We start from the raw sequence: 53,758 nt of genomic DNA, 5'->3' as shown, positions 1-53,758 counted from the left end.
GTTCAGTACTCTGATTGCACTGGGGTAGAAGGTGTTAAGGAGTCTGGAGGTGTGAGCCCTGACTGATCTGTATCTCTTTCCTGAGGGAAGCAAGGAGAGCAGTCTGTGTCCGGGGTGTGAACTGTCACGGGTGATGTTTGTGGCCCTGCGCAGACATCTGGTGTTGTAGATGTCTGCCAGAGAGGGCAGCTGGACTCCAATGGTGCCCTGTGCTGACTTCCTGACTCTTTCCAGAGCCTTCCTGTCAGCCTGGGAGCAGCTTCTGAACCACACCAGGATGTTGTGGGTGAGGATGCTCTCCACAGAACACCTGTAGAAGGACAGCAGCAGGTCCTTGGAAACGTTGACTTTTCTCAGTGACTTTAAAAAGTACAGACGCTGCTGTGCCTTTTTCACAAGGACGTTGGTGTTGGTGCCCCATGTCAGGTCCTTTGAGATGTGCGTTCCCAGGAACCTGAAGTCATTGACCTGCTCCACCAGGTCCCCTCCGATGAGAAGAGGAGGGGGATCCTCTCTCTTCCTCCTGAAGTCCAGCACTAACTCCTTGGTTTTATATACCTCAAAACTGTATTAAAAAAAAGAGCACCAGACCAAAAAGTACACAAAAGTATGTTAACATGGGTGTCCACAAACCTTTGCCCATATAATGTAATTCATTTCTCATTCTTCATCAGGAGTTACAATCAACAGAATCATAAAAGTCCCTGTGTTCATTAGTTTTGAGCCATGTTTAGGTGCTCATGAGTTCAACTCAGATCTTTTGCTTTGCCTCCAACTCCCCGCAGCAGATGGAAAACAGCATGTTAAGGCTGGTGAACTGAGGCCATTACAGTTTTTCTCCTATCGCTCCAATTAAAGAGTGCAGACACGAATTAGCTGACACATTTTGAGTAAGCTTGTCACATCAATGTGTCATAAAGACATCCTTAGCTCCTGCGACAGATTCAGTCTGATTTAAAAAAAAACTAAACGCAAACAAAACAACGCACAACAAGTTGCCTCATTAACAGACTGGTTTATTTTTATCCTCCACTCCTTACGCCTTCACTCTTATTGCTGCCATACACTTGTTTATGCAACTCTGTATTAAATCGTCGAGACACTGTGGTTGTGATCATCGATGACGCAGATGCAAGGGAAGAACCTGTCACACACACACACACACACACACACACACACACACACACACACACACACACTCACACACACACACACACACACACACACACACACACACAGACGATGTGACAGACTCTGGGGAGTTGCACCAAGGGTTTGCTGGGTTCACATAGCAGGTGCACAGAGAACTTGACAGAGGCTGGTGTGGGGGAGTGTCCCTGTTATTTCAGGTTTAAACCCTGCCAGAGCCCCAACTCATACGATTCTGACCCATCTGAAATCTGTAACAACATGGCAACTCCTGTCCACACTGCCAAGACTCTCAGTATGACTGAGTACGCCAGACTGTCCTCAGAGGCAACTGTGAAGGCTGAGGCTTGCGCTTCACTCGTGGAATCAGATCTTTGTGGAAGAGATCCCTGCACTGATTTAACACTGCACTCCTGATACACTAGAGTCACAAAGGACAGTTTAAACTCAACCAATCAATAAACACCTGAAATGTCTTGTCATTTTGAAGGGTTACCTCTCCAGTTTAGCATTGAAATTCCATACAATTGTTGGACTTGTGACAGACAGATTAAAAAAAAAATACTGATAAAAATCTGTGCAGAGGAGGCTGAAATATCCTGACTCTCAAATTTCCCATAATGCAACTCAACAATGCAATGAAGCATGTTTTTGGTCTGTGGGAGGAAGCCGGAGTGCCCGGAGAGAACCCACGCATGCACGAGAAGAACATGCAAGCTTCACACAGAAAGGCCCTGCCGACTCCGGGATCAAACCAGCGACCTTCTTGCTGTGAGGCACGCGCACTACCTGCTGCGCCACCGTGCCGCCCAGCATGATGTTCATTTAGAGTAAATTAAACAATAAAGCAGACAATGCTTTTGGGGCATGGCTACCTCGTGATTGACAGGTCATTACCACGGTTATTTTTTCAGACTGTCTTTCCCCTCCCCTCTGTCTTCTGTCTGTCTCTCACCTGTCTGTTGTGTGTGTATGTTTTAACTGCAGGGCGTGGTGGGCAGGTCTGATCTGGCCTCCTATCCTGAGCACACCTGCTCCTTATCATGCAATCAAGACTCACCTGCTGCTGCAGTATTTAAGGACCTGCTTTCCATCCAGTATTAATTGAATTGTCTGTTTATCTGAGTGGTAATGACTGAGACTACTGAAGAAACAGCTTAAGTATTTTTTAATAATCTTTTTTCTTATCTGCTTGCCTGGCTTCCTGACTCCTGTCTCTTTGCAACATCCTAGTAATTATAGAACTTGATGAGGATCTATCCAAGAGCTTACAAAAGATAACAGTTTAATTGCTGCTTTAAATGCAAAACAAATACTTACGCTAAATTTTGCACTTGACAATAAGACCATGTGCAGTTGATGTTACATTAAACACACTAATCAATCCAAAGCACTCAGTAAACATTCCAAGAAAAACGGGGAATTCATGGTTCAGCCTTTGAATATCAATATTTATGTTATATAATTGGATATTCTGTAAGTGTACAACACAGGGCTGTAGCTATTTAATTTATCGTCTTCTTAAAATATCATCTTACTATATTAAAATTACATTCTCCACACCATCTGTAATAGGCAGGTAGCTGCAAGTACACAGTTTCTCTCAAAACAGTTGAAAACTGTAACATTTATTTGGCCAAAAGTAAATATCAAAAGGTAATCATTCCCTTTAATACACGACTACAGTTCATATCAAAAGGCACGTTTCATTTAGTGCAGCACAATGAAGAGTTTGCATATTTACTGTATAATTTCAACAATGTTATCACCACTTGGCACTGCAGAAAAATACAGAGTCCTTCTGGAACATAAACATATGAAAAGAAATGCATATTTCCCTTTGTAAAGGTTCCCATACCATTACTTAATGCACAGTTTCATTCATGTCACCACATTCTTCTTCTGAACTACACAGACACATAAAATGAGCTCATGTTAGTGAAATGTTTGGCTCAGTAGTGACGTCAGTAACTAACAGCTGAACTAAAAGGCCAGCAGGTGGCAGAGCTTGGTGTCCTGCTCTAATAGATGCATCTGAATGAACTGACACGGCAAAGCAACCACTGCAGAGACATCAGTGTCATGTTCAAGAGCAAACAGGAACTTCATCCTCACAGAGGGGCTTTACTGAGCAGTTTCTATCCCAAAGAATGAGTCTGAGTTCATCTCTACTTTACACTATGCGCAGCACTGATCAGTCCAAGTAAACCACACAAACTGATATTTGTGGTCCTGACTCCTAATTGTCCCTCATGCAGTCAGTCACTGCACTTAACATTGTTGGTCCTAAACTCTGTTAAAAAATAGAAAAATATGTATATGGAGAGATAACTTGAAGAGGTCCACAATGATATGAACGATATCTGTAATGTTTTCAGTTTTTTACAGTAAAGTGTGTCATGTTTTGGCACTCTGAAGCCACTATAACTATGGTGTTAGAGGTGGCTAGCCTTACACAGAATATGAAAAATGGTAAGAATACATAGGCTTGCATAAAACAAGTAAGATAAGACATGTCACAGTCAGCACCAGGGATTTAAAATGTAAACAAAACAGACAAAGCTGAGAGGTTTTCCAAAAGCACAGTGATTGTACAACCCCGATTTCAATCAAGTGGAGATGCTGCTAATCCTTTTTGACATATGCTCAAATGATCTAATGTCTGACTTCATTGATTTCTGTAAATAGTAAGTAAAGATAGAGCGAGGTTGACCACTTTGTGAACACATGATCGTATGAAGGACATTAATACATGAGCTCAGGAACACTAAAACCGTTGCCATGAAACTCAGTTCCCACCTGATTAGATTTTATTTACGTTTAACACAGCACCCAAACTTTTAATTGGAATTGGGGTTATTTTCTGGGTGCGTCCAGTATGGCTGTGAACATGCTCTAAGAGACTGACCTGTACCTGCAACCACACGACAATCTGAGGTGCATTTACAAGCACAGCACAGCCATGAGAACAAACTGAAGAGGTAACAGTGTCACTGGTGAATTTTAGGGTCGTTGCTCTCGTGTTGCAGACTCTAGGAGGAGGCTTTGCTCTTGGCTCGCTGGGAGGCAAGACGTCGACAGTGCAGGTAGACAGAGAGGGGATGGATGAAGGCGAGCAGGCTGAGCACCGTCAGACCGACGTTCACCTGCAGCCACACGAGGGGAGAGAGGAGGAAGCAGTGAGAGGAGAGTTCATAGACAACAGGAGGAGAAGAACCACAGTGAGCGCAGTGTCTGTGGGATTTTATCAATGAGATGTCATGTACTCACATATAAAGGGTCTCCATGCAGAGCTCCTTTCACCAGGGCAAAGCAGGGATACTGCAACAAGGAAAACACTGCAGACAGAGCCATGACCATGCCATACAGCTTCCCAAAGTGGCATGATGGGAAACTGCACACGCACACACACACACACACACACACACACACACACACACACACACACACCAAAAGGAAAGGAGAAGTGGCAAAAAAGACAGTGAGCACAGAAAAGGAGAAATGTATATACATATATTTTTGCTAATTTGCACACATTTTCAGAACAGAAATCTGAACTTAAATGAACACCTAAATGTGTATTCTGGAGTTTTTCTTTCCAGGAGTCCGAAAGAAGACATATTATGGATGCACAATAGTCCAAAAGCTCAAAATTGAGGTTTGACATACAACACAAAGTGATTTCTGCAGTCATGTTACTGTTGCACCTTACTGGTGTTTGTGTATGTGAACTTATAAAAGAGGTATTTGCATGCATGTGTGTGTTTGATACTCACGCCACACTGATGAAGGCTGCATTGCCGCCGTAGAGGAAGGAGCGGTTGATCACCTGCAGGATGAAGGTGACGTACTGAAGTGGCAGGATTTGGGTGGAGGCACAAACTGAGAACAGCACACACTGCAGCGCCGTCAGGAAGAGAGAAAGCACCGAGGCCCGCAAGTCTGCCTCCTGTTCACTCTCTCCTGCAAACAGACACACACACAAATGAAAACACACACACACACACGCTTTTCCGAAGAGGAAAAACTGATGACGTTTCATCAGAGCATGGCCAGGTCTGCAGGCTTTTTCCACTTTTGCTAGTCTATTACAGATGGTCTATGAAGTATTAACAAAAGACTTATTGCCCATGAATATATCCATTATTTAGAACTTATAAATTATCATCAAGTATAATCTGACTCTACGTTGTTTCAACATTTAAGCCCCAAACAAAAATCACTTTAGGAACATGAGGTTCTGCCATGCGTGTGGCCTGTTGGGCTCATCACTATCAGTCTTTTACCTGCAGCACGAGGTTTGCCCTTGTTTCTGTCCATGATGAGGCCGTTCCACGGAGCGCACAGCACGCCACACAGCTGTGTTATAGCAAAGGCATTGATGTACTGGCTCACTGAAGGGACACACGAGCAAGGAGAAGATGGTTAGAGGAAAAAAGACTCTGCCAGAATAGAAGATAACCGATCACTAAGGCAGCCAGAAGTCCACTCTTAAGGTAAACGAGCAGGGATTTTTATTTATTAATCCCATCACCTCTTGCCTTGCTTAGGGGGAGGATGATGAAAGTTTACCAAATGAGGAAGGTGATGCAGTGTGCCGTGTGTTTACCCAGCGTAGGCTCTCCCGCCGTCAGCCGCTGCAGCATGGGGTTGAGTGTGCCAATGAAGAGGTAATGTCTGAGCTGCATCACCGACAGCCAAAGTAGGTGGCAGAAAAAGAACCTGGACAGGAAACACTCACGGAAACTCTTCTCTGAGAGGGACGAGGAAAGACCACAGACACGAAGGAAGACGAGGAGAGAACAAAGAGGAAACGTGATGGTGGAGTCTGTTTTATCTTACTGTGTGTTAATCTGTGCCGCAGTAAACTGCACTAGCTTGCAGCCGCACACACACGCACACCTTGTTTGACGGGGACATCCTTGTCGAGTGGCGTTTCCTCTATCGTCCTCTGTGGGTCATCGTTTGCCGTTGTCTGCTCTGATCTCACTGTCTTTGATTTAAGTATCCTGACAAAGGTTAAAGGTCACAGTCACTACAAAAATGGGTAAATATTTGAAATATACACAGATAAAGAAATAGATACGCCCGATTTACACTTGACGTATCTCTGAAGCATGCATGAGGTGTTAGTGTCTGCGTTTGTTTCCAGGGGGTTCGTACCCGTATGTGTAGTGATCAGGCAGCGGGTAGGGAATAAATTTTCTGGGCAGCAGGAAGAAAGTCCTGAGCAGGTGAATGACGCTGCAAGCGGACAGGACGAGGAAGGAGGCGCGGAGAGAGATGCCAGACTCGTACAGCAACTGCAAGAGAAGACAAGACAGGGTGGACATCATTGTTAGGACGCGAGATGTATCCTGTAGGTTTCATTCATGAGAGCAGCGTGTGGTTGTTTCTCACCTTGATGACAAAGAAGAGTGCAGAGGAAGAGTCAAAGGCGCCGTTGTAGAGCGTAATGATGGTGGAGCGATGCAAGCCGAACAGGTTTCCCACCTTTACGACAGAAATTTGAATGAAAACAGATGAATGCTGCATTTAAGGGTCTGTGAGGCTGTGAAGTGCACTGAAGGCAGACTCTTTTGTCTGCGTTCCTGTTTACTGGCGACCTGAATGTTGAACATCATGAAGTTAAATGACCGGGTTTAACAGTCGGATCTCCTCAAACATACGTCATGTTAGAGTTAATGCTTCTGGATCAAACGTCTTTCCTGTCAGGTGATACACCAGTGACAGAGCTATATCACCAAACTTGAAATGTTTTTTACATGAAGAAAATACTTCAGCTTTTAACAGCATGACAGGACATTATTCATAAGACAAATTTTAATTTTTAATTTAATTTTCCCTTGCAGCAATTTTAGAGCAAATATCAGCCATCCACCGACTGTGAAAAATGAAAATTTGAGGTGATTTGACTCAATGCTTAAGTCTTTTTTTTTTTTTTCTTTTTAGCAAAAATTGAAACATTATTTGGATCCAGCATCTTCTGTGTGCTTTCCCCTGTTTTACATCACTGCCAATTAAATAGTTTGGGGTTTCAGACTCTTGGTTGGACAAAAAAAGCAATCTGAAGATGTCAACCTGTGCCAGCATCAATCATAATAATCAATAATAATAATAATCAGCAGATGAAATAAAACTGACAGTGATCTCAGCAATCTTTTCTAATCTGAATGATTAGTTCAGTACCTGCATGTTGGTGATTAGAAACAAGATGCCGCCCACGGCCAGGAGCGAGAGAGCTGGGAAGAGCAGGTTTGACAACGCTGAGGAGAGAAAATGCGAAGAATGAGCATCTGCAACTGCGACACCTTAATTCTTGTCAGCGTTTCTTTGAATGACAAAGGCCTGAGAAAGCAGGAAACAAAGAGACGAAGGAATGTTTTTCACCTGGAGTGGAGAAGGCCACCATCAAGGTACCCATGGTGTAAAGAAATCTGGTGGGGAGGAGAAAATCCAGCGTTATCATGTCATTTTATTGGCATAACGGAAGCTTTCAAGATCTTACAAAACAAAGAATGTGAGATTGGAAAATCGGTCTTAAAATGAATAAAAATCCTCTTTCTGCAATTAAAAGAAAACGATAACGTCTGATAGAAAAATCTTCCAGCAAACACACGTTATTCTGCTGCTGTTGGAGAACTTCTGGCTGACTTTAATTTCCTTTTCTTGGCCCGTCCCAAGTAAAAATCAGCTCCATTGCCGCCTCTTGTCCAACTATTTGCATTCCTTGACCTTTTATTTTCCCTCCACCCTCTTTGAGTGGAAACATATGGACGGCTTAAGTGCCAGTTTGTTATTGTGGATTTAGATATATCTCGGACAATAAACTGAGCAGGCATGTACGCTTAGTGTTACATTATGATAGATATTTACTCTGAGGCGGTGGGGAGGACTTCTTAGCTACAGGATCTGAACATCTGCACCAAGATACATTTTTTCCGACATTCCTCCACCCTCTGGTGATTAATACCCCTGACCTTTCTGTTTCTTAATCATTTTCTTGCCTCTTCTCTTTCTCCAGTTTCAGCTTTGTAAAGGCAGCCCATGACTGCTTGGTTTTCTTCACTTGCTCCCTTTTCTCATAAAACATTTTCTCTGCTTTCTGCATTGCTGACTGTACTGCTTCGGTATGCATGCGGCATCTCCGCTTGTGTGTCTGTTGCCAGGTGGAGACCACAGATATAAAACATCCAACACATGAGCTACTCTAACCTCCTCATCTGCTGCTTCCTCCCTTCTCGCTTTTCTAGTTAACTGACCTGTCACTTTTTCTTCACAAGAGCATGTGCAGCATATTTATCCACATGCACACCAACAATAAAATCTCCGTCTCCACGTGAGCTGCTATTGTAAGCAAACTGATTTGGGAACCTTTGATAGGGAAATACCGGACAGAGACTGAAATTACAGCAAATTAGCTCTTTGCACAGTCGCGTTAGCTTAGCCACCACAGGCAGAGAGAGCCTGAGGGAGCCATGCAGGGTGATGAAGAGGACAGAAGCCCATCTGTCTTTAGTGAGACTGTGTTTGGTCTTGTAAAAACAGAAGGCCGCTGTGGCTGCCAGCTGTGCAGCACTCTGTGCTATGTTTAGTGTTATTGCTGCAACAACAACAAAAAAAAGTTTTGGCTGAGCAACCTCTGATAAACACAAACAATTCTCAAAGAGGAGCTGCCGAGCTCTTTGCTTTGGAAAACTCTTGATGCAAAAACTAGTGACGTATTCAACACGCTTTCTTGCTTTTTATGTTAAGCTTTATCTTATGGATGCAATTTGTGGTCCCCTTTTCAAAGTCACATGTGTGTCGTTGTGCCATATGTCAGTACTAGATGTTCAAAAACAGACTTTCCATGTTGTAAGTAAAGTGCATCACTCAAGTCTGAACTGATTACAATAAACAAATATTGCATTTTAGTGCTTTGAGAGTCTTTGACTGGATTTCTCTGCTCTGCGAAAAGCACTCTCTGCTGTGTCTTGGTGTATAATTATTGCTGACTGTGCTATTTTAGTCAGCTGATTGACTTTTTGTCTGTTTGTGGAGCTTCTACATTGGGCAGTCTGCTAGGAAAACGTATTCGCTGCACCTTGCACTTGTTGCAGAATGTACACTAATGAACAACTTCTTCTTGTTCTTTAGTTAATGGTTGTCAATTCTCTCCTCTTAACGACCTGCCAGGGGTTTTTACTGTATATTGACTAACTTTCCTTTGTGAGAAATTACATAGGAAATCTTTTCACTCCACAGACTGTTTCTCTTATTTAGTCATTAAGGTTGTTGTTGTTGTGAGACTCACATTCCAAAGAGCCGAGCCACTGTGGTTCCAAATTGGTCGAAGAGGAAACCATTGGGCAGCGTCAGGAAATTGTTCATAAAGGAGGCGATGGTGAAAACAAGCGAGAACTGTTCATCCTGTCCACTGCAATCTGTAAACACATAAAAAAAGAGAAAGAGAGAGAGCCGAGGGTGAGAAGCATGCATTTAAACAGGTGACAATGGTGTCAGAGAAGTCTGCATAAAAAAGATCATCATTCTTCAGATATTTTGAGGTGATTATAGTAGTTTAGAAAGGCGATGTTAAGCTTTTTGCAGCATGAAAGTATTGGATCATTTTTACAGAAGAGGTGGAGGTGAGGATCTCAAACTGACCTAAGACCTGCGTTGCATTGACCCCTGTGGCATTGACGCACAGAGAGCTGAAGTAGCCCTCCGTCTTCAGGACAAAGACAAGGGAAGCCCATCCGAACACAGCTCCAGCGAAGCACAGACACTCCACAAGACCCGTGGCAAAGGTGAGGCTGCGTTGCACCTTCTCAAACCCCGGCATGGTCCCACACACTCACGCACAGACAAACACACACACAGGCAGCCAATTCACAAACACTGTATTTTCACCGGCATGGACGCACAAATGCAAGCAGATGGCTTCCGTCACTGCACCTGCCAAAACAAAGAAACAAAAGTAAGACAAGGAACGTTGCTTTCTGATGTCTTTAGAGAATATTAAGTGTTGACATGCATCCATTCTGCACATCTAAAGCAACAACATCAGCGTTTTCGTATAAAAAGATAACCTGTCTGACATGACATGACATATGAAAAGCACTGAAATGGAAAATCTTAAAGTTGCACAAGCAAGACATGAGCTAAAACTGGAAAGTTCTGGAAACGATATGTCCCGCTTGAGGCCGGGACACTGGGTCCAAAAATAGATGAACTTGTGCAGAAATTCACAAGTTGGGTAACAGAGATGATGTTTGCTTTATTGAGATCCTGGTAGGTCAACAAAAACCAGAACTCAGGAATCAATTAAAATATCCAAACACCTTCTGTGAAGCCACCAACAGGTCGAATCCAGGCCCAAAATGTACAGTCGTTACGTTGTACTCGCCTCCAGCTCACGACTCTCCAGTCCTCACAGTTCAGCGCGTGCTCTCAAACCACACCTCTGTGCTCTTGCCCCACTCTCTTTCTTTATATACGCCTGCTCTTCCTTCCTCTTCTTGGCCAGTTCACTCCCTCTCCTCCCTCCCCAATGTTTTTCTCTTTCTCAATCACTCTTTCTGATGTGCAGCAGAGAATACCCCTCTCCTCGGCTTGTGGCTGCAGAAAATAAACACTCCCACATTCCCAGGAAGCCAGGCCGCTTCGCCACTGAAGCTTGGAGACATTCTCCAGATGTGGATGCTGGGAGCGCTGGCTTGACTGGTTTAGCTGAAAGGTCATGGACAGGCACATGTGAAAAGCGGCTCTTCGTGTCTCAACTGGGTCCACATGAACAAAGCATCCCTGACAGAGATCATCGCTCCTTGAAAGAAAGGACGCTGCAGCAACTTGACTTCCCATGATGCTACAGGAAAAACTCACAGTTAGTACTGATACAACACAAAAGTAGAAGTAAAAGTCCTGCACTGACAATGTTACTTAAGTAAAAGAACGTAAATATAATCAGGAAAATGCACTAAAAGTAAGAGTACTCATGCAGAAAAATGCCCCCTGTGACTGTTAATTATATACCATATCATTAGGTTATTATTACTCATGCATGAATGGAAATCAGGATTTTACTTTTATAGTTATTTTTATAGTTAGGAGCTCATTTTGAACTATTTTGTGTATGACTGCTACTGCTGATAATCCTGCTACTAACCTACTATTTTCTACATGAATCAATTCATTGTTTGGTTTGTAAAAGTTCTGAAAATCCTGAGAAATGCTGTCACAGTTACCCAGAGGCCAAAGAGACACTCAGACAACGCTTGTTTTATCCAACCAACAGTGCAAACCTCAGAGTTATTAAAAATAAAGTAAATGTATTGAAACAATTAAAAGCAGAAGCTGCCAATTTTCACAAACTAGTTGCAAATTCATTTTCTGTCAACTGGCTAATAAACTGATGGCTTCAGCTTCTGTAAACTGTTGGGCAGTTTAATTTATAGCAAACCATCATATGCTCTCATATTTTCAGTGTAGAAATTTTAAAAAGCTGTCAGATAATTATAGCAAAGTGAAAAGATTTGTTCCTAATTCATGAGACAGTAAAACATCATTACGAGCAGTTCAGAGCAACTTTCAGTGTCTTTACTCTTTTCGATGCTTAAACAGACATTAATCTGCACATTTTCCAGCCAAAAAAGCCCCAAAAGACTGGTTAAATAACTTCAGTCACACCTATTGAAAAGAATTACTGCCACTATCCACAACAGATAACATGACAATGACTTCAGAGCACCAACATCAACAGATCATCAATCATGAGAGACACAAGATCAATTCCAGCACATCAGCCACGCTATCAAGCCACAGGCCAGTGTGAAGTCCAGGTCCAGGAGTTATCCAGGTGTATCATTACCAAATGTATCATGACAGACCACCGAGGTAGACACAAAGACTTCAGAGCCTCTTTAACATTTTGTTGTATGATAAGATAATGGATCAAGTTATTTATCCTAACAGACGTTGCAGCAGCGTCAGTTTGCATTAAGTTAGCTGGCAGATCACCAATCAGGGCACATGCTGCTGCATAATCCTCTTTAGTAAGCCCAGACACTTTGCATGCATTCACTGTGCCGCTGTCTTTTTGTTCAGTGTGCTCCGGCAGGCTGCTGGAGGATGAGGGGGAGTTGGCTGTAGGCAGATGTGTAAATCAGTGCTAGAAGTCTTCCTTTAACTATGACGCCGCTCATGAGACCTCCGAATATATGTTTCCCCACAATCATCACCTGATCACAAGACGCAGCTTTTTTTACACGCACACAGTGTGGCACGCATACAAGCTTGTACGCACTTCCTAAAACCGATCCAGTGTTATTATCAATGCCTTACATCTGCTCGTGTGTGTGTAGATATAGCCTGGAGATGCAAACTCCATTAACCCCACAGAAGATCAGGGAAGATCCTGAGGCACATGAAGTCTGTCTTGTCACAAGACACACTCACTATAGTTTTCAAGGGTAACGCTGGCATCAGTTTATGTTATTATTACTATCAAGAAATCCCATAAAAAGACCAGAATCAACAAGGACGCATGCAGGAAGCCAGCATGTCTGTCAAGAAACCGCTCCGATGCAGCTTGTTTCTATGAGAGACAGACCTTCACATACTGTCCACAAACACATTAAAGCCATACTGTAGCATATCTGATACATATTCTTCCATTAGACCAAATAAACCCAACCAAACTCAACTTTCAAACCAACCTGGATGACTTTTGTGTCCTAAAAGTTGATGCCTAAGTAGCTTGCAACAGGTTTGAAAGCTGCAGAATGAGCAGATCAGCGGACCTTGAGTGGAGATTGTCAAATTATTTTTCTAGGCTCTTTGTTGTATTTCATCTGAATAATCATACGGTTCAGCTGTGTAGGCTCTGTAACTTTATGAATGAATGTGAAGTCCAAAGTATCAAATGAGAAGTGGCTAAATAAAAACAGGAGAGTAGCGTAAATACAGACTGAGCATGCTCAGATCAAAGTGCTGTTTGAAGGTTAAAACTTAAGATTGCATGTACAGCAGGTCTATGTACAGCTAGACGAGGGAGCCTTACGTGACAGTGAGCTGCTGGGCTTCTTTTAACCCCCCCTAACGCCCCATCTCTGTGCAGTGTGCTGCTCTGCAGGAATACTTCATGGTGCAAGGGATGGGAATATTGGATACTAAAGCACAAAATCAGCTGAAACAATAAAGGTCTTAGAGGAATAGCTCCACAGTTTGCATTATGGTGGTGGGTTAGATGAGAAGATTGATACCTCACTCATGTTATACGACAGCTGGAGTCAGCTGATGGCTGGCTTAGCTTAGCATAAAGACTGGAAACAGGGGGGAACAGTTAGCTTGGCTCTGTCCAAAGCTAACAAACAGCACCTCTGAAGTTCACTCATGAACAAATGTGTAACAGTGACGGTTCGTTGTTGTACAGGACTTTAGGCGCTAACTTCCTGGAATCTCCGCTTGTTGCCTGGCAACTAGTCCGCCAATAAAATGGCGGATCTCCGCTCGCACACTTTGATGAAGATATGACATGTTAATTAAGGAGCTTTACAGCTGCTTCTATGCAGATTTTGTTAGTTTCCATTTTTTGTGCTAATCTAAGATAACCAGCTGTTAGTTTCATATTACTAGACAGAGATGAGAGTGGTACCAATCTTCTCATCTAACCTTTGGCGAAATAACAAGATTACATCAGAACTGTCAGAGTATCCTTTGAAGCAAGATTTTCATACAAGAAAGCTCTTCAAGACAGTACCTCAAGATCTGGACCCACTTTTTCGTGACAGTTGATATTGTGCTTTAATACTGAAACTGATCATATTACCACTTACCAAGTGCCACACAATGAGCTTTTGGTGGGCCACAGGGTCTGGGGAACTGGACAGTGGCCCACTTTACCTGCTGGTAATCCAGTTTGGGGATGAGGTAAAGGACAGGTTAAAGTAAAGGTCAGCCATAAAGGTTACATATCGCGTTAGGAGCTACAGGATGCACAATGCCATGAAGGGTCCTCTTAAATGTAAAGGTGCAGATGTGTGTGTGTGTGTGTGTGTGTGTGTGTGTGTGTGTGTGTGTGTGTGTGTGTGTGTGTGTGTGTGGACTTGCACCCGAACAAAGGTTTTAACCCAAAGTGAGGACATTTTTCAAAGGTGAACACATTCAGCAGTGATAGTTAAGGTTATGGTAAAGGGGCAAGAGAATGCATTATGTCAACAGAGTGTCCACATGACATGGGGACAGGGATAGAAACGTGCGCCCGTGTTTCATAACCAGCAGTCAAACACACTCCAGCAGGAAAAATGTCAACATCAGCGATTCGTAGGACAGCGAATGGTCAGATGTCATCATCTCTCATCTCATTTCTTCAGAAAATGATGCCAGAATAGAGACAAACCACGAGACTCTCTTTCTCCATCTCACACACTACTTCTTCTTTCTAAAAATGTTGAGTTGGAGGAGAAAGGGAAAGACGGTATGACCGCTCATGACTTTTAAGATCATCTCGTGGCAAAATCTTTTCTTTTTTTTTTTAGCGCTTTGCTGGGATTGTCTGAACTTTGATTGGCTTAGGATAAGGATCATTTACTGTCATTCCACAACATCCTGCAAATGAGTGAGAACAAAATGAGCTTCAGGTCAGGGTGATTGAATTTACCTGTTGAAGGAATCACTGTCCGTCTGGCCACTGAGAAGGTTAAACACACACCCAGTTAATGTTTAAGAGTAACCCAGAAAAATACCAACTCTCTGTCAATGAGTCTGTTCATTGACAATACATACATAGAGTGTGTGTACCATGCCAGTACTTTGTACTTCAGTCGACTGGGTTTGACCTAAACAACAACTGCAGAGGCAAGTGAGGTTAGCAAAGCAAGTGTCAGCTCGGAGGATCCAAGGATTTGTCTTATTGTGAAGCTCTTGGTAAATGTTTTTGAAAACTTTTACATTAAGTAAGGTAAACATTATTTCAACAATTAGTCGACTGACAGATTTGTGGACTGACAGAAAATGAATCATCATCTTTAAACATTTCATGGCTCCAGCATCTTAAAGTGAAGATTTACTGCTTTTTAATAATGAAATAATGAAAATACTCATCATGGAATAAAATGAGCTCCACAACTACATCAGTAAAATTCTGCTTTTAGACTAATGCATAAGCAGTAATAATCTAACAATATATAATACTATCAGAGTCCAAAGGCGTGGAGTACTTCTACTTTTAATAATCTAAGTACATTTTCCCAATTACACTTTAATTTAAGTAACATTTTCAATCCAACACATTTACAGAGTATTTTTACAATGTAGTATTAGTACTTCTACTTAACTAAAAGATCAGATTACCTTCTCCTGTGCACACAATTCAGCTGCAGTTCCTTTAAAGACTGACCCAGCTCTTAATGCATATTGTATAATGTTGACACTCAACCAAACACTTTGCATGATTAAGTGTGAGTATAAGTGTTTGAACAGGACATGGCTGGATATAATCACACAAAAGCTCACAGCTATTACTCCTTCTTGCTGTCTCCATTGCAGTTGATGTCACTGCTACATGATGCCGTGTCTGCACATCTCTCTGAGGTCATGCTGTAGGCTGCTGAGTGGCAGGTTCCCACAGTGAACTGTACCCCACGCTAACACTCCTGCAATAGGCTGTTAATGAGAGTCGTGCATGGCATAACACAGAGGAGAGCTTCTGATCTATGCTCTGTCTATAGCTGTCTGATGTCTTTACATGGCAGGATGCGCACACTTACTTGTTGTAATGCCCTCCTATAGTGATCCCATTATCCATAGCATCCACATATTGCTCGGCCTATATGATGAAGGACCCGGCGGGGAGGACCCACATGCTGCGGCTGCCGACACGGTGGGCGGGGTGCGGAGCGTAGGAGCGTCCGCCTGCGCTGCTGCTCCTCAACGCTTCCTCCTGGTCCAAAGCCCCCAAATTCCCCACTGCTGGGGGATCTCTTTCGGTGATCTGATGAGAGAAACACACATGCGAGTCTGTGTCTAAGTTTTAAAGATTGGTTCTTTTGAGATCACAAAATGTAATCCATTTAGTGATGCACCCATAAAATAATTGTTGACAATAAACCTAAATTAAATTCAGGCCTAATCAATAGCAACTCTAAAACTGATCATTTCCAATTTAATGATCTATACGGTAGCACAGTTAAATGTAAAAACAGCAATAAATGCAACTAATTTATAGGCTCTTTTGTCTGTTGGCGCCACCTTGTGACTAATTAATCAAATTACACCTTATGAAATAGTATTACCTCATCATTTAAAACGTGCTTGTTCTTGAAATGTAACGATAAATAGACCCTACAGCAGTGGTGGAAAGTAACTAAGTACATAAACTCAAGTACTGTACTTCAGTAAAGAATTGAGGTACTTGTACTTGGTACTTGTACTTCTATTTTAGACTTCTACTCCACCACATTTCATATTGTACTTTCTTATTCTACTGCATCTATTCTACAGGAATAATGTGAAGAATATCTGAAATAACACGTGAAACATGATTAGATATGATTGATAGTGATGTTCACATCACAGCAGACTATTGAATGATTCAGCTGAGCTCAACCATATATAGTTTAAATGCTGTTTACATCAGTAGTGATAATAATTACTTTTATTTCTGATACTTATATTCTGCCTCTAAATGGACTTGTACTCAGTTAAAACTTTGAATGTGGGACTTCTTTGTAATGGAATATACTCATATTGCCCTGAAGTGTATCATAGCATTCAGTTTTGATTTGCTCTTATGCAGTGTTACATAAGACATTGATTTGCAAAACTGCTGGCAGATAAAATAACTGCCGTGATGTGATGAGGCATTAAAATGTGTAGGATAGAAGAAACCAGTTTGATCACTTTCAGCAGTTTTATTCATCAAGGCAGTAAACCCAAGCAAATGCTCACCAGTGGGTCCCTCAGCTATGCCTCCACATGAAGATTGTAAATATTCATGTTTGGATTAATGACGGTTTCTCTTTTTGAGGGGCTGAATGTATTTATTGATTTTCACATTTTCCATAACAAAAGAAGACAAAAAAGAAAAAGAAAAAAGGAAAAACCGATATATACACACACACAATCATCACGCTGTCATGCATTAAGAGCAGAAGTAGAGGGTTGGTTTGATAACTTGGTTATCTCTGGAGTGTCTGTAGGTGGTGGTTAGAATACGTCATTTTTTCCATTGAGTTTGGTAGTTTGGGAGACTGACCGGTTTGACCCTAGAATTTAACTTATCATATCATCAGGAAAGAGATCATGGAGAGCAAAGTAATATTAAACAAACAATTTCAGATAAGCTCAGTATTATTTTCACCCAGAACATTTCTGTCTCATGGCACGTCCCCATGAAATGCACTCCCCTCCTCTCAACCACATTTTACACAAGAGTCTGGGTTGTTTTTTGGATAATTAAATCACCGTAAAGAAGTGTGTGCGTGTGTGTGTGTGTGGGGGGGGGGGCACATATATGCACATGATCCTTTGATAAGTTAATATGTGGTATCATGACATGTAAATGCACAATCTGTGTAATTTGAAAGCCAGCAAACAGGCCTAATCCAAATTATTTCGATGCAATGAAACTGCCTCTGTGAAAACATTTCACGTTTACATTTCCCATGACGGAGCAGTGGCATCAGGACATTTTGTTCAATTCATGATTTGGGCTAAATGTTTCTTCATTACCTCATAATGTTACATAAATTGCCTAACAACAGAGATGTGAGAAAAGGCAATGCTGTGATCCAACAATCACACTGTTCAGACGTTCAGGAGTGAATCATTAGATTTGTACAAAGTGACAAAAATGTGTCTGAATAACAAGGAAATGAATAAACACAAATAGTTCATGATTCATTCATTCATTCCTGCAATCAGGATCTGCACAAACAATGGGAAGCTAATAACTTGCACCTGTCCTGCGTTAGACTGCTGAGGTTTGATTGGCTCAGAGAGCCGGTCACCTGGTCTCTGGCAGGTTTAAAACACCTTCATGTCTGCTAGTTTCTTCAGTGCTGGGCTTCATCATGATTGCTGTACGGGTCTTCTCAGGGTGAGTTGCTGGCTTGTTTACGTGGCCTCTTGACTGTTTCTTGTGGAACATTTGTTGATCTTGTCTTATTTTAAATCCTTTCAGGGCTTCCCTCTTTGCTCTGCTGATTATGGACATTTGCTGTGTCCCCATTAAGAAAGGTAAAGCATGTTCTGCTCCAGTAAAACAATGCATCTTCCAGTTGATTTCACTTCTGATTTATTTGTTTTCTTGTACCTAGGCATTAATCCTGGTGATTTTGATGGTGGCAGCTATGCAAATACTGCTTCTAACTTTGGATCCAACCAGGGAGCACCTTCTGGCCACTTTTCACCTGGAGTTGTTGTGCCTGACAGAGCTCCGACAGGTGTCTCCACACATTATCAGCTTGTGCCACAGGACCCTGGTTTCTCTCAGCCTGCTGTTCACAGACAACCAGCTGCACCTGCTGTTCAGAGACCACCAGCTGCACCTGCTGGCCCTAGTTTTCCTTCTGCAGGCTACAGGGGCAGTGCAGTGAGGCAAAACCCTGCCGGTGCTCTACAACCAGAAACTGCTTCTCAGCCTGGCCCATCAGGTAAGACTTTAATGCTTAATGTAGTTCTACAGCCTTTAACTTGGTGTTAAATATTAAGCAATTTATAGGTCTATGGTCATCTCATGGTGTCTGGCTTATTATGTTTAACATTCTAGATCCATGAGTTAATAATCTACATTCCTGTTTTCAGACTCAGACTGGGCTGTTCCACCTTCTAGTCTCTTCAGAGGAGGTGAGGAAACATCTGCTGGTCTTGGCTCCAGTACACCTGAGAATGTGAGTCCACCCCTCCCACCTCCTGGACCAGTGTATCAGGCAGGAATTCTCTCCCATTATGAGCAAACATCTGAGAATGGTGACTCTGAGATGCAGACAGAAGAGCAAGGCTTCATGTATGCTCCCCCACCACCTCCTGTGAACGTGCCTGCTGGCCAAGGCTTTGCTGGCCAAGGCTTTGCCAGCCAGTCTCAGGTTCAGTCTCAGCCTCAACCTGAGCTTGGAAGCTGGGGTATGTATCCTTATTACGACTTCATGTTCCTGACCGGCCAGTATCCTCCAGGCACCGTCACTTACAGCAGCCAGAGCAGCGAGCAGGGGAGTGACAGCTGGCAAGATGTTCACTATGTGAAAGAGTTTGCTCCCTATAACCCTGGACCTGCAGACCAGGTTGAGACCGTCACTGGTGACTTTACAGCCCCCCAGACCTTTGGCGCTCCCATGCAACCTGTAATGGCTGCTCATGGACCAGGTGGAGCACAGCCAGTGCTTCAACCTGCTTCTTCCTACGGTCACTTCACGCAGCCAGGTCGGTTTGATGCCCCAACTCATGGCCAAGCAGGTGGCTATAACATGCGCAAGGTATGTTCAACTATAACCGCAAAGCCCGTACACAGCTTTCTGCAAGTTTTACTAATGTTGCACTTTTCCTGTCTTTCAGATTTGATTCTACAACTTCACAGCATGAACAAAGCTTTCTGAATTTAATAAAAACAATTATCAAGTACTTTGGCTTCAACTATTTTTTTTTTTTTAAATTGCACTCTTAAATGTAAGAAGAGCCCCAAACAGTGGCAGTTGCAGTGAATTGTGGCATGAGAAATCTTCAGTTTGACTACTTCAGCTTTTTAAATAGGAGAGCTGTATACAATCCTACAACTAATGAAGCTTTAATCACCCTCCAGTCTTGAGTGACCTGAGCTCTTTGGCTCTGGTTTTTAACTGCTCAAATGGAATGGTGTAATCTACACAATCTGCAAGCAGCTGAATATTTGTCCTCTGAGCTATTCAGCCTTGCAATTACCACTACTGGCAGCACCATGTGTGGCAGATTCCAGCCCACTTCTTACAGACTTTCTCACTTGGCATTCCTTTCACAAGGAAAAGCTTTGTAAATATTACTGCTACAGACTTAACTCAAAGCATACTTGTTAATTTAGCACTTTCAGAATACAATTTACTCTTGCTCAGTTGCTCTAATGCTATACCTGCTCAACCTAAATCACAGCAAAAACAGGCAATTTGTCATTTAATGACTTAGAAACATTAAGTGAAATGATTGAGTGCTGCCTACTATCAGAACATCAAATTAGGTGAAATCTTCTAGGCTAGAGCATCCAGGGTTGACTGTCAGATACCAAATCACACACAGGTGGTGGCAATAAAAGAACATGCAAGGCAAATGAGGACTGCTGTGAACAAAACTTAAAGCAGGCATCTCCAAACTATTCCACAAAGGGCCGAGTGGCTGAAGGTTTTCTTTCCAACCAAGCAGCAGCACACCAGACTTGACTCATTTCATCAGCTGATCTCAGTCTTCAGTGAGCTGATTGGTCAGACTTTGTGCTTGATTGGTTGGAGGAAAAACCTGCAGCCACACGGCCCTTTGTGGAATAGTTTGGAGATGCCTGACTTAAATGTTACATAAGTCCAGCATGCTGTTTGTGGGACACCATATGGGACTCTCAGTCAAGATAACTTTTTTAACTTGGATGGCATCATTGTAAATGACATGACAAGGAAAAATGTGTTTGGGAAGCCCAGCTGATCTCTATGGTGCCACTTGCACTTGCAAATCTAAAACTTGTGGCTGACTCCTGGTCAGAAGGTTTGGTGTTCAACTCATGTCAGGGGCGAACACTTGGAGATCTTTATGACTCAACTTAGCTACCAGGCGGTTGGACTAAACATCATTAGTATTTATTTAATGGTGATTTGGGAACCTTGACAACAAATTGAATCTTCTTTGTTTAGACTGGACTAAAGCTTAGTTTAGCAGGCTCAGCTGTGACTCTCCAGCAGCTATCTCTTCCAGGCTGTTTATGCCTCAGTACATCATATATTTTGGCCTTTGCAGTCACCAGAACTCAGCTGAATTTTGGAGTAACATATCAGAGAGCGGTCTCCATTATCTAAATACAAAAGCAGGAAAGATTTCCTGCACAAAGAACACACGGGCTCAGTCCTGCTGCAGTGATAGCCTTTGCACTTATACACGATGCACCTAGCACAGAGCTTGGGAACACAGACCCTGTGGTGCAGCAGTCATGTGTGAGACTCCAGATCAGAAGGTTATGTGTTTAAATCATGTCAGGGGTTAGGATTAAACGTCTAACAGCTTCCTTTAATTTAACTCAGCTGGTCTAGATTCATCTGTGGAAATCTGATTGGAATCTCATTTCAAGCCACCTCCAAACGTGACTTGGATCTGATAAGTTTTTATTTATTTATTTTGCTGTTCAGACTTTCGAAAATGAATCTGGATACAATCTGAGTTCATATTAATTAATGACTCATAAAAACATTGAAAACAAATTGAGTTGATGCTTTTCATCTATATCTTCCTCTCTTTTTCTGACTTGTCTACAAAAGTTTTCGATGTTGTGTTTTTGCTGTGTGAGACACTGAAAGCAATTACTTCATGCCAGATTGCTGCTACTTTTATGCATCTAGTCCAAGAAGAAGAAGACAACAGGAAGAGTGGTTCACCAGAACACATTAACATAAAGCAAAGCATCCAAGGCAGCCTCTGTTGTGGATACACACTCACACATACACAGACACACACACAAATGGTAGGTTTTCATCACTTTTGGGGACATTACTTATATTCATTTCCTGTAGACTTACCCTAACCATGACCATAACCACTACTAGCTTAACCCCAACCTTAACTCCAATCTTCATCCTAAAATTTAATGATTTACATGATGGGGACCTACATTTTGTCCCCACAAGTAAGGCAAGTCCCCACAATGTGACTGTGCAAACAGACTTATGTCCCCATAATGTGACTAATACATGAACACACACACACACACACACACACACACACACACACATTCAGATAAGAGAGGAGAACATGACTGGCATGAGGCACTTGACTCAAAATAAAGACAATAATTTGAGAGGATCCCTGAAGGGTGACAAAACAATGATAAAGGTTATCACGCAGAAGATTTAACTTATCATGACTCCACCCATGGACACACACACACACACACACACACACACACACACACACACATACAAACATACAGTAACACGTTTACTGTTTTTGGCATTTAATACTATCAAGTCCACTAGTTTAAAAAAGCACACAATGCAACAGATGCATAGTTGTGCTTCAGTGATTGTACCATATGTGGGAGTGGTACAGATAGACAAGACGGTGTTGACATATTTATAGCCCCCAAGATTCAGACAGAAGGGAGGAGGAGAAGAAGGATGTGGGGGGTCGGAGAAGATAATGACAGACAGGGTGGGAATAAACATAGACACGTATTTTTAAAACCATCTGTTTGGTGTTGAATGAGTGGATACATACAGATATCATGATTGTTTGTCCAGGATGCCAAGCTGAAGAGCTCGACTAGTCTTGTGTATCCATGTATCTGCTTTATATGTAAGTTTGAACATTTAATATTGTTTGCAAGAAAAGCATTTGTTGAGAAGCTAAATAATGGAGGACAGGAAGAGTCAAATGGAAGAACTGACACTGACATTGACAACATGCATGAAGTTATATTATTACTTATATATAACTTTTTTCATTGAAGAGAAGCGCAAAATAGAAAATGAGTACAAAGTAATGGTACAAATCTGAGGTATTTGTACTTTACTTGAGTCTTTCTATTTTATGCTACTTTACAACTACAGCTCAGAGGTTTGAAATTGTACTTGTTGCTCCACTATGATATTTTCACTGCACCGCTTTTTATCTGACAGCTTTAGTTACTCGTTACTTTACAGATTACAGTTCTTCAAACCCTTCCTACATCTCGAAATGTGGTGATTTTTAATTTTTCTGTCAAACTGAAGGATTAAGTGTTCTTTCAGGGCTTGAGAAAATTCTTCTTCAGCTAAATAAACTATTTAAAGCCTCTTGTTGTAGCTGGAAAATGCATCGTCACAAAGCTGAAAACATCAACTCATTCTGAGCTCATGAAAAGCTGACATTTTAGAAATATGTGGTTCTTACAGGACAGCGACAAACATGCTATGATGCATTGCTCTAGATTAAAGGATCCCACAGTAAATAAAGTAGTTGCTCAACCTTAAACACCTACAGAAGTAAAATGCAACATTCACATTAATCCAGCAGTAACATTAATTCAAAAACATCATCTATAACAATAAAACACTGACAGGGACCATTATACTGCACAATCAGCAATTTTGCTGATAATACTTACAGACTTTTATTTAAGTAAGGTATCATTTCTTTAACTAAAGGAAAGTATCTTTGTTTTTTGTTTTTTTTTTGGTGGGTAATAACTTAAAATAGCCCGGTACATTCTGTATGTGTAACATCACTTGGAGTTTGGAGTGGGTGAAGTTACTGTAGATTGACTGACTCACTTGAGGTTGATTTACAGTATTAAAGCTGCACTGAGAGCAAGGCAGACAAAGGGGGGAAAGACATTCACTGGAAATCAGACTAAAGATGGAACAGGAGTGTTTGTCAGGCGATACATGAGGACTAAAATGTGTTAAAGGCTCTGGGCAGAATTCAAGGTGAGGTCCTTTTTCTTCACTTTGTGACAGCTGTGTGCTGAGTGATTGACAGTTTATTGATAAGTCAACGACTCTCATTCACATGTAACGAAAAAATTCCTTTAATTTGGTGTTTTTGTGTTCACCTTTGGGAAATACGCTTTCTTGTTTCCTTGCTGAGGGGAAGATGAGAAAAGTGTGTGTAGAATTACATATGAAGCTACAGCTTGGAGACAGTTAGCTTAGCTTAGCATAAAGACTGGAAACAGGGGGAAACCGCTAGCCTGGGTTTGTTCAAAGTCAACAAAATTTGCACCTGTAAATATCACTAATTCACACATCAAATAAAAGACACAGAGTTGTGTGCTGAGCTGTAACATGGCTGAAGAAAGAAATATTTTGACCGATTTCTGTAATCCTACCTCGCTTTTAGTCTTCGTGCTAAGCTAAGCTAACTGACAGAGAAGAGAGTAGTGTTAATTTTCTCATATAACTCCCAGCAATAAAGCAACTATAGTACTTTAAGTTGACCACATTTTATAGTAAGAGTGAACAGGAAGAGGTAGACTGTGTGCCTGCGAGCACAAGCACATTTAAAGGACCCAGGTGTGTATTATATGTGTGTGTGTACAGCCGTGGTTTCCACAGCAGACGCAGCTGTCTGGCCCGTTGGACTGTGCCTATGTCACTGCGACTCTATTTCAGGATCCTGTGTTGTCTAAAAGGTCAGATAAAGAAGCATAGGAATCCTCACAAAGCGGCAGAGGGTGGGGGTGTCGGGTGAAAGGGGTTGAAGGCGAATATCCACAAACCAACACACACATCACAAACACGGGCCAGTGCTGACAGAGAGAGGGAGACAGGGACTCAAAGTAGAGCAGTGAGGAGCAGAGAGAGAGACACTAAGCAGGGCTCCTGTGAAGAAGATTCACCGTCAGCTGAATGAAGAAAATTTAAGACAGAAAGGATCAGTCCTGGGGCCTTAGTTTAAAAAAAAAAAAAGAGTCTGATTTGACCTTTGATCCAGTGGATAAACAGACATTTCTTGACATCATGGATGGAGAATCACCCAGCCAGGAGTCCACAGAGACAACCAGTCCGACTGGCACCACCAACAGCAACCAGGTTTGCGTTTTTTTACATGTTAAATCAAAAAGTTTTTACATTTGTAAAACACACAGTGAGTGGTGTGACCGTCTGTACCAGGAATAGGCAGTAAGAGTATTCGTGGCCATGGCAGGTGTTGTGTTTGGACAGCATGACAGGAAAGGCTGTGCTACACCTGTTCTTACTCCTGCTTGGAGAAGCTAACACACAGACACAGAAAAACTATGTAAAGTAATCCTCATGTGCACACACACACACATACACACTGTGGAGTTTCCTTTCCCCTCTGATGAGTCACCACTGCGAGGCCTGACCCAGTGTAGGTCATGAAACTATTTATTTTAGTAGATACAGCTTTTCAAATATGATTCATCTCTAAAATATGAATGGTGTGTGGCACATTTTGTCTAGACGACGACTGATATTGAAGATTTTAGTAAGGATTATCTACAATCTGTATATATCATACCTTTTTTGAGTCACATTAATTGATAGCACTCAGGGCATAAGAAACCATTTAAATGCAGAGAATTAAGTAGTGGGGGATTTAAAGTTTCATTTAGATGAAGCAGACTTTTATTTTAGGATCAGGTGTGATTTAAAAAGTACAAAAGGCATATTTTCCATCTGAGGTCGTATTCAGATAAGTGTGATACTCAACAAATCCCGGGGCAGAGCTTCAGGTGTCACGTTACATTACACTCCTCAGTTTGAGGACCATGATATCCCCCGAGTAAAGTGTGGACACTAATTTTAGTGTTCATCTTATATAATGTTATGACAGAAGTCACGTCACCAGATTCATTTCATGTGCTTCTTAAAAAACAGTCAATTTAGATTTAAATTCATCACAGTGAAAGTGGAGCAGGACAGAAGCAGAATAACAACAGAGTGCATCAGACTTCCACTTATATTCTGTATGTCCTTTAATTGATATTTAGATTATTTATCATCAGTGTTGTGTGGCAATATTAATTCTCTCTCAGTTTAAGCACAGGAATGGCAAAAATGGCTGTGTGAAAAAATGTGGTAGTTTGAACACAACTGGACACTAAAGCTCTTCACTGGCAGCCAGACTAATCAACAAAACAACAGTAAACATGTCCGTTATAAAGGAATGAATGAAGACACACGTTGCTTACATCAAATACAGAATAAGCAGATATTAAAAAAAAATAAATAAATCAATGACGTCAAGGCATAACTGTCAACAGAGGTTCAGGTTAGAAAATGTGCAAGTGTGAATTTAACACATAGCTTCAGATGTGACTAGATGTACAAACATGCTTTATAATGTGTTTATCACATCGTCTTTGATAGATCACTAAACTCTATGCTGCTTCTCCTCCAGACAGATGAGCCAGAGCTGGAGAGCAGTACAGACCCAGGGAAAGAGCCTCCAGCAGGGGAGGCAGCTGAGGGTCAGGGGGTAATGGAGGTGGGGGAGAAGGCAGAGGAGGATTCAGTGCCAGAACAGGGAGGAGAAGAGGAGGCAAGTGCTGGAGACACAGACAATCCCCAGACTATTGCGTCAAAGCATGCTGAAGATGAGGCTGAAGAGGCTGGACGTGATAAAGATAAAGCCTCCACTGAGACTGACGTAAAGGATCCTGAAGTGACGAGTGGAGAAAAAGATGGGGAGGAACAGATGGAGGAAGACAAGAAAGATGGACGGGTGGAAGAGGACAAGAGTGGGAGAGATGGAGAGGAGATGAAGGACGAAAACAAAGAGGAAGAGGAGAGTAAAACTGAGGAAAAGGCAAAAGATGCAGAAAAAGATGTGAATGAAAATGCAGCAAAAGCGGGAGAGAAGAAAAAGCAAGTCAAGGAAGTGAATGTAGAGACAAAAGACAAAGGAAGTGTTAAGGAGGCAGAAAAACAAGGGAAACCCAAAAGAAAGAGTGGCCCTGCCTCGTCTTGTCTCTCTCGACCGAGACCCTCTGCACGCTCTATTAGAGCATCCGCGAAAAACGACATCATTGCCAAGTTCCAACAAGGTGCCCCAGAGTAAGTCACTGTATGACACCCAGCACCTTAAACACATTTCGAGAGTGACAGCGAAATGTGAGTCTGGTAAAGGAAACTGTGCAATATTGTGATGTTTTTAGGACACCAATGCCCCGCAACTTCAAGATTCAGAGGTCATCTGCGGCTTCGGCTACAGGAGCTTCAATCAAACAGAAGATGCTTCAGTGGTGTCGCAACAAGACTCGCAACTATGAGGTCAGTTCAACTCCAAATCTTCATCAGATGCACCACATTTCCAGATTTATTGTCAAGATTTGGGACTAGAGGACAAAATATTGTGAATTAGCCTAAATGTGCTTTGTTTTGTTTGTCACCTTCCTGTCTTTTGACCTTTCAGGGGGTCGACATAGAAAACTTCTCATCGTCCTGGTGTAATGGGATGGCATTTTGTGCTTTGATCCATCGTTTCTTTCCCGACGCTTTTGACTACAGCTCCCTGAATCCAAAGGAGCGGGAGAAAAACTTCACGCTAGCCTTCCAAACTGCAGAGTACGGAGTTTTTCATAATTTCTCCTTCATTTCCACCCTCAGTTCACATCACATCTTTATTGTCCCACAAAAGGGAATTAGTTTTGCAGCAAAGCATTAAAAGTTTTGGTACTATACAAACAAAACATCGTAGAATGAAAGGTTTCTGTAATAAAAGCAAAGAAAAACAGTAACAATAAGAACAGGGATAAGAAGTACTCAGATGTGCAGGGAACCAAACGCAGCTGCCACAATCAATATATTATACTATCATTACCACCTGTTTCTGCAGCTTGTCTCTGCTTTACAGAGCTGGATAGTGACTTTCATCTCATTGTATTTGCTGCCTGAGACACACCTTTACTGGTTCACCATCACTGCTCTCATTGTGTCGTTTTCATTGTGAAAGCCACTGCATGCTATCTGCCCAGCACCAAATGGCAGACAAACACAGTTAGTGGAGCATTTAGCAGCTAAAGAGCCAGATATTTCCATCAGGGGTTGGTGGAGACAAAAAAAAGCAGAGCTAAAAGGAGAATGAACACTGGACTTGTATTTGTCAGGTGGCCAGAAAACACAACTACAAACTAATGATAATATTACTATTGCTTGCTAACGTTTGCCATTTCAACTTAAAATGTGTTGATATGTCAATAATGTGTTCACAACTTGTTTCTGTTGCCTCTGTGTGGCTTAAAAAAATCTGTTATTGCAGGTTTAAGAGTGCTCATTGAAAATGGATGAATGCAAACTCTTGCACCTACATTTTGAAAACCGGTGTTCACTAGAGGGAAGGTTGTCAGATTGCTTTTTAAGAGGATAGCTTAATTTGGCAATGATGGATTTAGCTTCCCATGCAATTTGCTGGTTAGAAGTTTATTCCTCTTTTGAACATTTACTATGACCGTAGCAACAAACTCTATCTGTATGTGTCACTGCTTTTTCTCACTTCAGTTCTCGCCTTTCTTCTCTCTCTATCACTCCACTCCCTGGCAGGTCCTTGGCTGACTGCTGCCCTCTGCTGGAAGTGGGTGACATGCTCATGATGGGTAACAACCCTGATCCCATGTGTGTGTTCACATATGTGCAGTCCCTCTGCCACAGCCTCTCCAAAATAGAGAAAGAGAGGAAGGACAAAGAGAAAGAGAAGAAAGACGAGGCTGGTGATGAGGGAGAAGAGAAAGAGGAAGGGGGAGATGCAGCAGGGGAGGTGTCACCTGAGAAGGACGAGGGAGGGTCCAGTGAGAACGGGACAGTGGAGAGCCAAGAGCCAACTGCCGAGGAAGAAAATGCACCAAGCAGCTGTGAGGTGGAGGGAGGTGGAGGAGCGTCAGTGGAGGCAGAGTCCTAGAAAAATACTGACGACAAACAGAAAGACTGAAAAGACCAAAAAGATTGTTGATGGCTGCAGTACGACAACGAGTAAGTCTTAGATTGGTGCTGGACTGACTGCTGGGACAGGAAAGAGGTGCATCAGGTTGACTCAAAGTCAAAGGCTGGCAATGTGATGTGACAGTTACCTGTATGTTTGAAAGTGTACTGTGCTGTGTTTTTTGTTTTTTTTAATTCACTGCTGTGTTGTTGTTTATGTTTGTTTTGATCACAAAGAGCAGAAATGTCCAGTCCCTCCATTTGCTCTGTGTTTACAGAAAAGCTGAATAAAATGATGGACTTGTGAATTGGAAAGCCGATTGTGCAGCAAGAAAGTATTTGTGGTGAAGGAATATGTGATGCCCAGTCAAGCTGAATGGAATGAATGATGTCAGTATGATGGTATACTGGTATACTCACAATGGCAACAGGTTGAGAGACAATAGTATTTTATAGGACACACATTATATGACACTTCATAGACAAGTATAATACAATGGAACAATGTGAAAAATCGAACTTAAAAGGTTATTTGTGAGACATTTTTCATCAAAAGATTCTTATTCCTTCACTGATTAAAAACGGATAAACACCACTTCATTAAAATTGGAAATCCATTGTAGAGTTTGACTCAATTGAGGCCACGACTCAATCAATAATAAAGCCAGTCAATAAGAAAGCCAATGCTGTTGTATGACAGTGTGAGGTCTATTAAGAAAAGGGTTGAAATGAATAGTGATTGATAACCAGCTGAAGTACAACTAAAGAAGAACAGAAAATTAAGACTACCTAAAACCCTTTTAAAATGCTTTGATAAAAAAATTAGTTAGTTAGGCTCTCTGGTTACCTCCATAAGGCCGTAGATCAAAATACACTACATTGTGTGACTGATTATTAATAGATGCTAGTTGATATGTGAGCAAAATAAGAAGTCATGCAACACGTCAACATGAACTGCACCCGCTTTCCAGGAGTTACGGTAATCAGCGTCATGTTACCGGAAAGGCCATTGTGTTGTCCCTTTTGTAAGCTAACCCTGCGGTCGTGTTGCGCGTTTTTCCAACATAATTCTCGGCTGCAGCGGAGTGAAACATGTCTGCAGACATGCCGCCGGGCAGCCTCAATCTGGAGTCCCAGCTTTTGTCCATAATGGACGTGCTGGTGAAAGCGGCGGTGACGGAAATCAGTCAGCTGTTCTCGGAGAGCTCGGCGTCTCTCCGCCTGCATTTAACCCAGAGCCTGAAGGAAAACGAAGCCCTGAGGATGAGGATGAAGGTGATGAGGAGTGAGCTCTTCTCCCTCAGGCTGCAGACCAGGACGAACCGGCCGGCCAGCCGCTTTTCCCCGATGCGAGGAAACACCCCCAAACCACGGGCTAAATCACAAGGTAACGAGTACGTTTACTGTAAAAATAGTTTACTCGAATAACAATTAACGGTCTACCTTCCGCTGGTTGGTCAGCAGTTAAATACATAGTTTTGTTAAACTGATGTTTGCAGTTGTTTAAATGCTTTTTCTTTTTCTGTGAAGAAAAAAGTATAGTAGTTGAATAGCCTATAAACTATTCATGGGGCGCAGCTACTGGTGGTCACGTGATACCTACGTCACGACTTGAAGTTTAAATACGAGTTTGATCGGATGCACGCTACTACATGTTTATGATTAGTTTAATAAAGTTAGGTAAGTAAATTATTGAGGCTACTTCATACAAAGTATAGTTGACGTGAGAAGTCTGCAGACGCTTCAAGTCATTAAAACTAATTTTACCATCCAAAAGATTCGATGTTAGTTGTTTTTGTTAAGTCAGGTCGGACCAACAACGAGGTCAAGGCGGAAGTGCCATAAACTGCAGTTCCTCGAGCGACCACTTGAGGCTGGCTCCAAAAGCGAGTCAGTCTCCATACAAACCCATATTAAAATACGGGTTAAATATGATATCACGCGCCCATGTTTTATGCAGTCTATGGATGGGACATTTACCTGTGCACGACCCAAGTCATTTTTCCAACTATTGTCTACAGTTTGCAATTGTTGTTAACATCATTTAACTTATAATCAACTATGTCCCAATTCCAGTGGGTCAGAAGTTTGCGTACACTAATATGACTGTGCCTTTAACAGCTTGGACATTTTCAGAAAATTATGTCATGGCTCTAGACGCTCTGACTGACATCATTTTTGAGCACCTGTGGATGTTTTTCAAGGCCAACTTCAAATTCAGTGCGTCTTTACTTGGCATCATGGGAAAATCAAAGAAATCACCCAAGACCTAGTAACTTTGGACCTCCGCATGTCTGGTCTGGCCTTGGGAGCAATTTGCAAATGGCTCAAGGTAGCTTGTTCATCTGACAAACAATAATGCGCAAGTATACACACCACAGGACCACGCAGCAGTCATACACCTCAGGAAGGAGACGCAATCTGTCTCCTAAGATGAACATGTGAGATGCTGGAGGAAACGGTACAAAAACCTCTGCATTCACTGTAAAATGTGTCCTGAAAGGCTGCTCAGACAGGAAGACGCCACTGGTCCTAAACATGTTGTGGGGTCACTTTGCTGCAGGAGGAACTGGAACAAAGGAATAAAAGTATCTACATCTATGTTCATATATCACAATGCTAGATAAATGACTGTCCAAACCTCTATTTATTATACAGCCTATATCCTCAACATATTGAAAAATATCATTAATAGCGCCACCATATGATCAGTTTTTAAGATGTTTCTGTTTTGGCAAGTGGCTGCTAAGTCATGGGCCATGAGGTACAGAGGATCCTGCTGCAATTGCTCATATTTTTGTCTGTAAATGTGCATTCTACTTATACATTCTTTGAATAAACCCTTTCCAGTTCATTGTAATATAGTATCCATTGCAATGCTTTGCATTTGATTCCTCTGTAACCATCAGTGGTCCTGAAGTTATGTCTTTTTCTTCCCTTTAGTTGTCATCAAGCCACCAGCAGCTCAGAAGACTGCTGGAGAAGCAGCTTCTATTTCTCTACAATCTGAGAACAAGACTTCCTCCTCTGCCACTCGAGTGACGGTAAATTTATTCCACACAGCACTTTCACTAACAGGTTTGTTTGAGGTTGTGTTTGCTCATGCATATGTATTCTTTCCTGTTAGTGTGCAGATGTGGATACCCCAGATGTCATCCTGATCAAAGATGAAGACGACATTGGAGGATGTGGGCCAGTTGTAGGTGAGTTGGCTGGTTTTAATCATGTAATACTTGGTAGTTCGTTCGTAAGCCCTCGTGAGCTCACGGGGATTCTGTGTCTTGCTGAAGAGCGCACATGCAAGTCCTTGATCAGTCTTTAAATTAGATTATTTATATGTTTTCTGCTTCCAAAATGCAAATCAACAAAGACTGGATCAAAGTCCAAAGAGCATATCTTGTGATGTTATTTTTATGTGCTTCATTAAATTTAAGCATATGTCAGGGAGAAGGCTTGCAGGGTGTTTTATTAAGACTCAAACACAATGAATGGCATGATTCAAGCTATGACACATAACTGTTTAATGTCCAGCATTGGCTGATTCAGTACTTCGGGAGGGGCATTTGGGTAGACATCACTGTACTCGTTATTTTAACACACGGCACTTGACATCACATGGAGACTTTGCTGAATTTTTTGACTCATAAATCACCGTCTAGAAGTTTCATACACACAAAATCTGATTTATAATGCCATTTTGTGGTTTGCCTTTTTAGGTCAGGACGACTTTGGAAACCAAAGTACACAAAGTGTTGACACGGGGGCTCAGAATTTAGAGTCCTCCTGCCTGACAGGTGACCACGAGGAGCTGAGAATCGTGAGCGTTCATGGGCGAGGGGAAGGGCCTCTGCAGGAGGCGAGCGACACCCTCTTCACTGCCTCTGAACTCCAGGTTTTTAGCTCTCTGTCTCCTGACCCCAACGTCACCCATGACTCTCTGCTGAGTTTCACCACGGGTTCGAATGACAGAGCCCCGATGAGAGGGATGCAGGATAACAGTGTCGGACTCGCAAGGAACAGCCAGCTGGAAAGAAATCATTCCACCCAAATGGCTTCACCAGCAATGAATCCTGCAATAAAAACACCACTCGTCGGAGCTGATGGTCATGTGGGGCACTCCAGTCACGTCAGCCAGTTCCCCCAGCAGCAGAACATCTTCCCTCACACCATCAACAAATCGCTTGACTGCAGCTTCTGCGGTGAGGGCTTCATCAGCCGCGAAGACCTGATCGTCCACCGGGCAACCCACACCGGAGAGACGCCCATTCCCTGTTCCTTTTGCGGCAAGTCATTCGTCAACAAGACCACGCTGACCATCCACATGCGCATTCACACCGGGGAGAAGCCGTACGCCTGTACGCAGTGTGGGAAACGCTTCACGCAGAACGGCAGCCTGAAGATCCACCTGAGGACTCACTCTGGAGAGAAGCCGTACACCTGCAATCAGTGCACCGCCAGCTTCAACAACCCCAGCAACCTGCGCAGGCACATGATCACACACAGCACGAACGGAGTGCTCTGACCAGGAGATGCAAAGGCTTGTCAGCATGTTGCTTTTACTGACTTGTGCTGCAGTTTGCATTTTGGGGAAATGTGTTTCCTATGGCAGTATCTCACAGTCTTGTCCTTCTGTGTTTCTACTTTTGCCACAACAAAAGGAAATGAAATGTACTTAATAATCTGCAAGTACAGCAATGTATATCTTGACCACTTCCTCTTAAAAATGAATGGACTGGTTCAAAATAAGGACACAAACAAGCATGATCTCTGTTCAGTGTGATGACAGCAGCATTCGGAAAAGAGCCTCCACGACTAAAATGCCTTTTTAATTTTCTTCCATGGCTCAAGGGACTGCTATAGTGAATTTTTTTAGACTGCCTGAAAAGCAGAGAAACTTGCACGCATCTCATGACGCCTTCATGTCCAAAATATACAGTACCTTCATTTAGATTTAGTAAATGCCTCATTATTTTTTTTTACCTTGACACAACCAACTCTGCATATCATACAACTGTAGCTCAGTGTGAGCTAAAAAAAATCATTCAGTGTTTAAACGACAGTCATTATCAGTGATCTTGAGTTCCAAAAAACGTTGGGATGCTGTGCAGACTGTAAATAAAAAAATGAATTTGCAAACTTTACCGATAATGGAAAAAAAAAACACGAAAGGGAATGTCTGTGTTTGTCTGGTCCAATGAAGGAAATGCCTGTATTCACATTAAGGTGTCACATTGATGCAACAGTCCTGTCAGTCCAGTATTGCCGCAGAGCAGGTCCCGCTCACTGATTTGCCCACATTGGCCTTGTGCAAACATTAAAGGGATAAAGTGTTGCAATTGATCTGGCAAAATCCAGTTATGATCACAAATTTCTATTGTGTCATGGTATATATTCCCGTAGAGCACAATACAAGCTGTTACAAGAGTGCAGACAAAAGTGTTTTAAACTGTTTTTAAACTACAAGCAGTTTACTTCAGACTGGGCTTTATCAACCTGAACATTAGAGCTTTTTAGGGACTAAAAGTGTTTGATTTGCTGTATAGTGAGCTGCATACCTGGCATAAGGTGAGGGCCATTAACCTATCTTCCATTTGTGTGTGTGTGTGTGTGTGTTTCATTTAAAAAGCTAACTACCTCTACTGTTGTCTGTGTTGCAGCTCTCCTTTTTGTACTTCCTGGATAGTTTGAAACTGGGCAATAATGAATTTAGTGTGACTTGTCTGTGGTTTTGTAATCTGAATGTAAAAATGTGAATAAATATGCATTTTTTAAGCCTCTATCAACATCTGACATGTCTTCTATCATTTTGCACCTCTAGAGAGCAGCATTGTTTTTGCTCCCAGTGATCACTGTGACTCAGGTTTACTCATACTGTAGCACTGTGGGGGACTCATAAGGAAACTGGGGGAAATTCCTTGCATTGTTCCTCTTTCCAGCCTGCCCACACATAAGTATTGTTTACCACGCTCCTATTGATTTGCCTTTGATTTCACCCAAATCAACATCAGAAATATGTTAAACACCAATGAGCAGGACTATAAATACATTTGCAACAGCTGTGAAATTAAGAGAATGCATGCACTTAAACATTTGTGCTTCAGTCACAGTCATGCAGCGATGGCTAAAAAAGGTCAGCGGTCATGCATGAGTCATTTAGTGATTGCAGAAGCTGTTCACCATCGACCTATTTACTGATCAGACACATGTGGAGGATGTGATGGTCACTGGCAGTGTTTTTATGTGCCAATAGCTCTGTCGTGTTGGTGTGGAATGCAGTTGTTGTACTTCCCCAAGAAATGCTGCTTCCTCTCAGGCTATTGTTCTTGGGCAATCAACGAAATGACATCAGTGTGTATGTGAGGGAGAGGGAGCGATCGACGGAAATAAATGGGAGGAGAGAGGAGGCGGTGGGAGGTAGCCTGTTTATTCTACCCCTGCAACACAATTTAAATCCCCTGCTCCCATAAAATAGCTACAGGCTTGCTCATAGCAGCACATCATCATATTATCTTGGCAGGAATACAAGGGCTTTATTCCCAGTCCGGCTACTGGTTTCTGAACAACTGGGTCTGTCCGGAAACTTGTGACAAACACCTGTATGCGAAAAGGAAGTCCGTGTGCGCCGTCTTTACGGTAAAGCCGCTGGTTGATCCCGCCCTCTCTTTGATAGAAAACTCGGTGATGTCGCTTCGTCTTTAACGAGCTTGACCCAGAACCCAGGGAAGGAGGGGGAAAGAGAAAACACTAAAAAACGGAATAGTCTGGAAGGGGTCGGGGCAGGCTTTCCACGAGCAGGTGAGTCAGTTTATAAATGTTACTATATGGTTGATATAGCAGGGGGCGCATTTTTTTCCCCCGAGATAGTGGGTGCACTGCAGCGTTGGCAAGGAGTGGTCACATCATCGTCAGATCAAGCAACACTACTCCCAGGCTAATGTTAGCCAACTGTGCTAACGTTAAAAGTTCACATCGTGACCCGCGGTCCCGTTGCCTACCGGTCACGCCGTTATAACCGATTTAAAAGAGTCCCTGATGCCAACGGCGAAAAGAGGGAACACCGTCTAAATTAGCTTAAAATGCCGCTTAGCGGAACACACGCTAACTCCAGCCTTTGCGGCTAATCTGTTTGCTATGCTAACGCTAGCCTGGTTGTTGGCACCGCTCTCGGTCGGTTATGTGGGTTATTGTGATGCTAACGTAGCAAGACAGCCAAACCAGGTCATAGGGGTGCTGAGCGAGCAGTCTAACCAACTGGGCTGATTTGATCTCCAACATTGTCATTTATCTGGGCTGTAGCGTTAGCAAAACCACCGAGTTAGTCGCTGCTGAAATACGCGAGTCTTTGTTCGTGTGAGTACATTTTATACGTCTTATTGTTGCTGCCTCTGTGTTTAGCTGATGCAGCCAGCTCTGCTCGTCGCTCCTGCCCCAGATCGCCGTATAACGTAAGCAAATCAATTCCCGACGGTCTGTGGGATTTTGCTAAATCAGGGAAATGCTACCTGCTTACGACTCCAGATGGTTCACGACAAGGTCTGGTATGAAGGCGAGGTTTTAGAGTTCAACGGGGGATACAAAATGACACGATAACGTGACGGTCAGGCGGGTTTACAACCCTGAAGTGGACTGGATTTGGTTCCCTATACATTTACTGTGGTTGGACCCGGTCAACCCTGATGTTGTGTCGTTTTTAAGCGTCTTTCTGTCGGAAGTACTTTTATCAGTTTAAGCAGATAAGTAGATCCCATCACCTCCACGATTATTGTGGGTAAGAAGCGCCGGACAGACGAGTGTAGTTTAAGGCAATCGGAATCCTCGCTACTTATTTTACATGTCGACATTTGGCTGTGCGCTGAACCTGTTTTGTGTATTTGAATCTGTTTTAATTGTGGTGGTCTTCCAGCTGGAGTCTCTCACACGGGCTGGGATTTGAAGTTTGTCGGCTGGTGAACCTGTTAGGTGGGTCCTGTGTAAACTTGTTTTTGTAGGAAAACGCCTGGGTGGGGATAACTGTCAGTTTGAGCGTGAACAAGTAAACTGGCTCTTTTCTTGTAAACATCGGTTTTATGCGGGCACATATTGCAGTGTTGGTTAACTACCTTCCTTGTGGGCTTTAGGACTGTCCTGCTTCATGTTCATACAGTATGTGCGCAGGTGTCACTGGGACAGGGCTGTATCAGATTTAATATGCTGCAGGTGCCACCACTAATAACACCGTGTGTGAACACGAACACCCATGTAATTGTTTGACTGTTGATGCATGCCCCCAGTGCCGACTGCAATTGTGTCTGCTCTCTTGAGGTGTGCAGGTTAATCCGCGGAGGGTCTAACCTGTGTTTGTCTGTGCGTGCACGTTAGCAACATGTGTGTATGTGTTAGGAGGTAAGTGGATTAGTGGGCTAAAGCTTCAATCCCATTACAAGCCACGCTCAGCTTAAACCATTGCTGGTGGCATCACACTGACTTATCAGCAAAGTGCAGTGTGAGTTACCTCGAGATGCGTGAACAGATGTGCATTTTGACAGTGGATGTGTTGTTTCAGTGGGAGTTTTTTGCTGCCGGTGGCAGGTGTAGCCGCTTTTGCAGTAATCCAAGTTTCATTAAGTCCACAAAGGCTGCATTGTTGCTTACATGTGTGTATGATCACAGATGTCTTCTAACAGGGTTGAGTGAGTCATACTGACTGATGGCTGCAGAATCAGATGGACGTGTATGACTCGTGGTGTGTCAGGGCTCGGTCAGATGTTTGAGGAGTGTGTGTATTGTTGTTGACCTTAAGGCACCGTGCTTGACTTTCTGACCGTTTGCTGCCGTCAGAACAGAACTCCTAACATTCTCGGTGCACTCTTGTTCCCTCACACGTGTTATTGCTCATACAAAGTCCATGTATTATACTGAATGAAGGTTTAGGATTAGCCTGTATGTAAAAAAAAAAAAAAAGGTTCAGTCCAGACTTAGTTTCCTTGCAGTTTCTGTTTCTTTTGCTCAAGAGTGTTGCTTCTCTTTTCTTGGAGTGGTCTATCTGGACATATTATTAAAATGTTAAGGGGAAATCTACGATTTAAAAAAGGGATTTTTTTCATCATTGAAAACTGTGCAGATTATATTCTTGATTAAATGTCATAGAATAGTGAAAACAATTTCCCGGAGCACAAGGTGACATTTTTCTTGTTTGTTTCAATAAACACACCCAAACCCAAAGATTATCAGCTAACTGTCATAGAGAATTAATTGTTTCATCTTTTTTCAGATTCAGTGATTAGATCACTGGAACAAACCGAAACTGAGGAACCATGCAGGTTCACAGAGATTGCTTCCGAAGGTTCATGAAAGCAGAACAGAAAACATCAGATGGAGAACAATATTAGCAAAAATGGGAAGTGGTTTGTGGTCCTGTGATCAGCATATTGACCACAGGGGATTTTCACCACAAAAACACCTCCAATGGTTGAAGGAAGCCAACCAACAGTAGGTGGTTTATTAAAGTGGTACGTTGTATAGGCTCTCATGGTTTCGTGCATAAGCAGTTCTGTTTAGGAAAATGTTTTTTCTGGTGAGCATAAGTAGCCGCCGCGTCCCTCCACACATCTCTGATGTTGAATCCATAACATCCTGTTTCTCAGGAAGTGGGTGAGAGGGGAGGGGAGTGGCAGTGGGACTGCACTGATTGTTTTCATTGTTCAACAAAATTCACTGCTGACTTTCAGGACCAAAACTAACAGCTGTGAAAGAGGGAAATGAGTGGAGGACAGAAGTGCAAACAGTGACCCCCCCCCCCCCCCCCCCACCCCCCAACAAAAAAAAATTAGAAGCACAGATGCACTCGCTCCCAAATATGTCCAATAATGTCCTCCTTACTCTCCAACTCTTTTCACACTTGCGTTCATGCCGTCAGTTGCACAAACTTCTTCTTGTTCCACCAACCTCCCGGACTGACAGCTGCAAATTCCCCCTGGTTGCTGTTAAAACACACACACACACACACACACACACACACACACACACACACAAAATCACATTCTCAAGTACACTTGCCAAGATATATCAACCGCAGTTTATAATTCATCTTGTCTGAATGACAGTTGTGCTCATTAGTGAAATATGATAGCCCCAGCATGTAACATGTTAATGATGATTACTCCCTGCATCGGGGATGAGACTGGGAGCATGACAGTGTTTAAAAGTGATATAAAATCATGGAAAGACGCCAGATGAGAATAGTTTTGGTGTTTCTCTGTGTTTGGATAATTGAAAATGCTCCAGCTTTACAGTAAACCCAGATCTTGAAAAGATTATTAGCCAGTGTCATGCTAAGGTTTTACAGTGGATGAGTGGGTGGACTGCTGTGCTGAATTGGCAGGGAGACAATGTTAGGAATGCAAGATTAGCTTTTATCTTGTGTTCAGCTTTCCTGTCTGTGTCTCTACCCTCTTCTTTGCTCCACTTTACCCTCTCACTCCCCTGAAAGACTATCTGCCTTTCGCCTTGTTTTATTTGTTTGCAGCTCAAACTGTGCCCGTCTCTGTCTGTCTGTCTGTCTCTGTCTGTCTGTCTGTCTCTCTGTAGTGAATAATATCAGCCCTTGTCCTGGCTATGACCATATATAGGCATGTGTGGTACAGCACAGCAGTGTGTGATTTGCTCAGGTGGGAGGTTATGGCTCTGGGGCGCCACAGTCACTAAGCAAAAGATGGTGAGTGTGAGTGTGTGTATGTGACATCATGGCTTCCTGTCAGGCTGCCTTGTCCCAAATGCAAATCCTGGTTTTGGTTTTCACAAATTCCTCTCTCTTGTGAAATATGCTTCAGCCACTCCTCATTTTCTCATCAGGCCTTCCCACTTTCCTCCCTTTTTTTCCCACACTGGGCACACCCCAAACTGGGATTTTTTTAAAATAAGCAAAGTCATATAAATGTGTGCGTGCGTGTGTGTGTGTGTGTGTTACTCATGCATTTGACAGCCATGCAGGAACAGACGTAGCCCTCACACGCTTCATTTTATCAGCTAAATGGTGTTGTAATAGTCTGTTTGTCAAACGGTGATATCATGTCTCTCTTTCTTTTCTTTTTTTCTGTTTGCACAATCTAATGCAGGTGAAACTGTGAGTCATTCATCACGATCTCTTCACTCAAACTCTATGCTTTTTGTTTGCTAACACCTTACCTGTCCCGCACACAAACACCTGCTGCCTAAAATGTAAATGCGGGTCCCTGTTTGTTCCCCAAAATTGCTGCGACCTGAATTTAAACCCTCAAGAGTGTGTCTGTGCATGTTGGCCAGACAGAGAGAGACATTGAGAAACTGAAATTTGGTAGCCCCTCCTCTACCTTGTCCAACCGGTCATGCAGGTGTGTGTGTGTGTGTGTGTGGCAATGCCTGGGTTTATTCACCTTTGAAGCCGGGGCTGATGGGGAGCTGGGCTGCTGCAGCAGAGGCTGTATCAACAGATAAGAGGATCTGAGTCTCCACTTGTTTGGCTCTGATATAACAATGTCCTTCTCTCAGAGCACAGCCAAGATAACAAAGAGACGTTGGGGGAGGGATGAAAGCCAGTTAAGTTGAGAGAACACGAGTAGCAGGCAGAGTTGGGCCAGAGGTAGATGAAGACTGATTAGAGAGAAGAATGGCTGCAAGAAAAACAAAACAAGGCAAGGTTAAACTGGGGAAAGGATGACTTGATAAGAGAACATATGGTTCTCCAAAGATGTTGCTATCTTTATAACCCAGTTTCCCATTATGCTGACAGTCGACGTTCCTGGCCCAGAAAGAGCTGCAGGTTGGTCAACTTCCCGCAGCTAGCTGCCGCGCGCAGGCCAAATGTTGAGTAAATACAGGGTGTGTCAAAAGGCTGGAGCTACTGTATGTCTCTTGCTGTGTTTTTCTGCACACAGAGCAAATCCAACCCCGCTGACACTCCTGTACGGTATTCTCACTATGTTGCTGTTTTTGAAACGGAGGTGTCTTCATTCTTCACTTACACATCTCTGCCTCCTTCTCCTTGTTATTCTCTTCCCATCTGTCTTTCTCTCTCTCTCTGCAGTCCATTCTTCCCTGTTTCTGGGCTTGGTGGTTCAGTGACTTTCTACCCATGAGCAACTAGAGCTCAGCCTCTGACCTTGGCGTGATCTCTCACCTCTACTACCAAACCACGCCCACAGGTGAAGGTGTGTATTTCTATTTTTCTCTGAAATGAGCTTTGAGACTCAGTGTGTCTGTGCTGTTCTGTGTTCTTCTTAGTACTTAAACCATAAAGACGAGTATGCGAATCTCCTTGAGTTGAGTGTCGTGTGTCGTGGTGTTGAGCGTCCTTCAAAAGTATAAGGGTGCTGCTCTGCATGTGAGGTCTCATCCTCTTTGTTCCACAGTTGTTTTGTATACAGTGGAGCTCTGCACCTCCATAAACTGTGCTGCCGATGCATGCATAAAATAGTCAAGAAGAAATGATTACATAACCAAGACTCCACCATGCCTTTGGGATTTAAAAGTGGTGGTTTTATTTTCAATTCATGATGTATAACCGTGGAAAATCAACCTAAATATTTTCCCCATGATTCTGAAAACCACATTTTGAGTCTTGAGCTTCTTAGGCAAATGTGTAGATCCATGAAATAAACATGTATGTGCAAGCGAGACACCCCTTGCAGGACATTAATGCTGTTTTGCACACTGCAGAGGATCAAAAAAAAAATCTTTTTCTGCTGTTTGTATTTTCTGGGGTGGCATGTGAGAGGATCAGAAACCCAGAGGACTCCTCCATGGTTGCATGGAGTGGTAATACGATTATTGATCTGCATGCAGGGGTGTTGATATTGACGAAATCATGATCAATGTTTTGCAATATTTATGATAAATGCAGTACCCAGGGTTTTAAAGAATCTGACTCCTCCATCATTGCTACCACCTCCTGCTGCCTTTCTCTCTTGGTGAGTCTCCTGTCAGACCTGGTGTCATTTGAATTGGCGCTAATTGGGTATTTAATTATTCTGCTGTATTTTATTTCTCATCGGCACCACCCTGGAATGAATTCACTGTTGTGTTTACAGTTAGCATTTAACATGCGTCATGCGATATCTGTGTTATTTATGCTGACGTGGTTAGGTGTTGCTGAAGGCAGTATGACGTTTGAGTAAGTCAGCTAGCTTTTAAAGTCTGTGCGGGGAAAATCTCAATACACCACGACAGGCTTTCAATGGAATAGACATCCTGGGAAGTTTTCATGTCTTGAGTTTCAACCACAAACCTGTCTTTACAGTGGTGACTGCTGTATGTTCGTTATTGTGATCCGCTGTTGTGCAATCCCTATTCTGCCAGCAGATTTCCAAGAAGGCATCTCAACCTTAGTCACCTAACAGAATCTGTGAGCAGATAAATACGATAAAATCCTTCTTGGTATCAGCCCAGAAAATCTGGCATCCACTGCATCTTGCTATACTCTGTACGGAGAGGCATGTCCGTGTTTTTGGTGGACACCCTCTCCCTGTGCTGTTGTGGGTTTGAGGCTGTATGGTTGTGTGTAACGCCCCCCTCTTTCCCCTTGGGGCCATGTAGTGTGTATGGAGCAGTGTGAGAGTGCAGCAGCTCTGCTGGAGTCGGTCAGGGAGCAGGAGGTGCAGTTTGAACAGCTGACCCGGGCGCTGGAGGAGGAGAGGAGGAGAGTGGGCCTCCCTGCCACCAGCCCCTCGGCCCTGGGTCGTCCCCTCCCTCACACACAGGTAACGCTCCGTAACAAACCCCAACATCCCCATGCAGAGTCTCTCATAGGCATTTAAAGCCAACATCTTTCACTTATCATCCAATCCATGGATCATCATTTCCTCCATCCAAGTTTTCTCCCTCTGACATCCATCCATCCATCCATCAATCACTCGTCCCTTCTCTGCCTCCGCCTCTTCCCCACCAGCGCTCGGCCTGTTTGTGTCTGTGATTGTTTGCGCTGCGTCCTCCTTGCACATAGTTGCACTACTTTTAACATGCCCGAGATGCTCATCATCACGCTCTGTCAGCATGCCATGGCTGTCACTCACCGGATACATGCTGACACTCACGTCTACACCTTTCGTTGGCCCCTGCTGTGGAATCTCAGCTATGTTCCTCTCTGTTCCAGCATGTCGCGTTATGGAATGCGGTCATTCGTCGTGCATGTGTTGCATAGTCCTGCATCCAGTGCGGTTTCTTCATCATGAATTATTGTCACTCATCAGTCACTTTAATTGATTACCTCCATTGTTCCTGCTGTATACTAGGTATTCTTTTGCATGCAGTTATCTTTTGTATATTGAACATCCAAGATATTGCAAGTTTCTTCATGAAATGTAATAAAATCATTAGTGTCTGTTTCTGCTGCATTATATGTGTTAGGGTATGGTGACATCCACCATCATGTTACACAAATGTCAGATGTTTTGAGAGAGTTGCAGCTCATTTATTTTTGCTGTTGATTAATGTGTTGATTATTTTCCTCATAACTTGTCTATAAAATATCAGAAAATTATAGAAAATCCCATTTCAATTTTGCAGAGCTGAAGTTAACATTTTCAGATTGTTTTGTCTGACCAGCAGTCCAAAACCCAAGATGTTCAAATTAGTACCATAGATGACTAAGAACACCAGTAAATATTCACTTAGGCGCAGCCAGAAACAGCAAGAAATTTTGGGCGCTGTTGGCCATAAATTACTAATCGATTATCAAAAAGGTTGCAGATTCGTTTTCTGTCAGACTAATTGATTGACCCATCTTTTTAGCTCTGACATGGTAGCTGTCACTTTGCTGTCACTTTGTTGTTTTTGCCCAGTGTGGGCCAATAATTGAGCAGGATTGCTGGTTATTTTATCTGGGAACGGATTCAGTTGATTTTCAGGAAGATTACCCATGATTATCATATACGTCTATTTTTAAGGTGAAGAGCAGCTAACCTGTGCTGAGAGTTTTAAGACTCTGCTGTTTTGTTTACAGCTGAGTTAATCCGGTTGGACAAGGTCTTAACTGCTGCCTTCTTGTCCTGTGCTCTTGTCTCTACCAAAAGTCTTGACTACCACACAGTAAACTTTGCCGAGCATCCTGCAGGCTTAGAAGAGCAATTAAAGGAGATTAGCATTTCGCTCTCAGATAACACTGAAGGTCAGGCGGTGCCATACTCGGGCTGACATTTTAATACATTTGTGCACAGACTGATTAGATGAGTTTAAAATGCGTTCTAAATATTTTCCTTTCAAGGGCTCGCTGACATAGATTAAATGTTATGTTCTGTCTTTGAATCCTTGGAAGTGACTTGTGATTTGGTTAGTGTGTGGCAGCTGGAGGATGAAGGCTAAGAAAGCAGGAATTTATGGCCTTGCGCTGCTAACTGTATACATTTTATTTCTAAAAAAATATAAATGATGGTGATACTCATTTTTTACCATTTCTCCAAAACCACAACACAGTTTTCGGTAAATGAGCTTGTCTTATAGGAAGGACCTGCTGTAGAGGAAGTGTGCCGTTCTTGATGTACAAGCACAATCTGAGCTTCCCACATGCGTTTTGATAACAGCCCTGCCTCCTTGTGGACATAATATAAAGTGCAGTATGACGTGTTGCTGCAAATTAAGTGTTTGATGAGGTTCATAAGATTGTTTTGTTTTGCACTAGTCAGTAGTGTCACAGGAATGCTGCAACCAATAGTAACTGTTGGAGGTGAAACGGTTGCCGAGAAAGATTTCCGAAGTGGCCTAATTAGACAGTGACTCAGCTCGAGGCCATTGCTTTTAAGTGTGGCAGTTAAATTGCATAAAAGTGAGTGTTACTCTGGATTAGGTAGAAATGTCGAAGTCATACAGTGTGACAGTCATTGATTATGTAACAGAGTAAAGCAGGAGGAAGTAGGGTGTGAGGGTGAGTGGCTGCATTCCAAAATGTCCTCCCTCATGTCTGGCAGTGATTCACAGACCAAAGACACGCAGGGACAGTTTGGTCAGCACTGAATGTGCCTCAGCAGCAGTAATATCATCTGGGTGGTTGTAAGAAAGTCGACAGCAGAAAGGCGACAGGGAATCATGCCTTGATCCTCATTTTATGTGTTACTTCAGCAAAATTATTGAACATCTTTTGAGTACATATTTCACAACTGTGTGTTTCTCTTTCATCCCAGAACGGGCGTTTAGGGGATGCAGACATAGAACGACTGAAACTGACTGACTCCTACATAAACGGCACACAGGTATGTGCTTGTGTGCAAAGTTCACTGCGTAAATATGATTAGTTTTCTTGTGTTTATACATTTAAATGGCAGTGATTTTAAAAATCTGAATGCGTGGCGTGTCTCTGCTATAGTACAGAATGGTAGACCCTGCACACGGTGCTCTCGATGAGAGCTACACACCAGAGGACGACTCCCAGGAAGTACACTCAGTCTTTTCTGATGAGGGAACCACACGACGGGCAGACAATGGAGTAAGTGATATGACTCATGCACAACATCATCAGGATTCCTTCAAAATGTAGAACTCCAGTAGATGGTTAAAATATTTAGTCTATTTAATGCTACACCATTCGATTATCCTTCACCATGAACATATTTTAATGCATCACTTCCATCTCGCTCTCCCGCAGATGAAAAAACCAATCTCACGCACAGTCCTGCCGTCTGACTCCATGTCCATTGACGGAGGTTTGTCGATGTCCGGGATGGGCGGCTACAGCGCCACACTGGACCGACCTTACAGGCAGCCTGGAGAGTACCCCACGGCCACGGTGCCCAGGAACTACCACTACGGCCCTGTAGGGGGTTACAATGACTACCGGGGAGGCCCACCATCGGAGACATACACCAGCCTGAGTAGGGGCTCACACATGGATGACCGCTACAGGTACAGCACACCTGTGAAGGAGTTCTGTGATGTTTTCTGGAGTGTGATTGTTCAAACATTACAGGGTTAATGAATACAAGACCTGTAATCCAACTAACTTTAACAACTCTGTTCCCTTCTGTCCTTCCCCTCTTTCCCCAGGCCGGTTGATGGCTACAGGACCCTGGACTCTGGCTACCGGGCCCCAAGCCGTCAGCAGCTTGACCCGTATGCAGCACAGCCCCAGGTGAGCCGGGGAATGAGGGCCCTGGGCTCGGCGTTGGAGATGCGGTATGGCCAAGGCCACTATGGTCTCGAGGATGACCAGCGTAGTGTGGGATATGATGACTATGGCATGGGGCCTCCACCCATGCACCCTGGAGGCTACGGTACCATGCCACGCCTGGGACCCGGCGCCGGGGGTATGGACAGAAGGAGACTCAGGTAACAAATGCCGTGGTTTGCGTCTTTTTTTCAATCTGACCGTACATGTGAGCAATATAGCTGACCGATGTTCTTCGCCTGCGACTTGCAGGAGCTGCGAGGATACTTTAGATGGTGACATGGTAGGAGTTGACCCTTATGCCTGGGGCGTTCCCATGACGATGGAGAGAGGGAGCATGGCTTCACTGGACAGCACGCTGAGGAAGGGTCCTCCCACCTCATGGAGACAGCCGGAGCTGCCGGAGGTCATCGCCATGTTGAACTATCGTCTGGATCCTGTCAAGACCAACGCTGCTGCCTTCCTCCAGCATCTCACATTCAAAAATGACAAGGTGAAGCAGTGGTCAACGTTCAGCACCGAGCAAATGTTCAGTACCGAGCAAACATCAAGCTTTTGGTATTGTGGCTTTTTGGCTAATCTCCATGTGCGTGTGTGTGTGTTCAGGTTAAATCAGAGGTGCGTCGCCTGAAGGGCATCCCAGCCTTGGTGTCGCTGTTGGACCACCCCAGCAAGGACGTGCACCACTCGGCCTGTGGAGCACTAAAAAACATTTCATATGGGCGAGACCAAGACAACAAGATCGCTATCAAGAACTGCGATGGAGTGCCCGCTCTGGTCAGGTTACTGAGGAAGACCCGCGACCAGGACCTCACTGACACTATCACAGGTATCAACCTCATTTGATGCTTGTATAAATCATTTGTTTGTTATTTCAAGTCAGATCAGGGACCAAACAAGCACAAGTCATTCATCACTAATTTCCCATTATTTAAAGGGTTTCTTTTTTTAGATACTAACAGTATTTATTCTATCGTCCCAGGCACCTTGTGGAACCTCTCGTCCCACGACTCTGTCAAGATGGAGATCGTGGACCACGCCCTGCACGCCCTAGCCGACGAGGTGATCGTTCCTCACTCCGGCTGGGAGCGAGGGAGCAACGGAGGAGAGGAGAGCTGCAAACCACGCCATCTGGAGTGGGAGACCGCCTTGACCAACACAGCTGGCTGCCTTAGGTATGCAAGGGATCAATGGATGGAGAGCAGAGAAAGTCCAAGACGGAGAAAGAGAAACTTATTTTGAGAAGAAAACATGCAATTATGTGTTTAACGTCCCTCTCTCTCCAACAGGAATGTGAGTTCAGAACGCAGCGAGGCCAGGCGAAAGCTGAGAGAATGCGCAGGAATGGTGGATTCGCTCATGTACATTGTCCAATCACAGATCAACCGCAAAGATGTAGATAATAAGGTGACAGCTCTCTCAAGTCTTTATCTTCGATTCCGCTAAAATTCTCATGAAACCAAAGCACCTTTCTTCTTCTTCTGTCTCCGTCTTTGATCATGTCGTCCCCTTTTCTGCCCTTCCGTCAGTTGGTGGAGAACTGTGTCTGCCTCCTGAGGAATCTGTCCTATCAGGTTCACCGTGAGGTCCCCGGAAGCGAGCGCTACGCAGAGCCCACGCCCCTCAACCAGGGGCCGACCCCGGCTAACAAAGGCGGCTGCTTTGGCTCTCGAAAGGGCAAAGGTCAGTGTCAGACAGCTGTGGCAGCCTAGAGCTGCACTGTGTGTACGAGATCTGCTGTAGAATGATGGGTAGCTGCTGGTTGGTTTGAGCTTGTTGGTGGCGGAAGCACCTGTCGCTGTTTTTCACACTCTTACCACTGTCTCCCTCCTTTTCCTCTTCTCCCTCCCTCCTCTTACCTTTCCCCCATCTTTTCACTTCCTCCTTTCTCTCTGCTGTGTTTAGATGAGTGGTTTTCCAAAGGTAAGAGTCTCCCCTTGGCATTCAAAGCGAACCTTTGAAACCGTTGACCACTCTCGCATCGCTCATTTTTACTAACGCAGAGTAATACTTCACTGCAGAAAGAGTGCACATCCAGCTCATGAGCATGATCACGTCACGCCCACGACTTTGCATGTCTACAGTGCTTGTTCCACTGGTTGCATGGTCTCATTTCACATGACAGAGTAGAAGCCTGAGGATAACCGATTGCTCATTTCAGCCAACTTCACAGAATCCTTGTTGTTCAATCACTCACGTTCTCTCGGTTTTTATTGGACTTCTAGCTGCAGGAAAGAAGGATGGAGATGATGGCAGCGGAGATCAAGTTGACATTCCAAAGAGGACAACACCTGCCAAAGGTGTGCACATCTCTTTTCCCTTCAATTCAATTAGAAGTGATAAGTGGAGTAGCACGTTCAGCACTCTCTGTGTCGGTTTATTTGCTGCTGCTAAACACTCAAAATGTAAAGTAGTTAGGTTGTTAACGTGTGTGTGCTTTAAACTAGTGTCTGAATGAAACTACAACATGTGCACTAATAGACTAATGTCCAGTCACAAAGATAAATGGTTGAAGCTTAGTTTGAAGATTTTCAAAATACCAGGTCTAGCTGGTACAAGTATGTCTTTGTGTTGTGTTTACGGCATCTCTATCCAGCACAGATGTTGATGTCTGTCAGACTAACACCTCCTCTCTGTGTGTCGACTTCAGGTTACGAGTTGCTGTTCCAGCCAGAGGTGGTTCGTGTTTACACGTCGCTGCTCAAAGAGAGCAAGAACCCCTCGGTGCTGGAGGCTGCTGCCGGCGCCATCCAGAACCTGTGCGCTGGCCGATGGACTGTTAGTACCGTTTCTTAACTAACTGAAACTCTCAGTTTTACACCAAATCTGAATGAGCATTTCGTGTCTGTTCAAGTAAATTTCACCTCTGATAAGTCAGTTGTTATGAGGTTTGTATTACTGTCTGTGTTATGAAGTTACTGGAATGAAGCTGCTGTCAGTATAATATTCATTACTCCTCTCTATCTGCTCGTGCTTCAGTTTGGTCGCTATATCCGGGCCACTGTGCGCCTGGAGAAGGGTCTTCCCATTATGGCAGAGCTGCTGGCTCATGGCAATGACCGTGTGGTTCGGGCAATGTCCGGAGCCTTGAGGAACCTCGCCATCGACAACCGCAACTGCGAACTGCTTGGTAAGGATGTTGGTTTGTATATTCAAATGAGCCAAAAATACTCAATACTCAAATATATCCTAAGGACAATATTCAGTGCACTTGTTTGCATTTGTGTCTCCAGATAGATTTTCTTACCTGGCTGTGTTTCTCCTGCAGGTTTGCATGCAGTGCCTCACCTTGTGGCCAACTTGCCTGGAGGCCAGAGTCAGTCTGGGCGCACCCTGTCAGAGGAGACCATAGTGTCAGTCCTGAGCACTCTCGCTGAGGTGCTGGGCAACAGTCTGGAGGCAGCAAAGACCCTCCGAGCCACGCAGGGCATTGAGAGGCTGGTGCTTATCAACAAGGACGGGTAAGTGTGTTCTGTAAAGTAAGCTAAGGATAGACTGCTTTCAGCTGTTTGTAGCTGTGATTGTAAAAATATCGTTGTCTATCCTACAGCAAGCGCTCGGATCGTGAGGTGCGGGGAGCCGGCCAGGTGCTGCAGCTCATCTGGGCCCACAAAGAGCTACGCCGGCCGCTGGAGAAAGACGGCTGGAAGAAGACAGACTTCATGGTCAACCTCAACCCCAGCGGCAACACCACCACCAACGGCCCGAGCACCCGAGCCAACGGCACCTACGAGGACAGCACCACGCCACTGCTGGACAGAGGTCAGCGTTCAATCAGGGGCAGTTAGTTGTGCGTTTAGCTTTGTGTATATATGAAGCTGATGTGTTGATTTTGTTTAACGTGACTCTGTTTTGCTTCATCTCAGGGGAAAAGAGGGACATGATTCCACTAAACGACCTCGGCCCTGGTTAGTACATTTATCGTCACTGCTTTTCATCCCGACAGAGTCTTATGAAAGGTTTTTGTTTCGTTGATGTAGTTTATTTCTTTTCTCAATCGTGTCGTCTTCTTTCCCTCAGAGGCCTACTCTACACTGGACCAGAGGGAGAGGAGACACACTCTGGATGAAACCACAGACACTTTACCGGTACTTTCAATCTTTCTCACGTTTTCTCACATGTTGTATTGCTCACATAACTAACACTAACCCATAATCTCCTGCACCACGAGGAATATTTCCTGACTTTAACCTTTTGCCTTTGGCAGCCTTTAAAACTTCACAATTACTGACATTTCTCTTTTCTCACACTCACTTCCTCTCCTTCTCTTCTCTCTCTCTCTTTCTCTGGTTGTCTCAGCGAGGGGTGTATGGGGGCAGAAAGGGCTCCTTGCCCCTGTTGGACTCCTACGATGGTTAGCCCTCCCCCCCCTCCCCTCTACCCTCCCTCTGCATGTAACAGCATGGTATGTCCAACTCACCTCTCACCCTGCATGGACTCTATGAGCTCCTGTGTCTCTTACAACTTCAAACCCTCAGTGAAACCTGGTCTCTGTCTCTGATGGTGTACTGAAACGCTGGTTGAGGTCTTCTGTATTGATTTTTAAACATATGATACCCTGATGTGATGTGTATATGCTGGTACAGTATGCTGCAAGGTGCTCCTTGTGCGTCGTGGCCCACACAGTCCGTCACTGTAGAGATGAACCCAAGGTTTATAATTAAGGTTCAGATCCTCAGATTAATAGCTGTCGTTTGTGCAGTAGTGTTGTCACTAAACCAGAACTTTGACTTTAATACCAATGCTAGATTAAAAGTAATACAGCGTCACAGAAATCTAAATACTTACAGCTTTGTAACTTCTGTGAAAGGGGTTTTTTGTGTCTTCGAGCAGCAACAGTCTTAGTGGACTTTCAGGTACTTTTGTGAAATATTATCCAGGGTCCAGGCGTAGCTCTCTCTGTCGTTGCCTGCTGCCAGTGGTGGAGGAGTTTCGGTGCACTCTTGTGGTTTTGCAGGGCATTACAACGACGTGTGTGCCAGAATAGATTTTTTTGTTGTCAGGATTTGATAAGAAAGTTATCTTAGAAGAATGGTTAGTTGAGATTTGGGGGGAAGTAATGAACCCAAGTGCTTGTGTTTATCAGCAGTGTTGCAGGAGTTACAATAACAATTAATCAGGGTTATTCAGTAATAACCATGTTTCTGACAGGAGAATCTGCTGAAGTTTGACATATTTAAATTTCTCCAGTCATAATGTCATAATATTCAGCCTCTGCTCATTGGTTTCCCCTGCTGCTTCTCTCCTATTTTCACATCCCACTGAGTGAATTAAGGGTCTATTTTGACCAAACCAGAATTGGTGTGATAGTTGGAACAGAGGAAAGACGAACCAAGACGGTTTTTGGAGTTTTTATTCTGTCTCTGCCGGGTTTGAATGAAGTTTGTTTTACGATGCTAAAATGACTGTTTCTTTAAATGGAGTCTGGTGGCTTTGGTGAGAGTGATACAGCAGCTGTTTCTGGTTTAACAGAAGTATCTTATTCTTTAACGAAAAAGGTCTGTCTGTGGGGATCCTTTCCATAATGCTGTCAGAATAACAATCTGAGGCTTTCAGTGGCAAAAAGAAACACTTTTAGCAGATGTAGTTTGACGGTGCTCAAACACCCGGAGGGATCGCACTGCGGCCTGTTTCACAGCTGAACACGACTTGCTTCTTACGCTGATACTCTGAGTTTTACGTTACATGTCTGAACTGGGTTATGCTAAATACTGACTTTAAACCACATTCAGCTTAAGTCTATATTGGTATGTAAGTCTGACCGAACATCTGGTTGTTGTGACAGCACTACTGCGCAGCGTGCCATACTTACCACAGAATGAGTCCTCGTGTCGCCTCCATGTTTATTGTGAAAATGACCCATGTTTTGTTTGTTCGCGCTTGCATTCCGACTCGGGTTTTAATCGCCCTGTTTTGCTTCTGTCCCCCCCCCCCCCCAGAAAAACTGATAGTGTGCATCACCCAGACCGGGCCGTCCCTGCCCTACCACTGCTACTGAGGAGAGAAGATCCAGATGCACAGACTCTCTCCCTCTCTCACCCCCTCCCCTCCTCTCCTCTCCTTCTCTCTCTCACTCACACAGATGGGATTAGAAGATGAGGGTTGGCATCCAAAGAAAGTGGCCGTGTTGCAGGCAAAACGCTTCATGCAACACACACGTACAGACATACACACCTACTTTTTACGAAGTCGTTCAGTTGTAGCAACAGAAATATATATTCCTCTTTTTTTTTTTTTTAAATTATAATGCTTCTGTAAAGGCAATCACCTTTGTTGACAATCATTTAATTCTGGTGTTGTCATCCTGCTTGTTTTTTTTTTTTTTCTTTCTTTCTTTTTTTTCTCGCTATCGTCAACATTTTGGTAAATTTTTTGTCATGGTCGACATGTTGCTGCCAACACCTGCATCCTAACAGTGAATTTGTACTTCTATGTAGGGTATATACTGTATATAAAAAGAAGAATGGGATGACTGCATTAGTTTTGGCTCATTAATTTAAATCGTCCCTTTACTGGGATCGTTGGGAGGTTGGGACGAGCCAGCAGACCGGCGGCCGCCCTGTAGTTTGAGAATGTTGTTTATATCGGAGTTATTTTCCTGTCTAGAGTTATTTTCTCTCTGTTGGGACGAGCACAAGCGCAGACAAGAAAGGGCAGGTGTGTGTATATTTGTCATACAGTGAACCTGTGGCCGTGTGTGTGCGGAAGAAAAGAATATGGACCTTGGAGTGAGTGTGTTTGTGTGTGTGTGTGTGTGTGTGTGTTTGTGTGTGTGTGTGTGTGTGCGCACAGACCAGACCCATAAGACCACATGTTGATTATTTAATCCGTTCTTACTGTTTTTATCTTGTGCTCCTCCAGCTGTGACTCGGCAGTCTTTTTTTAGTTTATGTACCAAATGCCTCTTTTTGTTTTTTATACCGTAATTTCCAGCTTTTTTTTTCTTCTTCCCGTGACAATTTGAGCTGCTGCGTTTTGACTTTTCTGTCTGGATTTAGTCGACCAGACCAGTACAGCGCATCAAACTTGGTACTCAAATGTGAAGCTGGGAACATAACACTAATAAACCACTAAAACCTGCTTCAGAAACCTTTCCCATATGTACTGTTACAGACTTACATTATAGACACAACCGTCTCTTCAGCTTCTTCTTCATTTAGAAAGCAACTAACACTTCAGGAGGGTCTTATCTCTACTTTAAAAAAATCACTACGTGCTGTTTGTAGTTCATATTAGCGTTCATGACGTGCTGTTTTACAGAAAGAACACTTCAGTGTGGGAGACTCGAGTTTTAACAGACAGACTGAGAGAAACTGAAGTTTAATTTAATTAAGGAGGTGGACAAAAAAGCACATTTTGGTCTATGATCCATTTGTTTTTACCCTTTTTTTTTCCACTTTTTGTCTGGTTTGTTTGTATTTTGTTTCGGGGTTTGTATGTGCGGGAGCTTTGGGTGAGAGCATTATGCAATTTGTTCAAGTTTTTAGTCCCAGTTTTACCGCCGACTTGTTTTTAAGGCAAAAGAGACCAATCATCTTTGTTTCGTTTTCTGTTTTTTTACTCTCCACACACACTATATTTGTCATGTTGCCTATCCATGTAAAATTATGATGTACCATTCATACCTGCCTTGGCTCTGAGAAGTTGCTTTGTATGTAACTGGTAATACTGTTGTTTTTATAAATAAAGATCTTTTCTTAGACAAGATTTGGCAGCGTGTGATTTGTGTGGCGAGGCGAGGAAGGACTGCTGTGTCATGTAGATAAACACGTCCAATTAAAGAGAGGCCGTCTGTCTCTGGGTAATTTCATCCCCCCGCTCTTGTGAAGGCGAATGGCACCGGCACAAACCTGACACTATGTCAGATATTCACTCTCGAACATCGGTGTGTTCCCTCCGGCTTGCTTTTTTTTTTTTGATGCTCTAATTATTAAAGCCC

At 43.3% G+C, this 53,758-nt stretch overlaps 4 protein-coding genes across 11 annotated transcripts; 3 read left to right on the top strand and 1 right to left on the bottom strand.

Moving 5' to 3' along the window:
• Nucleotides 1-2,582: 2,582 nt before the first annotated feature.
• slc43a3b (solute carrier family 43 member 3b) lies at nt 2,583-16,025 on the bottom strand. Of its 2 annotated transcripts, none has more exons than XM_076739887.1 (13): nt 15,900-16,025; nt 9,799-10,089; nt 9,446-9,575; nt 7,540-7,586; nt 7,339-7,415; nt 6,550-6,642; nt 6,313-6,452; nt 6,052-6,158; nt 5,759-5,902; nt 5,436-5,543; nt 4,926-5,112; nt 4,420-4,543; nt 2,583-4,295 (listed from the first exon to the last, which is right to left on the bottom strand). In XM_076739887.1, exons 2-13 carry the CDS (start codon nt 9,974-9,976, stop codon nt 4,182-4,184), a joined length of 1,449 nt encoding a protein of 482 aa, XP_076596002.1. In that variant the 5' UTR covers nt 9,977-10,089; nt 15,900-16,025; the 3' UTR covers nt 2,583-4,181. The 2 variants fall into 2 exon arrangements, with proteins under 2 accessions (XP_076596002.1, XP_076596003.1); XM_076739888.1 differs by lacking the exon at nt 15,900-16,025 and adding an exon at nt 10,476-10,558 and having other exon boundaries at nt 2,750-4,295.
• An 8,614-nt stretch (nt 16,026-24,639) lies between these two features.
• Nucleotides 24,640-28,954, top strand: smtnl1 (smoothelin-like 1). Its single transcript, XM_076739603.1, has 5 exons — nt 24,640-24,863; nt 26,197-26,852; nt 26,954-27,068; nt 27,211-27,362; nt 28,338-28,954. Exons 1-5 carry the CDS (start codon nt 24,792-24,794, stop codon nt 28,690-28,692), a joined length of 1,350 nt encoding a protein of 449 aa, XP_076595718.1. The 5' UTR covers nt 24,640-24,791; the 3' UTR covers nt 28,693-28,954.
• A 739-nt stretch (nt 28,955-29,693) lies between these two features.
• LOC143325569 (uncharacterized) lies at nt 29,694-34,493 on the top strand. The gene is made up of 4 exons (XM_076738736.1): nt 29,694-30,099; nt 31,656-31,756; nt 31,840-31,915; nt 32,429-34,493. The coding sequence occupies exons 1-4, from the start codon at nt 29,805-29,807 to the stop codon at nt 33,232-33,234; spliced, it is 1,278 nt and encodes a 425-aa protein (XP_076594851.1). The 5' UTR covers nt 29,694-29,804; the 3' UTR covers nt 33,235-34,493.
• Nucleotides 34,494-35,210: 717 nt separating this feature from the next.
• On the top strand, nt 35,211-53,526 carry LOC143325562 (catenin delta-1-like). 7 transcript variants are annotated; one of them, XM_076738723.1, is made up of 22 exons: nt 35,211-35,507; nt 40,753-40,876; nt 42,261-42,424; nt 44,840-44,908; nt 45,022-45,141; nt 45,301-45,557; nt 45,699-45,980; nt 46,072-46,312; nt 46,426-46,648; nt 46,802-46,994; nt 47,109-47,226; nt 47,349-47,502; nt 47,725-47,742; nt 48,051-48,119; nt 48,470-48,597; nt 48,799-48,949; nt 49,088-49,280; nt 49,370-49,581; nt 49,686-49,727; nt 49,840-49,907; nt 50,119-50,173; nt 51,759-53,526. In XM_076738723.1, the coding sequence occupies exons 3-22, from the start codon at nt 42,266-42,268 to the stop codon at nt 51,815-51,817; spliced, it is 2,811 nt and encodes a 936-aa protein (XP_076594838.1). In that variant the 5' UTR covers nt 35,211-35,507; nt 40,753-40,876; nt 42,261-42,265; the 3' UTR covers nt 51,818-53,526. The 7 variants fall into 7 exon arrangements, with proteins under 7 accessions (XP_076594838.1, XP_076594841.1, XP_076594840.1 ...); XM_076738726.1 differs by having other exon boundaries at nt 50,119-50,224; XM_076738724.1 differs by lacking the exon at nt 35,211-35,507 and adding an exon at nt 35,653-36,062.
• The last annotated feature ends 232 nt before the right edge of the window (nt 53,527-53,758 follow it).

Source organism: Chaetodon auriga, chromosome 9 (genome assembly GCF_051107435.1).
Source record: "Chaetodon auriga isolate fChaAug3 chromosome 9, fChaAug3.hap1, whole genome shotgun sequence".
In the NCBI taxonomy this organism is placed as follows: Eukaryota; Metazoa; Chordata; class Actinopteri; order Chaetodontiformes; family Chaetodontidae; genus Chaetodon; species Chaetodon auriga.
This window is presented reverse-complemented; position numbering and strand designations above follow the sequence as displayed.

What these genes read in the sequence shown, in the direction of transcription:
- slc43a3b (XM_076739887.1), bottom strand. Translation starts at nt 9,976, where the DNA reads ATGCCGGGGTTTGAGAAGGTGCAACGCAGCCTCACCTTTGCCACGGGT. An exon ending in GGGCAAACCTCGTGCTGCAG is followed by an intron (nt 5,113 to 5,435) that starts GTAAAAGACTGA and finishes GTCTGTTTGCAG; the next exon opens with GAGAGAGTGAACAGGAGGCA. An exon ending in TGCATGGAGACCCTTTATAT is followed by an intron (nt 4,296 to 4,419) that starts GTGAGTACATGA and finishes GTGTGGCTGCAG; the next exon opens with GTGAACGTCGGTCTGACGGT.
- smtnl1 (XM_076739603.1), top strand. Translation starts at nt 24,792, where the DNA reads ATGGATGGAGAATCACCCAGCCAGGAGTCCACAGAGACAACCAGTCCG. An exon ending in TTCCAACAAGGTGCCCCAGA is followed by an intron (nt 26,853 to 26,953) that starts GTAAGTCACTGT and finishes TGATGTTTTTAG; the next exon opens with GACACCAATGCCCCGCAACT. An exon ending in ACAAGACTCGCAACTATGAG is followed by an intron (nt 27,069 to 27,210) that starts GTCAGTTCAACT and finishes TTGACCTTTCAG; the next exon opens with GGGGTCGACATAGAAAACTT.
- LOC143325569 (XM_076738736.1), top strand. Translation starts at nt 29,805, where the DNA reads ATGTCTGCAGACATGCCGCCGGGCAGCCTCAATCTGGAGTCCCAGCTT. An exon ending in ACCACGGGCTAAATCACAAG is followed by an intron (nt 30,100 to 31,655) that starts GTAACGAGTACG and finishes TCTTCCCTTTAG; the next exon opens with TTGTCATCAAGCCACCAGCA. An exon ending in CCTCTGCCACTCGAGTGACG is followed by an intron (nt 31,757 to 31,839) that starts GTAAATTTATTC and finishes CTTTCCTGTTAG; the next exon opens with TGTGCAGATGTGGATACCCC.
- LOC143325562 (XM_076738723.1), top strand. Translation starts at nt 42,266, where the DNA reads ATGGAGCAGTGTGAGAGTGCAGCAGCTCTGCTGGAGTCGGTCAGGGAG. An exon ending in CCTACATAAACGGCACACAG is followed by an intron (nt 44,909 to 45,021) that starts GTATGTGCTTGT and finishes TCTCTGCTATAG; the next exon opens with TACAGAATGGTAGACCCTGC. An exon ending in CACGCCACTGCTGGACAGAG is followed by an intron (nt 49,582 to 49,685) that starts GTCAGCGTTCAA and finishes GCTTCATCTCAG; the next exon opens with GGGAAAAGAGGGACATGATT.